The 64,849-nt window shown below is 45.5% G+C and overlaps 1 protein-coding gene and 1 pseudogene across 1 annotated transcript in view; one reads left to right on the plus strand and one right to left on the minus strand.

Moving 5' to 3' along the window:
• The window catches only part of Laptm4a (lysosomal protein transmembrane 4 alpha), a 22,372-nt gene extending 15,385 nt beyond the window's left edge, over window positions 1–6,987 (minus strand). The window contains exon 1 of the mRNA XM_005400342.2: window positions 6,692–6,987. Within this exon, the coding sequence (XP_005400399.1) occupies window positions 6,692–6,802 (111 nt within the window). The 5' untranslated portion in view covers window positions 6,803–6,987. The remainder of the gene's footprint in view (window positions 1–6,691) is intronic.
• A 20,459-nt stretch (window positions 6,988–27,446) lies between these two features.
• LOC106150266 lies at window positions 27,447–58,019 on the plus strand (annotated as a pseudogene).
• Window positions 58,020–64,849: the final 6,830 nt, after the last annotated feature.

A 64,849-nucleotide genomic window follows, 5' to 3' on the forward strand; every position in this document is an offset into this window, starting at 1 on the left:
TCCCAGCACTCGGGAGGCTGAGGCAAGAGGATTGTTTGAGTTCAAGATCAGCCTGGGCTACAAAGTGAATTCAGGGTCAGCCTGAACTGCATCACAAGACCCTGTCTCAAAAAAAAAACGAAACAAAAAAAAACAAATCAATAAATGTCACATCACATAAACAGAAGCAAACAAAAATCACATACAAGATCATCTCAATAGATGAAGAAAAAGCTTTTGACAAAATCCAACATATATTCTAAAATTAATAACTGAATTTAGTAATATGGCAGGATACAAAGTCAGCACACAAAAATTAACAGCATTCCTGTGTACTAATGAACTCACTGAGAAAGAAAACTGGAAAATACCACTCATAACAGCAAAGAAAAATCAAATATTTAGGAATTAACCAAGAAATTTAAAACAAAAATTACTTCACTCTGAAAAAAAGAGACCAAAGAGGACCTGAGAAAAATGGAACAATTTCCCATAATCCTGGATAGGGAGATCTAATATGGTCAAGTGGCTGTATTCCCAAAAACTGGTATGTAGACTGAATGCAATCCCATTCAAAATACCAAAAGCATTTTTCACAAATCTAGAGAAAGCAAAGCTAAAATTCATATGAAACCAGAGGACACCTAGAATAGCAAAAGCAATCTTAGGTAACAAAAGCAAAATATGAGGCATCACAATCCCTGATTTGAAGTTATACTACAAAACTATGGTGATAAAAACAGCATGGTAAACTGGGAATGGCAGCACATACCTATAATCCTCCTGTCTCAAGAAACTGAGACAGGAGGATCACCATGAGGTTCAAGGCTAACCTGGGCTACATAACTGAGTTCAAGGCCAGCCTGCACTACATAGTGAGACCCTGTCTCAAAAACAAAACAACCGCTCCCATCCAAAAAACAGTATGGCACTAGCACAAAAACAGACCTGTAAATCAATGGAACAGAACTGTGGAAGCAAAAGCAACTGGAGGCACATACAGCTACTCTATTGGATCTTCAAGAAGGGGTAAAAACACATACTAGAAAAACAGCCTCTTTAATAATAAATGGGGAAAAAATAATAATAATAATAGTAAGTGGGACTGGACAAACTACCTATATGTACAAGATTTGAGTCTGGACCCATATATTTCACCATGTACTAAACAAAAATAAAAATGAATCACGATCTAAATGTTAAAAACCCAAACAATCTGCTGGAAGATAAAATAGGTAAAGCAAGGGCATTATGAACAGAATCCCGAGAATCAACAAATGAGATCATACAAATTAAAAACCTCTGTACAACAAAGGAAACAACGAATACAGCGAAGAGACAACATGCAAAATAGGAAATAATATTTTCCAGCTATTCCTGACAGAAGACTAAAATCTGGAATATATAATGAACTCCAAAAATTTAGACCTCTCCCAAATGAAAGACCCAATCAAAAACTGGGTAACTGAAATGAACTGACACTTGTCAGAAGTATAAACAGCCAACAAATACATGAAAAACGGCTTAACATCACTCACTATTAGTGAAATACAAATTAAAACAACACTGAGATTCTATCTGACTAACTCCAGAAAGAATGGCTATCATCAAGAAATGAAAGAATAGGGGATGGTACAGACCTGTAATTCCAGCACTTGGGAGCCTGAGGCAGGAGGATCAAGCACAGCCTGGGCTACATAGTGAGTTCAAGACCAGCCTGAAAGTGACACTTTGCCTCAAAAAAACCAAAAAAGAAAAATAAAAGGAAATTGAAGAATAATAAATGCTGGTAAGGCTGTGCGGTGGGGGCGAGAGGAACTCTTCTATGTTATTGGTGAGAATATAAACTAGTACAACCACTATGGAAATCAGTAAAGATTCCTCAAAAACCTAAAAACAAATTCCATTTAATCCAGCTATTCCCCTAGTAAGTATTGTCCCAAAAGTTAAAAGAAATCATATTACACAGATACATGCATACTCATGTTTATAGCAACATAATTCATAATAGCTAAATCTTGGAAGTGGCCTATATCTCCATCAACAGATGAATGGATAAAGAAAATGTGGTATTTTTTCACAATGGAGTACTACTCTGCCATAATAAAGGACCAACTTCAGGCATCTGTAGGTAAATGGATGACTTTGAAGCCATAATATTTGTTTTTTGTTTTTTTGTTTTTCTTTTTTTTTTTGTCTTTTTGAGACAAGGTCTCGCTATGCAGTTCAGGCTGGCCTTGAGCTCACTTTGTAGCCTAGGTTGGTCTGGAACTCACAACAATCCTCTTGCCTCAGCCTCCCAAGTGCTGGGATTATAGGCGTGTGCCACCACACCCAGCTGAGGCTATAATATTAAGTGAAATAAATCAGAACACAAATTCAAATATTGCATGGTGCGGAGTGTGGTGGATTTCTGTAATCCAAGCACTCAGGAGGCTGAGGCAGGAGGATTGTTGCAAGTTCAAGACCAGCCTGAGCTACAGAGTGAACTCAAGGCCAGCCTGAACAGCACAGCAAGACCCTGTCTCAAAAAAAAAAAAAAAAAAAACACACACACACACACAAAAACGCATGGTTTCTCTCATATGAAAAGCTGCAAATAAAGAACAAAATAAAAGATAAAGATAATGGGAAATAGGGCTATCTTTTTCAAAGGGGAAGGAGAAGAAGAGATGGAGAGGGGAGAGAAAGCCGATAAAAGAAAAAGATCTGAGAGAAAAACAGATTTTACAAGTGGAAAGGGTATGAAGAGATAGCAGGTACAAGGATAGATGGAGGGGTAGGGGATGACAAAGAATTAAAACATGTTATATGCATGTGTCAACTCCCTTGGGTAAGTGTACTGCAAACATGTAAAAGAAAACATCTATTTTTAGAATTATATATATTATACATTATATATGTATGCATTTTGTTGTTTACAATTATGTGCAGTAACGATGACTTATTTCTATTATATTTTAGAAAAAAAACCAATTCATTCCATGAATGCCTACTGAACACTTCAGATGTTTTAGCAGGTCATCTGCTACACACATTTTCTTTGCTGGAGAGGCTGGGGACTGAACCCGGAGCCTCCTGCATGCTAGGTAAATGCTCTCCTGCAGCGGCACAGTCCTAGTCCCAGCAGGCATCTTATGTGGGAAGAACAATGACAGATAAGCATACTGACATACTGAAGTCTAAGAAGTCTATATAGAAGGTGTGCAGACACTTCTCCAAGTACAGCGAGGACACCAGGCCTCTCTCTTATCAGGAGGCAAAAAGAGCTTTACCTTGATTTTTTTTTTTTAATTAAGAGCTTTACCTTGAAAACATCTGAGCTAACCATTAGAAAAATTACCTAGAATTTGTAAAACATTACTGAAGTTGGGTGAAGAGTAAACAAGATTTTTATACTATTTCTTTACCTTTTTTTTTTTTTTTTTGTCTTTTTTGAGACAGGGTCTCACTATGCAGTTCAGGCTGGCCTGTAATCCCAGCACTCAGGAGGCTGAGGCAGGAGGATTGTTGCAAGTTTGAGACCAGCCTGGGCTACAAAGTGAGCTCAAGGCCGGCCTGAACTGCATAGCAAGCCCTGTCTCAAAAAAAAAAAAAAAAAATTAAATTAAATTTTAAAAAATAAAAAAAAAATTTAAAAAGAGCATTGCACAAGGTCAGTATATGCAAAGGCACTATGAACTTTAAGGAGTCAGGTGAGGGACCGAAAGGAACTAAGGAAATCTGTCTACACTTCTAGTTAACAGTAGAATGTTTATGGTTGAGAAACTCAAAAAACTAGCACAAATGTGAACTGTGTGTCTTTTCACAATCTAATATTCCTGTAATACACCATATAAAGGGTACTTCCTTCAGCCTGTTATAAACACTTGAAAAAAAACATAAACACTTGAGTCAATACCTCATAAAAACTTACAGAGTCTCACTATGTAGTTCCGGCTGGTCCTGAACTCAGGGTTATCTCCTAGGTCCTGGGATTACAGCATTGCGCCATCACACTTCAGCTCAGATTCTTTCTTGAGAAAGCAATTTTAGGAACGCAAGGATTTAAATTTAAATTCTGCCGCGCTTGGTGGCGCACACCTAAGGCTGAGGCAGGAGGATCCCTGCGAGTTGAGGTCAGCCTGGGCTAGAAAGTGAATTCAAGACCAGCCTAAAATGCATAGAGAGACCCTGTCTCAAAAAGGCAAAGACACACACACACACACACAAATTAAAAAATTTTTAAGCTAGGGATCCCTCTTTCAAATGTAAAATGCCAAAGCTGACACTTCAGTACTGATACCTCCCCACCACATGGGCAGCTGGGGCAGAAGGATTGCTGCGTTTGAGGCCAGTCTGAGCTACAAAGTGCGCTGAAGCCCAGCTTGAACAGCATAGTGGGACTCGGTCTCAAGAAAGACCAAAAAAAAAAAAAAGAATGGTACCCTCTGGCATGCCTAATTCATCATTCTGGTTTTCTCTATGCCCCATAGTGCTATACCTTAGTGTGCAGTGTTGCAACCACCTCCACATTAGACCACTGGAAGCTCCTGCTAGAAGGCAGCAACTACCACCTCAGATACAGGCCCAGCAGGACCGAGGGCTGCACTTCCCAGTCCCAAAGAGCACAGAAGAAGCGGTATCCACGTAAGTCTCAGCACACGTACCTCATAAGACTGTAAATACCCTCCTCCCTCCCCTGACTGGAATCGGGTAGCACAGCGCACAAGGAAGTTTCAGAGGGAGGAGACAGCCCATCGCCCTCCGTGCCTCTGCTTCTGCACCTGAAGGGCTTCTGCCAACAAAATGCACTGCGTCTGCTTTGTTCTGAGGTACTACACTAGACTGTGGTCTCAATGCCTTATATTATGTCTCTCCCCAAACAGAAATTGTCTTTTAATGGTATGAAAGTCACACTTTTGAAACTCACCAGCAATACTGTAGTCAATGATTCTTTTAATTTAAGAGAGTTCAACTGATTTAAGCAGTCTATACTGTTCTACTAACCTAAAAAGTTCACACAAAATAAAAATAACTTCGGCATTTAAAAAAAAATATGAAACTAAAAGCACGGAAAAAGAAAAATGTGAACCTTTTTCACATCAAGAGCTTCAGCTGGGGGTGCAGATTTAAATTCCTCACTCCCCATTCTGTTAAGAATACTTAAGTTTCCCTCTTTGCATTTTTATTTTCCTGCCTGTAACTCCCACTCTGCCCTGCCCATTGTTCTTACTTTTATAAACTAAGCCCACAGCAACAGGAAGCTGCCCGAAGCGTGGAAAGAAATCCAGCCGGTCACATTTGGACGGCCGGTTATTTTCTTTTTGAGCAGTTACGAGCCCTTTGTTCTGTGAGTGGAGGGAAAAATCTGAGATGAAAGGAAAATGAAGTTTGCAGGCCCAAGCCCCCGCCGAAGGACTACTTTCTGGGCCAGGCAGGAGGGAAGAGAGTCTTCCGAGGGCGTGGGGGGCGGGGCTGAGCAAGAGGCTCGAGGATCCTAAGGATTTGAATTATTCATTTGCAGGAATGGAAGGCTGGGCTAAAGACAAACAAAAGAAGTTAAAGACCCTCAGCAAAATGGAGAATGAAAGGAAGTTAGAAATACAACGCAGCTGTCATTAACTATCATATGTTCATTACTATAGAGCAGTTAAAACACAGAACAAGAATTTTCTAAAGGAAAAACGTGATACACAGTACCAATATAACTTTCTGAATATAAAAGCACAAGAACCATGAAAATACTGTAAATTCAGCACAAGCAAACGAACCTAGACAATCACGTTTTGTCGCTGCTCTTCTTAAATGTACATTAAGTAAGACTAAAGAAGCAGGGCCGCCAGGAACAATGTGGACGTGGGCTGGTTCCCTTGGGGAAACAGTATCTGCTGGACGGAGATGACTTCCGTCTGGTGTTTGTGCAAACGGTTACTAAGCGATCCAAAGACCCTGGGTGCGGGAAACGGCACGGTATCACTGAGCCACTCCCTCCCCAAGTCATTCTGGAAGCGGCCAAGTGGACGCTACGCGAAGTTCCGCAAAGCTCCATGAGGTCATAGGCACCCGAAAGTACCGAAAACAGCGTCACAATTTTAAAAACCACAGGCAAATCGACTTCGCTGTGCACGGCTGCTGGAAACAATGGAGAAGATAGCGTTACTGCCAAGCAGCAGCACCGTTCACCCGGGACGGGGTCAAGAAGACCCGGGGCCCAGAGAGCCCGCCCGCGTGGCAGTGGGCCGAGACGCGCTCTGCGCGGGAAGGGGCGCGGCGGGGAGGGCGGCGGGGAGCGGCCGCGCCACAGGGCTTCCACCTCACACACAGTTCAACAGAACAAGCCCGGAATCTCAAGAACAAGCAGGAACACTAGATCGCACTGATTTTCTCTTTCCCTTTCGGGCAAAACAATGTCGAAACTAGGCTGCAAGTACCCAGACCCACTGCTAATTGTTTCCTCAGGGCACAGTGTCCAGGGAGCGCGGGGTAGGGAAAGAATCGTTCAGGTCTCGCACGTACGGCCCCAGAACGCAAACCGCACGATTCCCGAAACTCCCCGTCGCCGGCCGGCTCCTCGCCTCCCCGGCCGCGAGGGCCCCCACCCCGCACTCCCGGACTCCGGGGTCTCTTAACCCCCCCTCCGCACACCGGTGAGCCGCCCGAAAACGCCCCCCGCCCGACACCGACGCCCGCACATGCGCACTCCCCGCGCCGCGAGGCCGGCGCCGCTCACCATGTACCAGGTCCCCAGGATGATCGTCCCGGTGCGGACATGGCAACAGCCGCAGCACCGGGTGCTGTAGAATCGCTCGCTGCGGCTCCGCTTGAAGGTCATGGACACCATCGCGAATCTCGCAGGCTCGATCTTGGTCAGACGCTTGGGAGCTTTCCGCTCAGCGGTTAGACCGAGACGACTTGGTCGCAGCCTCCAAATCCAGACGACGCGTCTTCAAAGCCGTCTCCTGCCCTGAACTCTGCCAGCTCCTTCGCGCCTGCGCACTGACGCCAAGGGCCGCCCTGGAGTGACTCCGCCTATTCGTTGTTCATCTAACTTGTACTGCACGTAGACCAATGGGAAGCGGGAAACTGGATAGGCTCGTCCTCTGGTTGGAAAAAGCTAGACATTGACAATACCTCCCGACCAATCAGAAGTGCAAGTCGTCTCTGCGGTGTTCTGGAGGGGAAGGGTCAGCCTCAAGAGATAGTTTGGGTAGAGCAACTAGGTAGTTTACCATGCCTAAGGGGAGGCCAGTAAGAAAGAAGCATTTAATGGACGAAGGGAGAAATGAGATGGAGTAGATGGCACAAAGCGGCACGAAGGGGTATTCTAGAGGAGCGTTGCCTTTGCCACGCTGACTTTGTCACAGGACCGGGCTAGTCACATGACCCTCGCGCACAGCTCGACTGTGGGCCGGCAGGGGCGGTGCCTGTGGGAAGGGCGTGGCCTAGCCTCCCTGGCGAGGTCTTACCTGCCTTGACGGAAATCCAGGGCTCAGGGCAGGGTGAGAGGTTAGATTTCCGCCCCCCGGCTGAAGTCTCCTAGGTTGGAGCAAAGAAATGCCATCGAACCCTGCCAGAGGCCAAAGGATTAAGGAAAGAGAAAACAAGATAAAGTAGAAAACAAGATAAAGTAGAGCTACTTAGCTGCAAGGTTTTACATACACTGAGTTTGGAAGGGAAAATTGTGAAACACTTTGGGTGTCTTCGGTGAAAAACCAGGCATCGTTGGGCACACCCAGATTCTGATTCCGTGGGGCTCCCCACTTTTGTTTGTTTTGGGTACTCCGTAGCTCTCTGTAAGTCTTGTTCTTCAGACTTCATATCGAATCTTACCTCTGCTTGGGAAAAAGCCGTTCGCATCAGTTTGTACATTTATTTCCCATCCTGATTTAACAATATTGGCGAGCGCTTTAAACTCTTTTTGGAGCCAGTTCTAACATCGTCTTGGATCCCTCATTAGTTTGAAGTGTTCATTTTCTATTTGTTCTGATACTTGTGACTACCTTGAAAACTAATCAGAGTACAGGACAGTGTGCAGCTGTGGAAAATAACTGCACAGGCATAATCAAGTAAACACCGAATATTGAATGTTTCACAAAACATGAATATATTCACATTTTAGGAGGATAAAGAGGGGGGAGATCTGATACTGTGCGGTGGAGCTGACAGATTCCAGGCTGTTGTGTATGATGAGCAAAGAATTGCAAGTGTATATGTAATAGCAAAAGAAAAAGGAGCAACATCTCTTGAAGATAAGGGGAAGATATGGTCAGGGCAGATCCCAACAGAAAACAGCACACAGAAAAGTCAGCCTTTTGGATTTTAAAAGACGTGCACCCCAGCCCAGGTGCTTCTCACTGGGGCTCTGGGGCTGATTGACAGCGCTGATTTACAGGGTGCTGAATCATCTCAGGGGCTTCTACCTTGCAGGCCTGTCCCAGAATTCACTCTGATTAAATTATATCGATGAATGCAGTCCTTATGTATGAACTTTCAACAACATTCCAGTGGGGAAAAGTGATGGAGACCACTATGAAGCAGCTCTGAGCAGGATTTAATATTAATCAATTGGCTTTCCATGTTTACTTCTGAGTTGTCCGAAGCTTAGCCACCTTGTCTGGAGATGCGCAAGCAGACTCATAGTAAGTGAACTTCTATGAGTCACTGGTCCCCGGCTGAGGCCTGTATTGGCCTGTAAAGTTAGGACACTTCAAAGGAGAAGATAAGGCCACAGTTGAGGACTTTTGGCTCCAACCCCAATTAACTAAAAGGAGACTGTAGCTGCAGGCATCTCACTCCTGCAGTGAAGGCCTCCCTAGAGACAACACAGTTCTCCTAAACTAACATAAAGTATTACTTGGAGAAGTCCTTAGAGGGAAACCCAAGTCCTGCACAGATTCCTGCATTTTCTTCAGTATCCCCCTTCTTTGTTTGAAAGCCAAATAAACACGGGCCACCCAGGAAAGTCTGGGTCTTAACCCAGAGAATCTTGAATTGTGTGAGAGGGTTGAACCCTCTTAGAGCCTAAAATCATTTCAATTTTCTCATTTATTCAAGCCTTACCCGTCTACTCGTTTGGGAGATTGAGGACCTCAACAGCCCACAATAACTAAGGGTTATTAACCTGATAAGAAAGGTTACTGAAGGTCAAGCCACTACATCTAATATGAAGATGCTCTGGCCTAGAGCTATTGAGATTTCCAGGATCTTGGTCATTTTTTTTCTGCTTCTCTCAGGCCAATGGGCGCACTGGTCTTGGGGTGATGATCAAATCCAAGTGCGGGAGGGGAGTGGCCTCTCAACCCCAGTTGTACTACCTGTACTAAGATGACTGGGCAAAAGTGATAACTTGTCTAGCATACTGAAACGCAGTAGATAATGTACATAGTTCATTCATGAAAGCATAGCACATACATCTTTCTACTGTTTAAAAGTAGGAACTATGTATATTCTAGAAGGGAAAGACAAAGCATTGTATCGGTCAGCTCTTGCTGGGTAATAAACTGCTGCAAAAATGTAGTGGCTTCAAACTTTTTTTTTTTTGGTATCTCATACCTCGGGCTAAACTGAGAATTTCTTCAAGTTGTGGTCAGTTCAGCTGACCTCTGTGGTCAACTGGTGAACTGAACTAAGGCTGCATGGTCTGGAATGTTCACAGGTGTGGTGGTTGATTCCACATCACCTGGATGACAGCAATGACTTATCCATCCCTTATCATCTAGCAAGCTGGTACAGGTTCTTCTGGAGAGTTGTTATTAGGTTCATAAAAAAGACCATGAAAAGGCAAGCTCAAGGCACTAGCGTTTTTCAAGCACTTGCTTTACATTTGTTCTGTTGGACAAACAAGTCATATGGCACAGTCCAGATCAAAGGGATGGAAAACTGGATTCTTACCTCTTGATGCTGGGAGATGCAGAGTCACATTGCAAAGAGAGGCAAATACAGGTGGGAAGAATAGGTTACTGTGGTATCAAAACAAGGAAGTAGGGAACTGATGGGCTGGGAGATTGGGTAGGGGAGTGTAGGGAATTTAAGGGGTAGGGAAGGGAAATACTTTCAGTGTTTTACTTTTGAAAACAATGTGTACATATTAATTTGATCAAAGTGTTATTAATTTAGAATAAAAAGGAGGAGGGAATAATTAATTTAGAATAAAAAGGAGGAATCTGACCAACAGTGTCAGATTCCTAGGAGTATCAAGTAAGAAAAAGGTTGGATTTTGTAACCCTCAACCTTGAGTTTGAATGAAGTTCAGCTCCAGGAGTGATGGGTGTAGATTGAAGAGAAAGTTGGAAGGGTGGGTGTTAAGGGTAAACTATTCTTAAAAGAAACAATAGTATATAGTGAAGGAGAGAAGCAGTTCTAACTAGATGGATATACTTGTTCCTAAGATTGACCCATGTCTGTCCATCTATCCATTCATTTGTCCTCTATCTTTACTCCTGTTTCACTTTGGTTTTCTAATGATCATCGCAGTTTCATAGACATAGACTTGGTGTTTTTCCAGGTAAATTACTTACTCATAAGTCGATGGCTTCCAAAGTGTGGCACATTGACCTTTAGGGCTCCCCCTTTCAGAGGGTCTGTAGGTTCAGAATTATTTTCACAATTACATATTATTCACCTTTTTCACAGGGATATGTGCCATGATCAAATGAGTCTAAGTCAAACTGCTGTTATCTTAGTGTGAATCAAGATAACGGAACACCATTAACCACTATACTGTTACACAGAAGCATTTTTAAATGTTAGTTTAAGAATATTCTTGGTGCCAGGAACAGTGGCACACATCTGTAATCCCAGCACTCAGGAAGCTGAGGCAGGAAGATCACTATGAGTTCAAAGCCAGCCTGGGCTACATAAGTAGGTTCAAATCCAGCCTGGAGTACATAATGAGACCCTTTCTCAAAAAAATAAAAAATAAGAGAATGTTTTTGGTGAACAAAAAAATATCTAGTTTGTGATGTTAGTATGAGAACATATCTTAATATTCTATGTAACAAAATGGGAAGTGCACATAGGACTTTTTCTGTATGTGGAAGTACAGTGTTTATGTAGGAAAAGCACTTCTGCTTTTGTTTGACTTGTGAGCCAACTGCCTGCTTTTTTCATTTTGACTTGAAAGAATGACTGTCAGCAAGTAACATTTCAGACATGAACACTGGCAGTCATTTCCGTGAAAATGAAAAAGGAAGCCTGTCTGTTGAAAGGAACACAACTGGAGTATTTGTTGCCCATAATGTAATCAGAGCTTTCAAGAGGAATATTAGAACTGTCACTTGGCATGATGGCACACGCCTGTAATCCCAGCACTAGAAAGCCTGAGGCAAGAGGATCACCTTGAGTGTGAGGCCAGTATGAGCTATATAACCAGGTTTAAGGCCAGCCTGAACTATCTACTGAGACCCTGTCTCAAAAGACCAGAAAACAAACAAACAGAATTGTGGAAGAATTTGTATACACTACTGTAAGCTTGACGGTAATATCTTGAAATTTTGGGGGTTTTTTGTTTGTTTGTTTTTGTTTTTGTTGCAGAATGTTACCAAATCACATGCAGGTAAACCAGCCAGTGAAATGCAAGATAGACCAGTGAGTTTTCAATGTGACAATATGAAAAATTAATTGATAAGACTTTAGATTGCAAGTGCAACTTATCTTTTTTATTTGTCTTTTTGAGACAGGGTCTCACTATGCAGTTTAGGCTGGCCTTGAGCTCACTTTGTAGCCCCACCTGGTCTCAACAGGCTCACTTGTAGCCCCGCCTGGTTGCAACAATCCTCCTGCCTCAGCCTCTCAAGTGCTGGGATTACAGGCGTGTACCACCACACCCGGTTTTGCAATTTATCTTTAAGGATTTGCATTTACTGTATTCTGGTACAGAATCAAGGGAGAATAGCAACAATTATACAAAGTACCTTACGATGCTCCTTACTTCTCCAGCTACTATGCATCAATGTGATTTCCTCACGTATTTCAACCACAGAAATACATTGCAACAGGCTGAGGAACCAGATGTGAGAATCCAGCTGTCTTCTATCCAGCCAAATATTAAGTAGATTTGCAAAATACAAAACAATGCCACCCTTCTCTCAGCTTTATTTTAAAGAGGATCATTCTATCCTAATAAACTCATAAATAATATCACAATAGCTGATTTAAGGATACCACACAAATGATTTCCAAGTCCCAGAGTCTACACAGTCTCAATGAACGGTACAGTCAGAGCACCCTCAGACCTTCCTCTCTTGTTATTTTGAGGCAAAGAAGCTATGAAAACAGAGAGGAGGTACACAGACTCCAGTCCCAGCTACGCAAGAGGCTGAAGCATGAGGATGACAAGTTTGAGGCCAACTTGGGTAACTTAGCAGGCCATGTCTCAAAATAATAAATAAGGAGGATCACGCTGAGTTCAAGGCCAGCTTGGGATATACTGAGTTCAAGGGCAGCCGCAACTACATGGCAAGACCCTGTCTTGAATGACTGACTGACTGAATGAATGAATGAATGAATGAAAGAATGAATAGAATTGGGAATGTAACTCAGCGGTAGAGCATCCCTGGATAAGATCCTTAGTAAAACAAAACAAGCCAAACCAAAACAAATAACCAAGCACAGAGGAGAGGTTTAAGTGATGATCGTACACTTTAGACTTTATTAATTATATTTTTATACGAAAGCAACTTGGCCATGAGAGCCAATTTTCCATTTTCTTAATATGAATATTTTGTGGAATTAAGAATTAAACTCAAGCCTCTGCGCCTCTGCAGGTGCTTTACCATGGAACTACACCCCCAGCCCCTATTCAACCTTCTCGATTAGACTAGCCTACTCACAAGACTGCCCTGTTCCAGCCCCTCACTGAGACTTTGAGAGAGCTTACTGCCGCCCTGGTTCAGGGAATACTACAAAAGATATTTTATCTCAAAAAACGAAGGGCCGCCGCTTTGTCGTGGCTCCTGGCAAGTGAAGTCAGGTCTTGAGGACTCAGCATGAGCCTTTCACCAAGGCCCCGGTGGTGATGACCTCGGGTGCCTGATGGCACCCCTGCAGCCATGCCGGTTACACTGGGTGCCGTGGGATCAGGCGGCAGGTGCACGGCTTCGGGGCCCACTGTGGGGGAGGCGGGGGAAGAGCCCCTCTTGTGGCTGGGCCGCTGGTGCTGGCCTAGTGTAGCTCTCCCAGCAGGCAGCCGGCTGGCAAGAGGGGCCACAGGGAAAGCACAGCTCCACTGCCACAGGGTGACACAAATCCACGGCAAACTCCTACCTCCTCATCACTTTGGAAAATAGTTATTTTTCGTGGAATTCTTTTCATGTTTACATATGATGGATTTATTATTGTTAGTTTAAGCAACTTATAAGTATTTTAACTTTTTCTCGATTTTAATTCCTAGCCAAGTACAGAGATTTCCGGTTTAACAACACACCTCTTTACAGACTATTCCGACTCCGGCTCAGGAACGCGAGCGCCAGGCAGCTGGTGGCTTCTGCAGTACATCGCTGTAGCTTTGCTGACCGCGCTGCACTGTGCCATACTTTTCTGTTCTGTTGTACATTACAGTACCGCATGGAAGAGCTATTCAAGTAAAAGCAGAGTCATCAGATTAGCGTTTCCTCTGCCCATTTCTTTGTTCTGGAGATTGCAATATACATATGATATACAATTCCTCACTAGTGACCTCTTCAAAGAATGACGCGGGAAAGTTGCTTGACCGTTGAGAAATGGCCATATATATAAATAGCTACCCTAGAAAAACAAAAGCTCTTGGGTATCCTCTACTCTGTAATTTCTAAGACTATAGTGAAGTTCTACACTTAAAAAGTCTGAGAAGCACTAATTTCAGTCTTCTAATTGTCCCCGGGGCAATCAGCACAGATGTTTAGATGGTGACTCTGGGATACTAAAAGCTGCCATCAGAAAATTTCTTTTTTTTTTTTTTTTTCTTTTTTGTCTTTTTGAGAGAAGATCTCACTATGCAGTTCAGGCTGGCCTTGAGCTCACTTTGTAGCCCAGGCTGGCCTCAAACTCACAGTGATCCTCCTGCCTCAGCCTCCTGAGTGCTGGGATTATAGGGGTGTGCCACCACACTTGGCCCAAGAAAGTGTCTTAACAAACAGTGATTTTAGGATTTTAAAAATTGTCAACTCTGCAAAATGCCACAAACGAGGTATTTTGTGAACAATAGAAATTGACTTCTCTTGGTTTTAGAGTCAGGGAGTATAAATCAAGGTATCATTAGTAACTTCCCCCAGTTTTGGGTGTTGCACCCAGGGCCTCACTTCTACTAGGAAAACTGCTGTACCACTGAGCTACGTCCCAGGTTCAAAATACTATTACATTTTCCGGGTGTCGTGGCACACTCGCATACTACAGCACTGGGGAGGCTAAGGCAGGACGATCACCTGGTTGATGGCAGTCTGGGCTACATAGCGAGATCAAAACCAGTCTGAACTGCAGTGAGACCCTGTCTCAAAAAACAAAAATAAAACAAAAAAGAAATACCACTAGATTTTTGCTGCCTTGTGAAAGTCTGTTTTCTAATTCATAGGTGGCACCTTCTTGGTTTGTCCTCACGTAGTAAAAGGAATAAAAGACCTCTTTTATGAGGCCTGTCAATGACGTTCATTCAGGCTCCACACTTTTATTTATTTATTAAGACAGGGTCACCCTATGTAGCTGGCCCTGAACTCGAAGCAATCCTCCTGCCTCAGCCTCAAGAGCACCTGGATCACAGGCATGCTCCACCATGTCCAGTTTAGGGCTCACATTTAGAACCTATACTATCACTTTGGGGTTAGGATTTCAACATGATTTGGGAGCAAGGACACTGACGTTCAGGCCACAGCACTAATGCTAAACAATTCCACAGTAGGTTCAGTCCACAGTATTGACGACTCGGTGAGTGCCTGGACAAGAAGCTTCTTGTGACCGCCGTGTCCTCATCTGTAACATGGACATGAGTCCTGCCTCCTAATCAAGCCTTCATTTCCTGACTGTGATGAACACCACAGGCAACCATGACTTGGAATATTTCTAGCAGTTTCATTCAACATTGCCAGACCCTCAAAGCATTTCTTATCTGCTGGTACTGGTGGTTATTCTATCTAAGCCAAGTAAATGTGTAGTTTTTGTTTTTGTTTTTTGAGACAGGCTCTTGCTATGTAGCTCAGGCTGGCCTTGAACTCATTATGTAGCCCAGGCTGGCCTCCAACTCACAGCAATCCTCTTGCCTCAGCCTCCCAAGTGCTGGGATTATAGGTGTGTGCCACCATGCCCATCATAAATGTATAGTTTCCACTTTCAGTTGCTCTAAAACATTGGAAGAATGTAATTGCTAATGGCTGGCCAATTACCTTGAAGATAAAAAGTATGAGGTAATTATCCTGGGGAAATGAGTATGCACTATGTACTTTGCAGAAATCAGCACTATGATCATAGAATTAAATCTTAACCTTAAGGACTTCAGGAACAAATATGCTGGCACAGCTTTAGCATCTCCTTTTCTTTTTTAAATCACACAAAAGCAACAAAAAGCATGCACAAAAGAGTGAACTCAGCCTTCACACTTAGGAGCAGATATAATCCATAGCCTTTGAAATCTGATCCCGGCCACTAGATACAGCTGAGCCTAGACAGAAGCCACAGCAGAGGAGGTAGCAAAGCCAAAGAGTCTAGAAAACAGCAGAGTCCAGAAAGCGGCAGGAACAGGCTTCAGTAGAGACTCCCACCCCGCAGGGCAAGTGTGTGGTTTCTGAGCAGTGGCTCTGGTAGCCCCAAGGTCTTCCTGGAAACATTGCAGGGTAGGAAGCCATTCACTACATAGACAGTGAAGTGAGAAGCCACAGAGACTGTTTCGCCAGGGTTACCAAAACACGACCAATCAGGTGACTTCAACAGCTAATGTGCTATTGCATTGTTCTGTCGGCCCCAAGTCCCAGATCAGAGTGTCCCTAGGGCTGGCTCCTCGCACAGGCTGCCAGGAGGCGTCCACCTCACGCAGCATTCTCCTCCCGACAATTTGCACCAGTCTCCTGAGCACTTCGGAGTGTAGAAGCATCTCCGCCTTCATCTGCGCCTTCATCTTCATCATTTCTCCCTTTATGAAGACACCAGTTATGTGGGATTAGGGGCACCCTAATGACCTCAGCATAAATAATGACATTGGTAGTGATCCTATTTCCAAGTAGGATTACATTCTGAGGAACTGGTGTTAAGCTTTCAACATACGAATCTTTAGGGGGTGGGGACACAGTTCACCATGTGGCTCTATAGATTTATGGGAGCAGTGCTCTGGTTGCTGCAGTAGACTTCAGGGCTGCTTCTGAGTCACCTCCCACACTGGGGAGGCAACTCACTGAGTTTTAGAGTAACTGGAGTACTTCCTCTCTACATAGTCATGTCACCAACTGAACAAAGGTATGCTTGTTTGATTTTTATCTTAATTGTTCTCTTCATTGCTAGGACAAATACTTAACCCATAACTTGAGGAAGGAGAGGTTTATTTTGGCTCATGGTTTGTAGAGGTTTCAGTCCATAATCCACTGGCTCCAAGGCAGAATGGTACATGGCAGAGGAGAAACAGCTTATGGCAGGGCAGACAGGAAGCAGAGAACAATCAAAGGGGAGGGAAGGGGCTGGACCCTACCAGGCCATGCTCCCAGTGACTCACCTCCTCCAATCACACTTTACCTCTCAACATCACCTATGGGTATAAACTCCTCAGGGCACTAATTGCATACCCATGATCTCATCACCTCCCAAAAGCCTCACCTAAGCTCATAAGTTGTGTGTATGGGGGTCTAGATATAAACCATTACAACTTGTGCTTCAACTTTTTTTTTTTTTTTTGGAGACAGTGTCTCACTATGTAGCTCAGGCTGGCTTCAGACTCAAAGTGCTCCTCCTGCCTCAGCTTCCTGAGGGCTGGGATTCCAGGCATGCACCACCTCTCCTGGCATGCTTCAACTTTTTAAAACTGCTTTATTCTTTTTTGTTGTTGTTTTGTTTTTTGTTTTTGTCTTTTTGAGACAGGGTGTGTTGGTTTGGAGTTTTTGCAAGAGGAACAATACAGGACACATATTTTACAAGATTATTTATAATAGTCACCCAAAGAATCACATACAAAGAGAGTGCAGGAAATCTACCCACACACTAATGACCAAAGAATCCAGCTGAGGGCCTGCATCCCACAGTAATATCTGCATGAATACAGAGGAATACCTAAAGCCCATAACAATGCCTCCCATGAATCCATCTAGAGGTCTAGAGCCCACGACAGTGTCTCATGCAGGCCTGTTTCACGGATCTGGCTGGGAAGGCCCAAAGGTCAGTGGTAGAAGCTTGAAAGTCTGTGCCAGCAGGATGAAGGATCTGTGCTAGCAGGCTGAGGGATCTGCACTGGAGCCACAAAGTGATGCTCAAAGTAAGAACCAGAGCTCCCCCAAAAAGTACCATAGCCATCCTCAGCAACAGTGAGGTCTTAAGCTCCTCTGATGATGAGGAAAGCCGAGTTCCCATCAGGAAAGCCAGCACAACAAGCTTCTCCAGGAGACTGAGCAGTGCACCATCTTCCCCCTCTGGAGCCAGGAAGCAATGCTCAAAATGGGGATCAGAGCTCCCTCAAAGTGAACCTGTTGTGGTTGATACATTGTGTCAACTTGGGGAGTCTAGAGGTTTGGCTAAGTGACTCAGCAGGAAGCCAGGGTGCTTACTTTGTATACATCCTGAGCCTGTAGAAGAGGAGGGCATGGAGATTATGTGAGAGCTACACGCCTCTTAGGTGGGGGTAGCCTGTTTACAAAGTAAGGCAGGGAAAGAAGCTGCTTGCAGCCATTCCTCCTGTTTGCTCTGGCTGTTTGCTGTTCAGCTGCCATTCCCCCCTTTGCTCTTGTTGCTTTGCTATCTTCTGCCTCGGAGCCAGCCAAGTATGGACTGAAACCTCCACAAACTGTGAGCTAAATAAACCTTTCCTTCCTTCATTTTGGGCATTGGGTATTTTGTCTCAGCAATGAGAGAAAAGTAACCCAGGCGGAACTGAAGCATTCTCAGCAACAACAAGGTCCTGAGCTCCTCAGGCAATGGGAACAGGTGAGTTCATCAGGAAAGCTAGCATGACAGGGTCCTCCAGCAGAATCAACAGCTCCTTACAGCTTCTAACAGCACCCAACAGCTTCTCCCAGCTCCCAATAGCCTCTCTTCTTCTTCTCCCATTCTGCCTCTTATGCTGCTGGCAACACCCCTCAGGTGGGCCTCCTACACCCAGCACCACAGTGGTTCAGTTCAGCTGGCTGTTACAAGTTGACCATCAATTTTCAATCCTCCACACAGGGTTTCACTACACAGTTCAGGCAGGCCTTGAACTCACTTTGTAGCCAAGGCTGGCCTTGAATTCACAGTCATCCTCCTGCCTCAGCCTCCGCAGTGCTGGCATTACAGGTGTGAGCAACCATGCCTGGCTTCGTTTTGATTTTTTAATCTAATGAAAATAAAACACTGCCATGTTTCCAAAGTCAACTCTACAAAACCAAGCATATTCAGAGACATCCAAGTTTTATCCCTGTCTCCTCTACACTGTCTCCTTTCTCCCTCATAGGTACTGTTAAGATTTTTAAAACTTTAATATAAATATATGTGCATCCTCATATTCATAGCACTGTTAGGCACCTTGCTTTTTGCAGTTAACAGTATGCTCCAGAGAGTACACCATCAGAGTAAATGGAGATATTGCTTGTTCCTTTCTGTTTAGATAGTAGCCCATTACGTGCATGCACATTTTATTGATAAAATCAGTCATATTGATGGGATTTTTTGGTTCACTTCCTCACAAGGTTAGAAATAGAACTGGAATGAATATTCTTGCATACATCTTTTTTGTATCTTTGCTCCCTTTTCTCTATTATTACCAAGTGTTGAAAAATGTAGTCTTCTGCCTTCCACTGGCTCAATTTCCCTCTTCAATTAGACTTTTATCCTTAATGTGCCTGTTCTGCACAATTTGGAACCTATTCCCAGTAGTTCTTTTTGGTGTGGGGCTTTGTCATAGCAGGTATCTCTGGCTGGTCCACTTTGGGTGTTCACAAGGGCTCACGTTGCCCAGAACTGCCTGACCTTCCTTGCCACATGCACCTTTGCTTTCCTGCAGTGTGCCTTCTCTGGAGAGCTGCTGTCCTCAGGAAACCTGCAGAGCTTCCTGGAAGTATCTGCTGTGTGATGGGGTCTCCAGTTGGCATGGCCATCAGCAATTGCCAGCTGTCTTAGTTACTTTCTTGTTGCTGGGACAAAATACCTGACACCCACAAGTTAGAGCAGGAAAGGTTTATTTTGACTCACAGTTTGTAGACGTTTCAGTCCATAATTGGCTCTTAGGAAGGGCAGCATGGTAGAGGGGCCCTGCAGGGGAGAAACAGTCCATGCCAGGGCAGGCAGGAAGCAGCAGCAAGCAGCCTTCTTTTTGTCCCTTTTTATTCCATCCAGGCTACAAGCCTATTGATTGATGTCACCTATACCCAAGGCAGGGCGTCCCTCTTCAGTAAGTCCATTCAGCAACACCCAGAGCTATGCTAATCCAATTAGGGGACTAATCCAGATGGCACAGCCTTAATCCACACTCACACTCCCTTAATCCACATTCACACACTCATGGTCCAGTCACCTCCTAAAAGCCCCACCTATGAGTGCATGAGGCTGTGGATCGACATCTAGGCACAAGCCATAGCACCAGACTTGTCTCTGCTTCCCACATGCAGTGACTGTTGCCACCTAGATCTATTGGTACTCGAAGACTGTCCCACTTGCTTGCAATTCCGGTATCCACAGGAACACTTTGCATCTAGTTCTGTTGATGGTGTCAGGGGTCAGCTTCTTGGCTTTACTCACAACTTTACCTTTAATTAAAAAAATGTCAAGTAAAGGTCAATCAAGAATATATATGAAAGCTTCATATATTCCTACAAGTTTTGTCAGAAAAATTACTAAAACATTAAATCAAAATTTAGTTGTTCATTATCATCATCATCATCATCGTCGTCATTATTTAAGACAGGGTATTGCCATGTAGTTCAGCAGGTTAGCCTAGAACTCACTATGTAGCCCAGGCTGGCCTCAAGCTCAAATTGATCCTCCTGCCTCAGCCTCCTTAGTGCTGAGACTATAAGCATGTGCCTCCATACCTGGCTAGTTTTTTGTTTAAATTGGGTCTGATGGCACATGTGTGTAATCCCAGCACTCAGGAGGCTGAGGTAGGAGGATGGCTGTGAGTTCAAGGCTATCCTGGGCTACATAGTGAGACCCAGTTTCAAAAAGCCAAAAAAAAAAAAAAAAAAAAAAAAAACAAAACAAAACTCTGTATATTGTACTTCACTGGAGAAGGACATTCTTTGGTTAGAATGAATTGAGAACACAATGATTTGTTTGTTAGAGTTTCTTAAAATAAGACTTCATTACATAGCCTGGATTAACTTTGAGTTTACGATCCTCCTGTCTCAGCCTCCTGAGTGCTGGGATTACAGGAGTGTCTTGGATCTCATGTGGGGAAGGGTAATCCTTTAATTATGCTTGCTAAAACGTTTGGCATCTGCCCATTTGTACTAGCTATGCCTTTGGTTGTTGTTCAGTAAAGGAGACTGAAATTGGTATTTGAGGGGCAGTTTGAGAGGCTGTAAGCCCCCTGATCCCAGACTTTTGCCTACTTTTCTTGTTCATCCACGGGCACCTCATTCTCGGGACCTGTCACTTTAGGTAGAACAACACTTCACAGTTCAGCACAACTGCAGAAGTTTGATAATACAAGTTCTCAATAAGGCTATGAGAAAATAGTCCCCTAACACATTGCTAGCGGGAATGCAAACTGCCACAATCCCCATGGCAGGCAATTTGAGAAAATACAGCCAATTTCAAACATATTCAGCAACCCAGCTTCTAGACATTTACCTGGCAGTTGCACTGGCATCTGTGTGAGGTGTGTATGAATGTTGTTATTCACTGCAGCCCTATTTTATCTTATTTTTTTGTTTGTTTTTGTTTTTCTTCCGGTACCGGGAATCGAACTCACAGCCTTGTGCTTGCCAGGCAGGCGCTTTGCCACTGAGCTAAATCCCTAGCCCCTGCAGCCCTATTTTAACAGTCAAACTCTGGAGACAATCCTGTTAGCAAGGGTTGGTTTAATAAATTCATTTAATGGAAAGAATAAACTCTATAGGCAGAAATATAATAAAATGTACAGAACAATCTATCTCTATATACCATCTCACAAAAACAAACATAAGGGGAGAATAACCATGTCTGTTCATATTTCTGTACACTTTATTATGATGCACATACGGAACTACTAAGCAGTCACTGACACAGCCTGCAGTATGAAGTGGGAGTGTCCAAGAATCAAAGGTAGGAGGGAAGCTTCACTGAGAACCTTTTATAGGGTTTTGATTGTAGAACCATGTGAATGTATTTCTTGATCAAAAAATGTAAAACTATCAAAAATTAAAGGGAATAATTTTTTTGTTTTGTTTGAGACAATTTCTTGCTATATAGTCCAGGTTGGCTTTGAATTCCCTATGTAGTCCAGACTGGTTTTAAGTTTGTGATCCTCCTGCTTCAGCCTCCCTCGGGCTGGGATTACAGGCATCTGCCACCACATATGTCGTGAATATACTCTTCATCAGTGTATTTGCTGTATTCAAACTCTAGATTTTTCTTTAAAAGGAGGCCAACTAAGCTAAGACTATAGACTGGCCACGATGGACACAGTACGCCATTCCTCAGTTCATTTTCAAAGTCAGTGTGGCTTATACAAGCTTAGCATTCCAGAACCTTCACTCTGAGAGTGGAGCCAGACTCTGAGTTGGGAAAGCCTGTGCTACCGCATGGGGGTGAAGAGAGATTTGGGGAGAAACTGGTGTCATTTCGTAATCCATTTGCATTTCCATGGCAGAACACATAGACTGGGTGACTCAGAGACAGCGGGAATCTCTCTCTCAGTTCTCAGGCAAGGCACTAGGAAGCCAGTACCGGCCTTTGCTTTTTTTTTTTTTTTTTTTTTGTCTTTTTGAGACAGGGTCTCGCTATGCAGTTCAGGCTGGCCTTGAGCTCACTTTGTAGCCCAGGCTGGTCTCGAATTTACAACGATCCTCCTGCCTCAGCCTCCTGAGTGCTGGGATTACAGGTGTGCGCCGCCACACCCAGCTGGCCTTTGCTTCTACATCACACGACTTGAGAGCAAAGTGGGAAATGACAAGTGGTGTCAGCACACATCCCATGGGAGGGGGGCGGCTCATCTTGGACTAAAGACTGCAGCATGTGGTAGCATGTGAGGGGAGGAGTGGGTGCCGGCTGTGGGGCAGCCTCTTCCCCAACCACTGCCTCGGTGCCATGGCCTCAGCCTCAATGACCGGGGCTGCAGGGTGCCTACCTCCACATGTGAGCGCACGGACCGTGCCCATCGTGGGCACCCACACACCTGGGCTGGTTTTATTTGGTATCTGTATGGTCTGGTTTCCTACTCAGCTAGACTGAGCTCCTGGACTGATGGGACATGTTTACACATTTTTTATATGGCAAACCACCTAATACTTAGCCCGGCTTGATAAATATTTGCTGAGGGATGGGCACTCCAGTAATGGGATTATCAGCGCCACAGATTTGGCAAAGCTGATTCTGCCCAGCTTTGGCATCTGTCTTGGCTACTTTTCTCTTGTTGCTGAGACGAAATACCTGATACCCAAAATTAAGGAAGGAAAGGTTTATCTAGCTCACAGTTTGTGGAGGTTTCTGTGTATAATCAGCTGGTTCCAAGGCAGAGCAGCAGGGCACAGGGCCAGCACTTCAAGGTGACACAAGACAGCAAAAGCAGCAAGAGCAAAAAGGGGAAAACAAGCTTCTTTTCCCCTTGTGTTGTAAACAGGCTACCCCCACCCAGGGGATGTGTAGCATTCACATAATCTCTGGTGCCCTCCTCTTGCATAGGCTCAGAATAAATACAAAGTAAGCACCCTGGCTCCCCACTGAGTCACTTAGTCAATCTTCTAGACTTCTCAAATTGACACAATAACAACATCTCCCAGAGGTAAGAGTATGTCCTTTTACCCCAGGATGCAGAACTTCTGAGTCACTTAGCCAAGCCTCTAGAGTCCTCCAGTTGACACACTGTATCAACCATAACAGCATCTAATTCTAGGACTAGGCATCTAGAAATTATAATTTTATAGATACGGTGACCCCAGCAGCTGCATGATGTGGCCCAGAGTGGCTTTCTGCCTCTGCTACCTGTGTCAGTTTCCTCCTTCCTACAAGGGTTCAGCAATGATCAGGGATTGCACAAACTACAGGCGCAGCTGATGCAGACAGCAAAACCAGAGTGGGGCTTGGATTAGTCACGGCACAACCACTGTTTACCCAGGCTCAGATTTCTCCCAGAGGCCTAGGAGTTTCTCTGCATGATTTTGTTTTAAGCACAAGACCTCAAACTTATACTTGAAGGTTTCTCTTATGTAGGAGTTTGAGTAGGTAAATTATGCTTTCAGAGCCCTTCCGAGCCTGCCCACCTTGCATTAGGTCATTAGCGGGCCTCCAGAGCACCCCAGTCCCTCTCCAAGGTCGTGCTGCTTTGCCCAATTAATGAGAAACAGTGAAACAAACAGCAACAAAACACCTAAAAAACAGTGAATTGAGGAGTAGAGGACTAGAGCTTTTAGTCCTAGTTTGAGGGCTAGTACTAGGGTTTAGATCTAAAATGTCCCCCCAAAGTCTCGTGTGTGCAGAGGTGAGGTTTGGGGATCGGGAGGCCCTGAATGTGCTGTGAGGAGGAGCCTGGTGGAGGAGGCGTCACTAGGCACAGACTGAGAGGGGCGCGTTCTCCTCCCTCCCACCCTCCCTCTCTGCTGTGGGTTGAGCAGCCCCCCTCCCCCATGCCATTTCTGCCTTGGACCTGGCTGATCCCGCATGGAAAGCTCTGAAACCATGAGCCAAAATAAACTTTTTTTTCCTTGAAGTTGTGCATGGCAGCAACAGGGAAGCTGACTAACACAGAAGGCTGTGAACAGATCGTGCCTCTGTGCTCCATTTTGTCCTTTACAAGAGTGGAACCAGGGCCTCACCGTCCTCAGGACGCCCTCTGGAGCTGGCCTCTCTGGGCTGAGAATGGGGTTGGGTGGGTCAGGGGAGGTCTGTGCCGAGCTGTGCAGACTTTCCCTACTGCCGCGGGCATAGATGGCAGAGGCGGGGATGTGCTATGGTTTAGATGTTGTTTGTGCGTCTCCCGAAGGTTCATGTGCTGGAAATTTGGTCCGCAGTGTGGCAATGAAGGGGTAAATAGGACTGTTAAGAGGTGGGGCCTAAGGAGTGGGGGTACTGGGGGTGCAGCTCTCTGGATGGGACCCTGGTGCCTCCCAGGAGAGGGATGTTGGAGAGGAGCAAAGCTGATGCTCCCACGCTCCTACCCTAGTGCTCCCGGTGCGCATGCGCTCACTCCTGCCCTTGTGTTGCCATCTGCTGTGGGGCTTTACCAGCGCCCGTGAGAAGATGGCACCATGCTTTGCTCCCAGAACTGTGAGCTAAATAAACCTCTTTTCTTTACAAACTACCCAGCCTCGCATATTTTGTTTTGGGAATGGAAAGTGGGCTAATACTGATGTCACCTGTGGACAGAGGACACAGGTCTGCTTTCTCAGGACGGAAGCTGAATTTGAAATTACTCTCATGGCAGTCCGGACGCCCTCTTGCTCCTGAACCTATGATCGCAGTCAGTGGTGGTGAACCTGTGGCACATGTGTTATTGTGCCTTTCTTTTAAGACAAAAGATGTTAATGTATGAGTTATTTTTTCTAAACTAAAACCTCGATATTTGGGTTTAATTGCCATGTTGGCACTTTGCAATAATAAATAAGCGGATTTGGTGCTGTAGTTTGGCACTCAGTCTCTAAAAGGTTTGCCATCACTGATGTAGATTAAAGATTAGAGTCTGTTCCAAGAGAAATACAAGTTAAAACCCAATTTCCAGATGTCTGTGGTGACAGACAGCCTTTCAGGTCTCCAGCCCATGAAAGGAGAGGGCAGGAAGGATGGGTGGCCAGTGGAGACCAAGCACTGTCCCAAGAGCCATGGCCTTGAGTACAGTTTTAGCTCCACCTTCAACACCCAGAGCAGCCTCAACTTTATCCCTCCTCCTCCTAGTGCCTCAGTTTCCCCATCAATGCAGTAAGGGAGTGGGTGAGGAAGCCCAGGATCCCCTCCGGGTCTGAGGTTTGAGGGTATTCTCCAGTAAGGCTTTCTTTGTCTCTGCATCCTCTCCTGCTTCTGATTCCTTTCCCCATTCTTCTGGGTGGAAGATCTCCATTCGTTTTTAGCTGGTCTTGGTTAGTTCATTGGTCCAGGCCTCAGTTTCCTCAACACACATAAAGGGATTTGATAAGGAGTATCTAAGGGCTCACCCAGCTCAGAAGCTCTGCTTTTCCTGGGGTTGCACCAGAGGGGACATCTGTGGTCTGTGGCATCTGTGGCCTCACCAGTGGAACTATGAGACTTCCCAAGGGAATCTTTGAAAATGGCTTAGGCCGGAAGGTACAGGTGGAATTGGTTGGAATTGGTTGGGATGGCCTTTTTATCAGCTTGAGCGAACAGTAGTCTCTTTTCAAATCTTCTAGGTATTGTTGGGAAGGTATTTTGTAGATGGGATTAAAGCCCATAATCAGTTGACTTTGAGTAAAACAGATTATTCTAGATAATCTGGTGCCCTTGATTTCTCAGTTGAAAGAAGTTCTACCTATGGGCAGTAGCTTCTACCCACATGACACACCTGCACTGTAGATTTCGGACTCACCCAAGCCTGTGTGAGCCAGGTGCTTGCAGTCAGCTCTTACACTTAGCTCCCATAGATTCTGTCTCTCCAGTGGGACCCTTACTACTAGGTCTAGTGGGTAAGCAGCACCCCGGTCTGATCTGTGTCCTCCAAATCATTTTGGAAAATATGAAGCATGGCCCCTGAGTGCTCTGGTACATGTACCCATGAGCTTGACAATGAGTGTCTAACGTTTTCTAACTGGGCGAAATAAATTTGCCCCTAGTCTCAACCACATTCTGGACATGGGAAAATAAGGCCCCTGACCTCTTTTGTACTTGCTGGTTTTTAATACCTGACCAAGGCTTGATCTTGGGCTTCTCTTTATTGAGTTTATTTCCTATGGTACTTTCAGTGATAGAATCTTCCAAATATATCTTAATGAGAACAAAATGTTCTGCTATCCTCAGCATCCAGTCTTACAGCACTTGCTGAACTCTAAAATCAAGACAAATAGCTAAGCTTGACCAAGTATGTGAGTCTCCAGGGGACATGAGGACCCTGTGTCCGTGAGTTGTAGCAAGCCTGCAAACAAGGATGATAAAGGGGCAGCTGGACAAGTAAAATCAAAGAACACAGAGAGAGTCCTCTGTCTTTTTGTTTTCAAGATATCAGCTTTTTTCTTTTTCTCTTTGTCTTTCAGAGACAGGGTCTTGCTATGCAGTTCAGGCTGGCCTTGAGCTCGCTTTGTAGCCCAGGCTGATCTCGAACTTGCAACGATCCTCCCGCCTCAGCCTCCTGAGTACTGGGATTACAGGCATGTGCCACCATGCCCGGCAAGAGATCAGCTTTTAAGCATCTCTTTTATCCTGCAAATTTGGACTTGCTAAACACCCGGACTATAGTTTAAACAAATAATAAATACTGTGGATTGCATTAAGATTTGATCCCTCTGGGTGAGTAGGAGATAAGCAGGATGTGCTAATGTTTTTTGTCTAGTTCATAAAACAGAATGTTGTCCTCTGAAGTCTAAAAGAAGCATATTGAGCCCAGAAGACCCTTCTGTTAGGCTTGGGAGGACTGGGAGTGCCCTGGATTGGGGAGGGAGAGAAGGGTTCCAAGCACCCAAAACCAGGAATGTCAGTGAAAGATGCATGGAGGATATCAAAGTTTTCCTGAGTCTTCTACTTCTAGACAATTCCAGGACATGAGGTTCAGCCTCACTGTGCAAAAGGCCCCGGCCATTTCTTGTAAGCAGAGGAGTGCTGGACCAGCTACTGTTGCAGGCCCTTCAGTCCCACCTCGAAGGGTGCAGCTCTCCTTCCTTCCTTGGGGCATCCATTTTCCTCTAGCCACTGGCCTGTGCTGACAGCAACAGGTGTCATCTGCTTCGGAAAGGAGCGGGCTGTTACCCATTCTAGCCTCCAGCCCAGCGCCTGGGAAGCTGCCAAGGGCCTGTCTGCGCCTGGCAGGTGGGCATCTGGTCAGGCCACCAAGTGGTGAGGAGTGCCCAGCTTCTCAGCTGACATCTCACTGGAACTCCGGTACTGAGTCATCTGTCTTCTGCAAGGAGAGCTCAGCTCTAGTCAGGGAGGGGCACTAGCCCTTGGGCGTCCTTGAGTTTCTGCCCTCAAGGCTGGCAGGGACCTCCTGCTGTGGAGACTCTGCGGCTGGTTTCATGGTAACCACAGCTGCTGTGTTTGGGAAACTGATAGTTCAGCAAGGAGCAGCTTAAGTGGCCTTATGAGGGGGCTCCGAGATGAGGTGGCAAAGTAGAGTGAAGGTTAGTGGAACACACACAGGGTAAGTTTGCAACTGGGTCATATTTTGAAAAAAAATATTAACTTGCTTTTCTATTTTGCCTTTTTGAGTATGGGACAGACTCTGGTTGATCCCTCTGAAGCTTCATTTACAAGGAGAAAATAAAGATTATTCTAGAAGGACTACAAAAAGTAAAAGATTAATATTCACTTTTGACACTCAAGAATTCTCTACCTTTGTTGATATATAATTGAAATACAGCAAAGTGTGTATCTCTTAAGTGTACCCTTTGATGGGTTTTGACATAGCTATATGGCTGTGAAATGAGCATCACAACCAGGACAATGAACAATGAAAAAGAGTGGTTTGTCACTCCAAGAGTTTCCTTCCTTCCTCACTTGGTTTCCAGGCAATCCATGTTTGCTTTCTGTCACTATAAGTTAATTTTAATTTTCCAGAATTTTACATAAATGCATTCACATAGTATTTAAACACATTTTATCTGGTTTCTTTCATTCTGTACAATGACTTTGGGATTCATTTTTGTTGTTACATGAATGAGTAGGTAATTTCTTTGTATTGCTGAGTAGCATTCCACAAATGGGTGTAGCATAGTTTGTTTGTCTACTTACCAATTGCTGGACATTTGATTGTTTCCAGTTTTTGACTATTGCAAATAAGGTACTATGAGAATTTGTTCAAAAGTCTTTGTGTAGGTATATGCTTTCATCTCTCTTAGGGAAATAAATACCTAGGCATGAAATGACAGGGTCATATCATAGGTTTGTTTTCAACTTTTTAAGAAGCTATTATGCAAAGTTGTTATACCATTTCATGCTCCCCTTGACAGGATAGATGTGTTCCAGTTACTCGATATCTTCACCAATACTTAATATGACTGTTTTAGTTACTTGTTTATTGCTGGGACAAAATACACACAACACCCACAAGTTAAAGGAGAAAAGGTATATTTTAGTTCACTGTCTGGAGAGGTTTCAGTCCAGTCTATCGTCTGTTGGTGCCAAGGCAGGGTTACATGGCCGGAGGGTCATGGTAGAGAAGAAACAGTCCATGGCAGGGCAGGCGGGAGGAAGCAAGCAGTGAATCTCCCTTTTCCCTTTTTTTCATTCATGCTACAAGCCTATTGGTTGCTGCCACTCACACCCAGAGTAGGCCTTTTGCCTTCAGTAAATTCATTTAGCCACACCCAGAACTATGCTAATCTAGTCAGAGAATTGACCCGGTATCACAAACCCATGATTTAGTCACCCAAAAGTTTCACCTGGGATAGTGCAAAGCTTTGGGGGACATATTAGATATAAACCATAACAATGCCCAATCTTTGTAACTTTAGCCATTCTAGTGGGTGTAAAAAAGTTCATTATGATTTCAATGTGCACTTTCCTAATGACCAATGACATTCAAAATAAGATTTGTAGCAAGACATACCCAAGCTAGCTAGCTGTTGCTTGTGGAGATGAATTTCTCAATTGTTTTATACTGAAACAAAATGCCCAGTGGTTAGAAAATGTGCATGGGATGTGTGTGGTGACATATACGCAAGGTTATTCATTGCAACATGGTTCATGATAACAGGAGAATGTAAAACCTAAATGTCAAATAATGAAGTTCTTTTTTTTTTTTTTTTGAGACAGGGTCTCCCTAGTTTAGGCTAGGCTTTAACTCATGGCAATCCTCCTGCCTCTTCCTCTCAAGTGCTGGGACTATAGATGTGCACCATCATGCCTGGCAATTAATGTAGTTCTGATAAAATGTGTCATTCATATCTTACATATATATGTGTGTGAATTCATACATATATATATATATATACATGAATTCAGTGTATATATATGAACAAATTCTCATAGTACCTTATTTGCAATAGTCAAAAACTGGAAACAATCAAATGTCCAGCAATTGGTAAGTAGACAAACAAACTATGCTACACCCATTTGTGGAATGCTACTCAGCAATACAAAGAAATTACCTACTCATTCATGTTATACATATATATATATATATATATATATATATATACACACACACATATGGATTGTCTTGTGTAATTTGTGGAGACTTGGCAAGCCCACAGTCTGATTGGGAGGGCTGAAGGCTGGAGTCTATGGAAGAAGTAGCAGCTCCAGTCCAAGAGTATCCAGGCTATCGATTCATGGATTGACCTGCATTGTGTTCAAATCCAAAGGCTGCCTATTGGCTGAATTCTCTCTTGTTTGAGGAAGCTTAACATTTTGTTCTATTCTGGTCTTCAAATTATTGAATGTGGCCCATCTACATTATGGAAGGCGACCTGCTTACTCAAAATTTACTGATTTAAATGTAAATCTTATCCCAAAACACCTCATATAAATATCCAGAATAATCAACCAAATACAGAATCTGGGCATCTGTTGGCCCTGACAAATCGGTGCAAAATTAGCCATCAGGGGCACAAATGGAATACTGTGCATGCATTCAGATAGGAAGGACTCCAAGATATATTACAAAGTGAAACACCAGATACAGAACAGCTTGTAGAACAAATGCCATTTTAAACATTTTGAAAAATAATATTATATGCAATTGTTATGGCAGCAAGATATTTCTATGGGCAAGAAAGGGTTTACTCTCAAGTGAGAAACTGAGAGGAATAGGGAAGAAAGGAGACTTGTTTTTTATTTCTCTCTACCCCTTCTATAGTTTTAAAATTGTGGGCTGCGCAGAGCAACCTTGGCTTACTGTCCCAGGCCTACCATTTTCCCCCCATGGTGGCAGGTTAGGGGTAGCCTCTCTGGAGCAAAGACTCATGGAAATGTGCAGGGGTGGTGGCCAGTGTGCTTGGAGCAGTTCAAGCGGGATCCAAGATTGCAGTCCATCCCTGTGTTGTGGGTGGATGACTTATGCAAAGGACGAGGAAACATCGGTCTAGGGAGTATGAGGGCCTAGGAGAGCTAGGAGGAGCCCAGGTTGCCTACCAGCACTTCTCTGTGGTCACTTCTGGGCCTCAGCATGGGGAAGATGAGTAGATCCCCAGGCCTTGAACCTCACCCAGGAAGCCTCTTTCCGGCTACAGGATACACCTTGTTCTGACCTTCTGGGACTGTGGCTCTATATAGAGACCTCCTCCCCTCAGGGGGCCTGTAGAGGAACCCCTCCACCTCCCACCCCCCACAATGGGGAGACAGGGAACCGCTGCTTCCCCAGCTCACTACAATTCTGACTCTGCAATAACAAGACTTTGCTTAAAAAACAAAAAAAACCCAATATGTGTTGCAAGTCTAGGCTCCACATCTGGGAGCGGTTAATGGCATCCTCTGCATAATTCCTAACTTCTCCGGACCTCTGTCCTTTTCCCAGGCTCCTGTCGCCCTCCCTCTCCCCTACTTCCCCTGGCTCCCCTCGCACCAGAACAACTCCATCTCCTGCTCCTCAGTCCCACCCTGACCGCCACCCTCTCTTTGATGGGCGTTGCCAAAGTGGGGAGCAGAGAATCCAAGCCCTGGGTTTCTGTTTGTCTTCTTGGAGTTTCTTCTCTGAGCGGGGGTGGGGTTGGGAGAATTCTTTCATAGATTTTTTTTCCCTGAAACTATCATTTCATGGGCCAGGAGCTAGTAAAGAATCAGCTGCTGACTTCCAATAATATAAAAGGGAAAGATTAATGAAGGAGTTTGTCTCACTGGCCCACCTGTCTTTAAAGATGTAACAGCTTTTTTAGAAAAATGTAAACTGAGGCTAAATCCTATTTCCTGAACTCCTTTCAGAGGCTTCGACTTGCCTTTGTGTAGCTGTGAGAAAAGTACAACTTGTGTGTTCACTTGTGTGCGTCACGTTGTGAGGTTTCGCAAGTTGTATTCCTGCCAGCTTCCCAGTGGTGGCTGTGTTCCTGCCCCCTCATGCGACAGAATGTGGGGCTCCCCAGTTGCCCCCGTTGCCTTTCTGGGTCGTGACAAAAAATCAGTGACTTGAGCGCCTGTGACTCAGCCAGCTTCGGGTTTTTCCCAGCAGGCTGGAGCCTTGAACATTCCAGGCACTGATAACGATGTTTAGGTTGTTACTCTGAACACTGAAATAAACTGGCCCTGGCTCTGAGCCACAATTCCTTAAGCCCCATGTCAGCTCCATCCCCCGGCCCCTCACTGCAGATGTGCCTGTCACAAAGATGAGCTGCAGCACCCAGTAAGTGAGCTTCCCTGATAGAACGCTCTGGCCTGACCACGTGGTATTAGTGCTTCTTTCTTACCATCCCATCTAGTCCTGTGTAAGAATGGTTTGGGGCACTCTCTCATGGGAAATCACCTGCCACAGCTTTTGGGGTATTTCCAGCCACAGATTCCATGGGAAGACAGTTCCCAGATGGACTGTACAGCCCGAAATCAGAGCTTCCCCACTCCAGGCAGAAATAAGGGTCTGCTCTGCAGTCCTGTCCGGCATGTGGGCACATGCCCCAATCTCCAACGCAGAGGGATGTTCTTTCCATGCCATATGCAAGCCAGGAGACCCCTGACTGCCTCTCTCCCTTTATCTCCTGCCTCCACCAGCATGTGTTTGCTTGCAGGTGCATCTTACAAGTGTCCGGTTCTTTCCATCCCCACTGTCATCTCTCTGATGCAAGCCATTATCTCCTGCTATCTCCCATGCACAGCTACTTCCTGATCTGTCTCTGCTTTTGCTTGTAGCAGAAAATGCCACAGTCTTCTGCCACCTGGAGTATGTAACTGCTTCTGGACCTGTCTGTGTGTTTTTCCATGTGACAGAAAAGTTCCCTATTTCTCCCTTCTTTGGTTTATATCATTTTCCAAGCAGATAGACAGACACTATAATCCCATGTTCCGGGTTGATGGGAAGGCTGTAAAGTAGCCATTCTGATGTCTCTGCATCTGCAGAAGCCTGACTCAGAGACAATTTCCTGCGGCGTGCCCGGAAGGGGTGGGAGAGAGTCTCTAGACACAGCAGCAGACCAGAGCTGAGATTATGTCACACTGGGGAGGGCAGAGTTCTGTGGCTCCTGAGAGCAGTGAGAATCCCCGCAAGGCTCCAGGTGACAGGCGTTAGAGGTGCCCAGATCAGAGGGGTTGGCAGCCTGGGGACTTGACCTGCAGCACAGGCAGAGTGTTATTGAGGGACTAGATGGTCTTGATCGTCAAGGCACCTATGTAATTACGCCCGTTAGAGGCCCTTGCCCTAAATGTGAACTAGGGATTCCCTCGTTTCCCTAGAAGGGGAAGGGGACTCGGTAATGGTCTTAAAGGAAGGAAGGGGCTTAAGGCAGAATGAGGCTGAGCTCCTGGGAATAAAATGATGGTTCCTAAAGACCTTAATGTGAACTAAGATTCATGCCTGTTGTACACTTAGGGTGACCAGTAGTCCCAGTTTGCTGGGAGGTGGGGGGGGGGCATTTCCTAAAATGGAAAAATTTTTGTGCTAAATTGGGACAATTCTAAGCAATCTGGGATGAACTGTTCCCCTTACAGAATGATAACATTCAAAATAATGTCAGATCATGATATGTCCCTTATGCAAATCCAGCTCTCACCGAGGCCTTCAAGCCCCTTCCCCATGTGCCTCTCTGTCTCCCGCTTGCTGCTCCTGGAGCCCTCGTTCTGCCATTTGGCCGCTCTGCTGCTGTCTCACCCACCACAGGCCACATTTGCTCCAACATACAACCTGTCCCCTGTGGTTCTTTCTGCTGGACCACGGCCCTCTGCTGCTCTTCCCTGTGCAGATCTCAGCTGAGAGCAGCTCCTTCCCACCCTCCCACCCTCGCTAAAGCCACCAGGCCAAACCTCAGGTCTGTACTGTCACCTCCTGTCTGCCTCTCTGTGTGATGTTCCAGGGAGTAGGAGTGTCATCTGGGAGACTCACTAGCTCAGAGACTCACACAGAACTGATAATCACTACATGCTTGTTGCCTGGAAGACGGCCGAAAAGACACTAATTTTCTCGCCTTTCTTTTTCTTTTTTTATATTACTCCAGAACAACAGTGCATAAGCTGGTTAAGTGTCTGGTTTGGTTCGGTTTACTCTAACCATTATGATGCTGGATCAAATGAAAAGCAGTCCTCCAGCCTGCTCAGTGTTGGAGTTTGTTAAACTGAGTATTGTTTCCTGCTTGGTAAACCTTACAGCCAATTTCCCTTATTCCAATCCTGTTTTAAAATTCTTTCTAATCGTTACAATATATACAAAAAAACCATGACAGATAAGCAAAAAGAACAATAGGGAAGATAGCACAAAGCAATATAGTTACACCTATAATTTAAAACAGGAACAAATAAGTCCAAATGCATCAAAATTATAATAAATTTAATTTTTCTGTTTTATTATTAAAAGATTGAGATTATCAGCATAGATTAAAAAAATCAGCTACTGCAAACATGTACAAAAAAATGAAAAGAAAGGGGATCAAGAGATAGATGGAACCAGTCATGGTGGCACACACCTGTAATCCCCACACTCAGCAGGCTGAGGATCCCTATGAGTTCGAGGCCAACCTGGGCTACATGGTGAGTCCAAGGCCAGTCTGAACTGCATAGCGAAATCCTGTCTCAAAAGACAAAAAAAAAAAAAGAGAGAGAAGGGTGGCAGGCGGCAGGAGGGAGGAAGGGGCTGAGAAAGGAATTAAAATGTGTTATATACATGTACTAACTTCTCACAAGGAACATAAGTATAAGTACCACACACATGTACTAATAGGCTAAAATAAAATAATAATAATAATAATAATAGAAGACATGGATCAAAAAACAAATGAAAGTCAACTATCTGCTATTTGGCTGAGATACACCTAGAATATATGGGTATTAAAATTGAAAATAGGCCAGATGTGGCTGCACATGCCTGTAATCCCAGCACTTAGAAGGCTGAGGCAGCAGGATTGCTAGGAGTTTGAAGCCAGTCTGGGATACATAGTGAGTCCAAGGAGAGCTTGAACTGCATAGCAAATCCCTGTCTCAAAAAACAAAACAAAACAAACAAAAAACACACAAAAACTGAAAATAAAAGAATGAAAAAGTACAGAAAATAAAAGCGTAACCAAGAAAATTTGACATCAGACCAAACCCTTTTTAAAATTAATTTTATTGGTACATTGAAGATACCTATAATGATCACATTCATCATAGGAAGTTTTTACCTGTATGTGGTGAATCTTGATTCTTTTTTTCCCCAATTCCTTGACCTCTCTTTTACCCCTCTTCCCATCCCTATTTACAAAAGCTTTGTTTCTATTTTTTTCTATTCTCTTTTCCCTTCTTTCCTTCCTTTCCCTCTCCCCTCTTCTTGATTCCCCTGCTCATTTGAACATTTTCTTCCTATTTCTCAATATCTATTATACATTTTGGTCCTTATTTACACTTTCAGTTTCTCACACCAGAAAAACCATGTGATAGTTAAACATGGGTATCCCATTTATTTCTCTTAAAGAGTACAGTAGCAAGATGCATCCATTTACATAGAAATTTCTGAAGTTTGTCTTTCTTTATGGCTGAGTAGTACTCCATTGGTATATATTAAAAAAAAAAAAAAAAAACCCACATCTGCTTTACCCATTCATCAGTTGAAAGGCATTTGGGCTGTTTCCAAGATTTAGATATTACAAATTGTCTTGCTGTAAACATTGTTGTGTATAAATGGTTCTGGTATGATGAATTTAATTCTTTCAGAAAGACACCAAGGGGCTGTGGATTTAGCTCAGCAGCACAGTGCCTGCCTGGTCGTGAGTTCGATTCCCGGTACCAGAAAAAAACAAAAACAAACAAACAAACAAAAAACCCAGAAAGACATCAAGAAGGGAAATAGCTGGGTTGAATGGAGCTTCTAGTTTAGATTTTTCAAGGAATCTCCACACTGATTTCCATAGTGGTTTACCACTCTACACTGCCACCAACAAAGAAGGGTTTCTTTTTCCCCACAGCCCCACCTGCATTTGTTATTGGTTGACTTCTTGATAACAGCCGTTACTTCTGGGGTGAGATGGAATCTCAGCACTGTTTTAATATGCACCTTTTGAATGACCAGTGGTGTTGAATATTTTTTCATATATTTATTTGCCATTTGTACTTCTTCATGTGTGAAGTGTCTATTCATTTCATATGCCCATTTTTAGACTGGGTCTTTAAATTTGGGGGGGTTGGATCTTTTGAGTTCTTTATATATTCCAGATTTTAGTCCTTTATCTGAGGTATTTTTTCTCCACTCGGTGGGTTGTCTCTTCACTCTGGGGGTGGTTTCTTTCATTGTGCAAAAGCTTGTTAATAAGATGAGATCCCAGTTGTTGACTTTTTGTAATATTTCCTGTGTGATCATGGTTTTGTTTGCAAAGTTTTGTCTACACCTGTGTCTTCAAGAGTTCTGCCTATTCTCTCTTCCAGCAGATTTAGTATTTCTGTTTTAATATTTAGATCTCTGATCCATTTTGATTTTAGTTTAGTGCACGGTGAGACACATAGGTCTAGTTTTAGTGTTTGGCATGTGGAAAGCCGTTTTTCCAGCACTATTTATTAAAGAGGCTGTCTTTCCTCCAGTGAAGGTGTTTGGGCCTTTTGCCAAAGATAAGGTGACTCAGTGTGTTTGAGTTGTTCCTGCATCTTGTAATCTGTTCCATGGATCCTGGGGTCTATTCTTTTTCCAGGACCATACTATTTTTATCATGGTAGATTGTAATTTAAAGTCAGGGATTGTGATGCTCCCTGCCTTGCTTTTGGTGCCCAGAATTGCTTTTGCTATTCTAGGTGTCTTCTGGTTCCAAATGAATTTTAGGATTGTTTTCTCTAATTCTGTGATATATACTACTGGTATTTTGATTGGAACTGCATTAAATCTGTATAACAATTTTGGAAGTATGGCCATTTTCACTACATTGTTTCTTCCTAGAAAAGAATAAGGGATATCTTCCCATTTTCTGATGTCCTCTTTGATCTCCTTTTTCAGAATAGTGCAGTGTTCAAGGTCTTTTATATCATTCATTAGACTGATTCCTAATTCATTTTTTATGCTTTTATAAAAGGTGTGGTTTCCCTAATTTCTTTCTCAGTAAATTTGTTATTTGTGTACAGGAATGCTATTCATTTTTGAGCGTTGACTCTGTATCCAGCTACACTACTGAATTTGGTTATTTAATCTATAAGCCTTTTGATGGAATTTTTGGGACTTCTATGTTGAGGATCACATCATCTGCAAATAATGATAATTAAACTTCTTCCTTTCTATCCTGAACCCTTTTATTTCTTTCTCTTGTCTAATTATTCTGGCTCATGTTTCTAGAACTGTATCAATAAGAGTCGTGATAGTGGACATTCTTGTCTTGTTCCTGATATTAGAGTGAAAACTTTCAGTTTTTGACTATTTAGTATATTGTTGGCCATTGTTTTTTTTTAAAGATGGCTTTTATAGGATTGAGAAAAAGGCCATCTATTCCAATTTTCTGTAGGATTTTTATCATAAATGGATGTTAGACTTTGTTAAATGTTTTTTCCACTTTTATTGAGATGATGATATGGTTTTTGTCCTTGCCTCTGTTAATAAGATGTAATAACATTTATTGATTTGCATATGTTGAACCATTTCCACATCCCTGGGATGAATACTACTTGGTCATAGTGTATAATTTTCTTCATGATTATAAACAACGTATTGTCTCACTAGGGTAAGAACCTGAAAGAGTGAATAAAATTAGGAGACGTGATAGACATTGTAAAACAAAAGGAAAATGCTCAAAAGTAAAGAGCAACTGGGATGAGGGAAAAGGGAAAAGAAAAAAGGGAAAAATTATGTTTATATGTACATAAAGGATAGCTAACATAGTTGTACTACTGACTTCTATTGCTTTATTGAAAGGAACAGTTAATGATTAATTAGTTGATCAATCTTACCTGTCTATATTTGTTTTCCTGAGTAACCACTTTGAAGAAATCAATATGTAATACAACAACCATTGTTTTGTTTTTTGTTTTTGTTTTTTGTTTTTTTTTGGTAGTTTTGAGAAAGGGTCTCGCTATGCATTTCAGGCTGGCCTTGAGCTCACTTTGTAGCCCAGGCTGGTCTCAAACTTGCAACGATCCTCCTGCCTCAGCCTCCCCAGTGCTGGGATTACAGGCATGCGCCACTACACCTGGCATACAACAATTGTTAACTTCCTATCACCTTGTCTGAATATCAGTATTGCTTGTATTGTTCTGTTATTTGGTAAATGTATGTGTGTTTGTTTAAAAATTTTTTTTTCTTCATGATTTGCTGCATTCTGTTTGCCAGTATCTTATTGAGAATTTTTGCTTCTAATGTTCATTAGGGAGATTGGCCTGTAGTTTTCTTTTTTGGTAGGATCCATTTTTGGTTTTGGTATCAAGGTAATGCTTGCTGCTAAGCATGAGTTAGGGAGTGTTGCTTCCCTTTCAATTGCATTAAAAAATTTCAGAAATAGTGGCATTATGTGTTCTCTAAATTTCTTGTAGTATTCACTGTGAATCTTTCAGGCCCTGTAATTTTCTTTGTTGGTAGGTTTTTAATTACATCTTCAATGTCACTGACTGATATTGGTTTATTTAGAATTTTCATATCTTCTCAGTTCAGTTTTGGTAATTCATATGTACCTAGGAATCTGTCCATTTCTGCATTTGCCATCTTATTAGAAAACATGTTCTTGAAGTAGGTGCTGATGATCTTCTGGATTTCTGCAGGATCTGTTGTGATTTCACCCTTTTCATTCCTAATTACATGGATTTGAGTCTTTTCTTTCCATTTTTTTAAATAAGGTTTGCTAAGGGTCTGTTAATTTTACTTAATCTTTCAAAGCACTAACTCTGATTCACTGATTCTTGGTATTGTTTTCTTAGTGTCTATTGCATTAATTTCTACTCTGATCTTTATAATTTCCTCCCTCATACAAACTTTAGGCTTGACTTGCTCTTCTTTTGCTAGAAGCTTGAGGTTCAACATTAGGTTGTTTATTTGAGCTTGCTCTGCTGTCCTAATATGGGTATTCACTCCTATAAATTTCCTTTTAGGACTGTTTTCACTGTGTCCCATAAGTTCCAGTATGTTGTAATGGCATTGCCATTTAATTTTAATTGTGGAAACTGTCTAATTTCTTCCTTAATTTCATCTGTGACCCATTGGTTCTTCAGGAAGATATTATTTAATTTCTACATATTAATGAGTTTCTTGGTTTTTGCCATTGACTTCTAATTCTGTTGCACTACGGTCTGATAATATACATGGGATAATTTAAATTCCTTTGCATTTACTGAAACACATTCTATGAGCTAGTATGTGATCTGTTTTGAAGAATATCCTGTGTACACCGGAGAAGAATGCATATTCTGGTGTTGTGGCCAAGCTAGAAGCCTGGGGTTGCATCTTGCTTCTGTGTCTTCTCATTTTCAATGTTTTGTTTTTTTAGTTTAATTTCTGTGTTGATGCTTGCAAATTGCTTATGGTAGGCAGCTTTATTGCTAGTATTCAGAACTCCTTAGCAAATGACTACTTTAGAAAAATGTCTTCCAGTTGTAGCTGGCTTTTGGATTTTGAGTCTGTTGTAAGATCCTACCTCTTCAATTTATTTGGAATGACAACTTGCTGTCACTTTGCCCAGCGTCTGGTTCTTTGGCACTAGCCTATAGTATTGCTTATGATCCTCAGGCAATCTCAGTCTTGGCGTACAAGGAAGAACAACTGATTAGGATAACTATGCCACCTTGGCAAGAGTAGCACAACTAGTAATAACAGTAGCATCAAGCATAGCCTAAAAATGACAAACTTTGGTAACTATTACTTTTCCACCTTTAATCATATGAACTAGATTTGCAGTTATATAACCAAATCTAAAAGAAACCAGAAAATTGTGCAGTAAATATTCCCTCAATATGGTGATTTTTATTCTCAGGGGAGAAAATTAAAAGGGTAAGAGAGAAAAAACAGAGAAATAGGTGAAGAGAAAGAGATTAGAAGCAAGGCTGAAGGACAAAGGAAGATTACTCAAGCTTTGGGAAACTAGTGAGGAAGACAGGACAGAAGGAAAGAAAGAAGAAATTGAAACAAGAACAGAACAAAACAACCAAAAAAGAAACCCCAGAAACCATTTTCACACACATAAAAACAAGCACAAACAATCAAGAAAAAGAAAAAAAAAAAAAAAGCAAAGAGGAAAAACAAATGTCCACTTCAGGGCATGTCTCTGATCCATGTTGGTTGATCCCAGCAAGCCTGCAGTAGAATTATGGCAAGGTGGTGGATAATCCTAGCAAGCTTGCCCTTTCAACTACACTAAAGTTCAGGCTGATTCTGGTTTTAGGCTGTAAGGCTGAGACCTGAGTTTTTCAACTGATAATACTCTGGGTGCCTCTTGCCAGCTTGAACTCAGCTCCTGGACTCTGGGTGTCTCCCCCTCACTGAGCTTCACCCTGACACTGGAAGCCTCTAGATGGGGCCAACCCACTGCTACTCTGAGCCCTAGCTTCAGTCACCCCCCTTTCCAAAATGGCAACTGGCCAATTGCGCTCTCCTGGATCATTTGAATTGGAATCACTCACCAGACACTGAAGCCCACACCATCCACTGCTTGGTACCACTGGACCATTTTTCCATAGAGGCCTCTGGAGTCACTCATTGTCACCATGTCCCTGTGGGTTCAAGCTGCCTCTTTCACGGTGTGAGCTGTGACTCCAGGAGAAAGTGCCGTTTTCCACCTCCCTCTTCTGTGTTGAGGCTCCTCTCTTCTCTCTCCCTATGGGCTCTAATTCTCATTTCAGATCCTTGTACTTCCCTCCTTCTTTTCCCCACATTGCTATATTCCAGTGTCTGGGCTCCAAATATTAGAGACACTGATTTGCTACTGCTCACCACTCTACCATTTTCTCAGAAGTCTCAAAATACATTTTTAAAAGAAATATTCTTAACAATAAAGAGGATTACAATATAATGGCAAAACTCTCACTTCACTGGAAAGACATAATAATTCTAAGCTATATAGAACCTACTTAAATAGCCTTAAGATATTTAAAACAAAGAGAAGAGGATTACAAGGAGAAATTAACACATGGTGAGAGATTTTTACATATTTCCATCTAGTATTAATATATGAAAAATAAAACAATTAAAAAGACTTGAAAATGATAACTGACAAGTGTGGTTTGTTTTTGTTTTTTTGTTTTTTGTTTTTTGTTTTTGGTACCAGAAATCAAACTCAGCACCTTTCGTTTGCCAGGCGGGCACTTATGCCACTGAGCTATATCCCTGGCAAGTGTGGTTGTTAATTAATATACTTACACAGTTTGGAAAGACAATTCTCTATTGATTCTTTGCAAGACTTGTGAGTAAATCTCTTGCTGTGGATTATCTTGTCCAAGGAGGCTACTATGATGAACAACCATAGAATATAAGGTCAGCAGCAATAAACTGTCAGTAACACATGTCTTAAAGACTTCCTGGGAATGTGACATTTCTTCATGCCCCCTTCAACCAAAACTATGGAAGCTCAATAAATCTTATATTAACTTTTTAAAAAACAAAACTGACTTCTTTCTGTAGTAACTTTCCCCATACCATTCGTGTACTCGGATATGTTAAGTAATGCATGTGTCCCAATCCTACACCTGAAAGTTTATTTTGTGTGTGTCTGGGGGTGAGGGGGCTGGTCCTGGGTCTTGAACCCAAGGTCTTTGAGATGAGCTACATCGTGAGCCCTTTCTAAATTTTTTTTTTTTTTTTTTTTTTGAGACAGGGCCTTGCTATGCTGCCCAGTCCAGGTACAATTTTATGATCCTCCTGCCTCAGCTTCCCAGAGTCCTGGTCTTACAGGTGTGTGCCACCACACCCAGCTTGAAATTTACTCATAACTGACTGGAGCAGGAGTTAAAAAGTCGAGGTATCTACAAGAAAACTTGAAGTGCCAACTCTAGAGAAGGAGTCTAAGCCAGGCATGGTGGTGCACGCCTGTAATCCCAGCACTCAGGAGGCTGAGGCAGGAGGATTATTGCAAGTTTGAGGCCAGCCTGGGTTACAAAGTGAGTTCAAGACCAGTCTGAATTGCCTAGTGAGACCCTGTCTCAAAAAGACAAAAAAAAGATAGAGATGGGGTTCTAATGACTCAGGTGTTGAAAAGAAGGAGGGAGAGCTGTTAACAGCCTGGACCTGATGCACTCATTTCCAAATCAGAACAGTGCTGTTGTGGTGAATTCTACATATCAGCTTGACCAGGCCACAGAATGCCAAGGTAGCTGGTTGGGCGTTACTTGGGGGTGTGTTTCCAGATGGCATGCGCATCGGGATCAGTGTAATTAGTAAAGCAGGTGCACCTCTCCAGTGTGTGCAGGTATCACCCACACCGTCGAGGGCCTGTGTCATAGTCTGTTTCCACTGCTATAACAAAATACCCCGGACTAAGTAAGTTATAAAATAACCAATGTTATTTCTCACCATTCTGGAGGCCAATGAGCCCAAGATTATGGACCTGGCCCCTGAGGAGGCCTCCCTGTTGCACCATAACATACAGAAGGACAGTGCAGCAACTCAGCAGGATGCTGCCCTTGCTGAAGTTCCCCTGGGCATGTGTTTTTCCAGTAGGGCTTTTCCATATCCGTTGTTATGCTCAGTTACTCTTACAAATAAGGAGACCAGAGGGCGGGGAGCAGAAGTCAGCTGCTGAGGGGGCCCACCTAGAAGTCGGGGAGCCTGGATTTCAGCCCCTGTCCCCTGTCTGGAAGTCAAATGTCTTTGACTCATTTAAGTTATCTCAGCAAAGGTGGAGCCTGGTGCATGAACAAGTTCTCCAACCGCTGTTGATCCCAGAATGGCACTCCTTCCCTCTGGATTTCAGCAAGAGACCGGGTGAATTTTGGGCCTTGATGTTGACAAATTGAATGTGAGGCATGTTCTGCAATACATACTCAGTGGATATTGAGGAGATGTTGACATGCCTAATGCCCCCTGCCTGTGGTGCATTAGGTGCACCCTTCAGTTGTTCAGTCTAGGTAGAAATTAATCCCTCATGTATTCCTTCCTTCTGTCCTTAGACTTGCGCTGTGCGGTGAGTGCAACATGGTCTCAGTCTTCCTGGGGCGGGTGGTGGGTGGGGTGATGGGTTTGGCAGGTAAATCGCCAACTAACACAGTGTGCATGTCCCCAAAACCCGAGGGAAGAGATCCGTAATTAATTCTGTCGAGGAAAGGAGATCACACAGAGAGGGAGATATTTGAGAACCGAGCTGGGTCTGGAATAACTCTGTGAGGTGGAGAGTGAGCAGACTCCTAGCTCCTAGGTGGCAGGTGCCCCAGGTGCAAAGTTCCGCTCGAAGTTCAGCATCCTGGGGCAGAAAAAGGCAAAGAAGGCGATGCAAGTGGCTGTAACCAGCATTCCAGTATGAGGGAGCAGAGAGGGCTTGGAAAAGAGGGAGAAGGAGATACTAGTTGTCCCACAAGTTCTTTTTAAAACAAATCTAGGAGACAGAGTTCCTGGAGGCACCCACTGGACACATTATGAGTAGCAGGGAGGAGCTGGGCATAGGGCCGCTATGTTTTTGTGGTCACTGGGATCCCCTTCTCCTCCAGCAGGTCTATAGCCACATACAGGGGCCCACGTCCTCAGAGATATGGCTACTCAAAGTCACACCTTGACATGGTAGGGTTGTGCAGGCAGCTTCATCCCAGCCTCTACCCCTCTTCTTGCCTTTCTGCAGGGAAGCAGGTACAGGTCTGCGGCTTGTGCCCCCACAGCAGGGGCTAGGACTCTGGATCTGCAAGGTGGTTCTGATCCTCCCTGATCTCTCATTTGTTCTGGTCTGCTTGGTCCAGCTCCAAGCCTCTGACTTCAGCATAGTGGGAATATGGGGTCTCCCTGGAGGTAACAGGCCAGGAAGCTCTGGCCTTCGGGTAACCAGGTGTTGCTGTCTATTTTGCAAAACACAGACGAGCCCTGTGCTGGATGGCCTGTGCCAGAGCCCACATGGGTTCCCGTGCCACCGAGGAGTCAGCGAGCCTCAGCAGCACAGGGGCTTCAGAAGCTCTGTCTCCTGGGAGTCGGGGTGCCTGGCTGCACTTTGGGTCACCTACATGAGCCCCTTCTGCCACCTACCTCAAAATCCCTCTGACCTTCCTTGCGATATCCCAGGCTGATAAGAGGACAGTGGCCGGAGAAACAAGCCAGGATCAGCTGTTCCTGCCAGGAGGGGCCAGAAGAGCAAGTGCTTTAAGCAGCAGAAGGTGTGCAGCCTGAAAGCAGCCTGGAGGGGCCTGCACCATTCTATCTCCTGCACTGGGTCATGCAGCAAATGCTAGTAAAGCTCGTAGCTGTTAGAGTCCATTCCAGTCCCAGCCCCCTGGCCAAACTACAAAGCCAACCCTGCCTCCCTGACAGACATCTGTAATCTAATTTGCATCTGACAAGACAGCTTAATCTAATTTGCCTCCTGGCAAGCATCCTGCTCTGGCCTGGTCCACCAAAGGTGTCCTGCCCACTCAAACAAAGCCTCCTGCACACCAAAATAAAATCCTCCTGTGCAATACCAGTCGGGCAACTCTACCCCTATATGAGCCCAAACTCCTTGCCTCTGGGCAAGCGTGCAGTCTCTACCCTTAGAGTCCTGCCTATTACTCCCACTCCAATAAAATTCTCCTCTCTAGCTGTGCCTTGTACCTGCCCCCCACCCCTGCCTTACAGTACCTACTTCACCAGTAAAGTTGGGTCACATGCACATAATGGGGACAAGGTGTGTGTATATGTGTGTGTGTGGGGGGGGGTGATAGCTGAAAAGTCCTCAAAGTGATGGTGCTAACCGCTGAACTTTGTACTTAGGCTCCAAAATCTAGCTCAGAGCCTTTGAAGATCCGAATCTGTCTTCCCAAAACAAGCTCTTCTTGATCAGAAGCTCAGCTTGCAGTGATTTCACCCACTCAGCCATTCTGTGACCTTTGTCAGATGGTCATCTCTGTTTAGCTCAGGCTCCAGTGACATTCCTAAGCACTGCCCCAAGCCAGTCCCTGGGCCAGATCCCCAGATGACAGAAGTGGAAAGGACGTCAGTCTTCTTTCTCCCTCAAGGGGCTCAGCCTCAAGGGGAGGCAGACATACACAACTAACTCTAATTATAATCCTTACCATTTGGCATGCCTTCCAACAACAGGGAGGCAGGTCTCCAAGGTGCTGATGGGGAAATTTAAGCTCAGAGCAGTCAAGGCCACGGGGGAGGTGGGGGCTGGATCCCACAGTAAGGTTGCCTTGCTGCCCTGCACTACCTCTTGCTCCAGTGCTTCCGTGAGTTCTCTGTACCCCGTGGAGACCTGTGGGGAAGGTTGTGTCAAGTCCTGCTGGTTCTCGGCTGTGGTCTAGCCTGGGCTCTGTGCTGTGCAGAAGACCAGCAGCTCTTGGTTCCCATAAGGGCCTCCCTCAGGGCCTCTGAGCATGACGCCCCAAAGAGGCAGTCCATGCTGGCCCAGCTGGGCACCTGGGCTGGGCCTGGCCAAGGTATATGCCCAGGGGCAGAGCAAGCCACTCCAACACTGACAACCTCTGTGGGAATCAGAAGTCTCATTATGTACAAAGAGGATCTGGCAAAGGGCTCTGCTGAGAAGCTTTAATCAGGGGACTATTACAGGCTGGGTTTTTTTTGTTTGTTTCTTTCTTTTTTGATGCCGGGAGTCGAACTCAGGACCTTGAGCTTGCCAGGCCAAACCTTGTGCCACTGAGCTATATCCCCGGCCCTGTAGACTGGCTTAAGGGGAAGAAGTCAGTGTTATCAGATCCTGCAAATAAAAATAAGGGAAGCCAAGTCAAACTTGTACTTCATGTAAACAGTGAATAATTTTTAGCATATTTATAAATATACTTGAAGCTATACTATTTGGAACATGCTTATACTAAAAACGTAGTCCTCATTTATCTGAAATGCAAATTTAACTGGTATCCTGCATTTTTCTATGCTGGTGACAGCAGGAGAAGGACATCTAAGGACCAGCGCCAGCAGGAGGCTGGGCCTGAGAGGCCACTGCAAAGAACTGCCTGCAGGGGTCTGGGGCCAGGTGCCACGAAAGTAGCACAAAGCAACCAGTGCCCGAGTTCAGCACCCAAGGAGAGAAGGGCAGGAGGAAGAGTAGATGTCCTGTTTTTGTTCTCTCCGTCCTCTGGCTGCCTCCTGTGTCTCCTCAGAGGGTCCTTGTACAGCCCACGGCAGAGAACAGATCTGGGCGGTGAGACAAATAGAAGATACTCAACACAGCTGGCGGACAGATTCCTATCTGTTCTGTCCTCAGCAGTTTGGATTAACCACATTATTGCCTCCTTCTTACAATGGATCACACTGCTGGCAGTAGTAAGATCAATCTTTTCAGCACTTTAGGAATCTTCGTTTTTCCTTTCTACTCCTCTGGAACACATTCACAGCTTGCAGCAGAAGACTCCTGGACAAACAGGTTCATTGTGGTTCCATCTAACCTCAGGGCCTTTGCTTGCGGCTTTCCTCTGGACAGTCCTGGGACCCGAGCTGGAAGAACCTTCAGGGGAAACTGTTCTCAGCCTCCGAGTGCTGGACTTGACAGGAGGAATTTTTAGGACATCTTTAGTTATTTGTCCAGCCGATCAACACTCCCTGGCCTTTAGAGCCCAGGTAACGTCCCTGCCAAGAAGCCACTGAGGGCTGCCCAGTCTGACCTTGGATGCGAGGCTGTGGGTCTCTTCTCTCATCACTGATTGCCTTGTTTTTAGCTGCTGCCTGGCTGGGAGTCCTTCCCCATGACCAGAAAACAAGGCTCTTTTTCTTAGCTTTCCCTTCAGCAGAGTGCTAGGAATGTGAATGCAATAATTTTGTTTTTAAATTACAACCTTTGATTATAGTTCAACGATTTAATCACAGTTATTAAATCACTAAAGATCTGCCTAGCCTGATACTTATGGTATAACAGGGGGGAAACCCACACAGCTTTGGAATCAGATAGCCTGGGTTTATTTATACATTACAAAAAAATAAGTCTTTGTTGGATTTATTCTAGTGAGAGAAATTCTTACTGTGAGTCCCACACAGATTGGGTTGTCCCAGTGGAGCAAGGACCTCTCTGAAGGACTTTAAAATTTCTTTAGGTTGCTGACCACTTCCCTTCCCACAGTAGCATCCCTGCAACCTTGACTTCCCTATAAAGGTTAATTTTAAGTTGAAGTCAGGGTTACTGAGCATTCTTTCCTCTAACTCTGCTGTGCTCCTGCACATGGGATGCTGGGAGGCAAAACACTGTGTTTTGTGCCTGTGTGAGTGTGGAGGAGAGGAGACAGGTCGGGAGTCACTGGCAAGTTCTCAAAAGGGTCAGCAGGGGCATAAAAATCAAGACCTATCAAACCAAAGTGTGATTTCTCAACTCCAGGCCTAATCAGGTACTGCCTCTAAACTACCTGAAAATCTGCACCCCCACCTCCCGCCTTTTCAGTACTGGGGAGTTAACCCAGAGCCTCCACAGCCCCTTTTAAAAATGCTTTATTTTGAGACAAGGTCTCACTAAGTCGCCCAGGTAGGACTTGAACTTGCAATATGTCTGCCTCAGCCTCCAAAAGTGCTGGGATTATAGGTGTATATAACTGCTCCCAGCTCTGAACAGCATTTTATTTTATTATTTATTTATTTATTTTGGGTACCAGGAATCGAAATCTGGACCTTGCGCTTGCCAGGCAGGCGCTTATGCCACTGAGCTATATCCCCAGCCCTGAACAGCACTTTAAACCAGAGATGACAGCTCCAGTGTAGGTAACATAGGCCCTGTGTGCTGGTGGAGGAGTCCAGGATCTAGAATGCTCCCCAAAGGCTTGTCCCAGCCCCTGGTGCTACTGGGAGGTGGAGAAAACTGTCTGAGCTGGAGCTTAGCGAAGAAAGTTAGAGCAGCACACGTCCATGCAGAGGACCTACAGACCACAGCCCCCTCCTGTCACTCTTGCTTCTTGGGTGCCAATGGTGAGCAGCTTCCTCTGTCACCCATGCCCACCAGGATGTGAGGCTGTGTCACAGGCCCACAAGCAATGTGACCGAGCAACCCTGGACCGAAACTGTGAGCCAAGGGAAACCTTTTTGCTTTTAAAGCTGATTTAAGTGAGATATTTTGTTAGAGCTCTCCAGGTGACTCTGAAACCGGCCAGAGAGATGGAAACTAGTGGTCTGGGTGCTGGTTCTCATTGTGTGGGCCCCAGATTGACCATAAGTAACAGTGTCACTTGGGAGCTTGCTAGAAAGGCAGATTCTCCAGCTCTGTCCACCCAAAACCACGTGGATCAGCAACTCTGAGGCAGAGTCCAGGGATCTGGATTGCAGCCAGCTCTCTGATGGTTCTGATGCGCTACAACTTGAAGGCCGTGGGTATCCAGTGTCCTCTGACCCTGAGGAGTTCTCCTCACACAGCAAGGCCATCTGATTTTTTTTAAACAGTGACAAAGTTTATTCAAGAAAATAAAAGTGAAGAATGGGGGAGAAACTGGCTCTGCAGAGCAAGCTTGGGCTGAGTAAAAGAGGAAAAAGCAATAAAAGAACACGCTGGAGGAAGCAAGGCGGGCTATGGAGAGGCAAGGCCTCTGTGTGCTCAGCCCACTGGGATGGACCCTCAGCAGCTCGTCCTTGCTGTGTGCTGTGAAGCTGCCGATGTCTCTGCAGTGCAGACTTCAGATCAGGCCAACCACCAGCACCCTACTGTCCCATCGCCTGCACCCATCCTCTTTTGCCCTGACTGTCCCCCAGTGCAAACATGCTGCCTGCCTGGTTTGGTTCTAGTGGCTCCAGGGGTGCTATTTTTGCTCAGCGTGGCCCTGGAATGCAAACCAGCTAAGGAATTTGAGGGTAGGTCACGCCCTGGAGTAATAAAGAAACAGCTATCTGTTCTACAGCTCTGCAGGCACTGCTGACTTGTTCCAACCTGTTGAATGAAGCTGTGTGCACATTACCAAGTACAAACACAGAGGGATACAAAGCAAATTCTGGCCCAAGTCCTTGCTTTCTGAAATGTAACCATCTCGTAGGACCACAGACTGCGCGCGGAGTCGTTTGCCCATGGTACTCACTGCCTGGATTTCACACAGCCGTGCCATGGGCACTGGACAGTTCCACACACTTTCTCTTCTGTAGCTTACTGCGTGGTCACATTCATCCCCACTGGTCCTGTTAAGTGTTCCAAAGAAACAGAACCAGTAGGGTGTGTGAGTGCCTAAAGAGGTTTATTTCAAGGAATTTGCTTGTGCTGGCCAGGCCAGCATCTGCCCGGTAGACCGATTGGAACTTCAGGGGCTGTGTTATACGTTACGCCTAAAGGTCATCTGCTGGCTGTCTAATATTTTTATTTTTTTAGAAACAGTTCTTTTTCTTCAAAACATGTGCAGCTATCAGTTAGCATGGATGTGGCATTGATGTATTTTCACAATGCTGAAGAAAACCTTTTAGATAAAACCCCACAGAATGTTTGGTACAATGTCTACCTGGGAACAAACCACCGTGAAAGCACAGGATTGTCATCTGTCCTAATTTTTCTCTTCCCTTCCTCTCTTGTCACCACCCACCCCAAGAAAATCTTCTACAGCTTTGGTGACACAATCCAGGTACATCTATACATATCCGTTATGGGTTAATGGTTACTGTTTTCCCCAAGAACCGTGATCATATTATATTTGCAGGATCCAAGGGCCCATTTTTGGTGATCAAGAAAAGAATGAAGGGGAGGGAGGAAGGAAAGAAGGAAGGAAGGAAGGAAGGAAGGAAGGAAGGAAGGAAGGAAGGAAGGAAGGAAGGAAGGAAGACAGGGGAAGAGAGGGGAGTGATGGGAGAGGAGAGAAGAGGAAAGAAGAGGAGAGGAAGGAGAGAGAGATGGATCTGCCCCAAAGCCAATTGAAGCCTCTGTTAAGCAGTGGGCAAATATTAAAGTTCTTAGGGTTTAGCGTGAGGTCAAACTTCTGTGCGGAGTGTGGACATGAGGCAGCATTACCGGGCTTTGGGGTGCTGGAGTCTCCAAGATGGTTTCTAGGATCTTTCTGTCCTGAGCAAAGAATTGGTGAAAACAAGCACAAACAGTAGAAAGTTTTATTAGAGGTAGGGATAACACAGGCTCTGCAGAGCGAGTTTGGTTCAAGTAAAAGTGGGAGAAGAAATCCATGCTACAGTGTGCGGGGATCCATGGAAAAGAACACAAAAACTGTGTGCACTGTCCTTTGATACAGGGGAAATAAATGTAACTCCCAACCTGCAAGATGTCACCTGTGTCAAATTCATGTTCCCCAAAATCAAAAAATGAATTCTAAGGAACGATGGAGGTTAAGAGTAGGAAAAATTTGAGAGAGGTAGCCCCTGAGAGACAGGAAGGGACCCAAAGAGGGTTGCTAAGGAGCCCACGTCTCAGAGGAAGTTTCATAGAGCAAAATCACGAGGTGGGTACTCACTCCGTGGGTCCAAACTCTGATCACCAATAAAATTACAAGTACAGCCGCTTAGGTATTATTGACCCAGTGGGACAGCAGGTCACTGAGCATGTGTGCATGGCAAGAGCAAGAGTTTTCCTGGAAGGGATGTGTCAGAGGTCCTGGTCACCCACTTGGGGGACTGATGTCTAGCTAGTCTCTATTGGACCAGATGATGCCAGTCAGAGTGTAATCTTCAATCTATTGCTTATCCCTTGGGAAGGGAAGTACGCCTGCTCATTCCACCTTTATCTTGAGGCCTGGCCTTGGACAGATGTGCCTCCAGCCACAGTTGTAATGTGTTATCCTCTGCACTGACTCCCGAGAGGGCCTCACCCTGTCTGACTGCCTAGAATATTTCTCCCTAACTTAGCTGTCTATAATAATTTTGTGTCGCCACCCCTCTCAGACTGATGTCAGGTCTAGGCCACCCTCCCGCAAACCTGCTTGAGTTCTTTCAGGAAGTCCTCACACAGGGCTTTGGGGACAGCTCTGTGCAGTTGTCTGGGATCTTGTCACACCTCCTTTCCCAGCCAGTTTTAGCCATACCCTACCTTCCTGTCTCCGTAGGACAGAAGAAATAAAAACTAAGTAGAAAGGAGACAAGCACATCACCATTTTAAAAATTGGACTTTACAAAAAAAACTACAGGGTCAGAACACAATCCCAGCTTATATTTTTCTCTCTCTCTTCACCCAAAACAAAGTAAATCTGGGCAATTCTCTTCACCTACAAATGGGTCTGCCCCTTCCCTTTTTACTTCAAATGGTCCTCTTTCACCCATGAGTGGACCACTGTCTTACCATGGGTGTGCCATCCTCTCCCACCCACTAGGGAAGAGTAAGACTATAGATTATCAAATTTTACAGATTTCCACCACCCAAAACAAAGATCCCCAGTTCCCAACTGTAGTGTGTCTCATTTCTCTGAGCACCTACACTCTGTCCTAAAGCATGTCCTATATCTGCCTCTAATAAATCCTTCTCATGTCTCTTCTACTTTTTTTTTTTCCATGACAATTGTCAGTGACCCTGCAGAATTATTTTTGAAAGGTGGGTTAGGTTCCTTGTTTCGGCCTTGGGGGTCCTCAGACCCAACCTGGTGATCGACAGGCAGGCGTGTGATGTGTCCATGCACATGACTTTTCTACGTGCTGATATTATAGACAGCTAAGTTACGTACAAAATGTATAGACAGTCAGACAGGGCTGGGCCCTCCAGAGAGTCAGTGCAAAAGGTAAAAACACGTTACAACTATGGCCAGAGACACATCTGCTAGAGGCTAGAAAAAGGTGGAATGACTGGGCCTGCATGCTTCCCCCAGGGATAAGGGGTATGTCTTGGTTACTTTTCTCTCCTTGCTGAGACAAAATACCCAACGCCCAAAATGAAGGAAGGAAAGGTTTATTTAGCTTACAGTTTGTGGAGGTTTCAGTCCATACTTGGCTGGCTCAGAGGCAGAAGGTAGCAAAGCAACAAGAGCAAAGGGGGAAATGGCAGCCGAACAACAAACAGCCAGAGCAAACCGGAGGAATGGCAGCAAGCAGCTTTTTTCCCTGCCTTACTTTGTAAACAGGCTACCCCCACCTAAGGGGCATGTAGCTCTCACATAATCTCCATGCCCTCCTCTTCCACAGGCTCAGGATGTATACAGAGTAAGCACCCTGGCTTCCTGCTGAGTCACTTAGCCAAACCTCTAGACTCCCCAAGTTGACACATTGTATCAACCATAACAGGGTAATGCTTGGCCCCATAAAGGCTGGATTGACCTCAACCACCTAGGTAGGTGACCAAGATCACTGGACTCATCCCTTCCTGAAGAGTTGGTTGTTCTTTCTGTGGACACTTGCTACATGAGTTGCTCCCCTACTGGATCATTACCTAAGTGGCTACACTTGTAAACTTATTGGTTGATCATAGCTTTGTCCCAGGGTGTATCCACCTAGTGATTTTGTACCCACCTTGCGATTTTGGTCTATAAAACTCCCTCCAGAAAGTACACTCATTGACAATCCACTGGGAACCCCTCCTGCCTCTCAGGAGCTATACTTCTCCCTCAATAAATACTTCCTATTCTTAACCTCTGTTGTTCCTTAGAATTCATTCTTCAATTTTGGGGAACATGAGCTTGACATATTGGACATCTAACAGGTTAAAAGTTATGCTATTTCTCTATAGGATTGGGTGGCTCTACACCATCCCTATGTCACAAATTGGTAGCGATGCTGTGCCCCGCTTGTGCTGTCTTCTGAGCCTAAACTATCCTTCCTCTGCCACGGCCCATCTGAAGACCTGACAGAGTCAGACCCTGGAAGCTTCAGCTGACTCCACCCCACATTATGTCTCTTTATGTCATCTGCTGGGATTTTTAAGGTAAGAGCAGAGCCAACAAAAGGGAAGTTGCAACAGAAAGAACAAACTAAGAGCCCTGAATGGAAAGAGCTGGACACAGACCTCTGGCCAGCAGCTATGACCATGAGGCCAAAGGAGGCTGGTTTGGAGCAGGAGGGACAACAGTGACTTTATTACTCGTTTTGTCTTTTTATTCACTGACTTGCCTTTGTCTTTCCTGAGGGCAAGGATGGAGCAGAGAAGATTCTCTAGAAGTGTTCTCAAAGAGAATGCATCACAGAATGGTTTTCCAGAGCTGTGGGGGGCGAGGTGGGTCCAAGGCCCAGGACTCAGTCAAAGCTCTGGATCTGGGGAGAAAATGGAGTTCCTGGGTCTGGGCTACAGAGGAGGCAGAAACTTTCACATAAATCATATGTGGCCCTCCTAGCTGCAGCCAGGGAGGGAGCGGCTGGCTCCCCATCCAGAAAAGCCCCCAGCTTGGCCGAAGACTCAACACAACAATCCAGGAGACATCTTCAAATGACCCTCTGGGTCTAATGTCCCTTGGCATCAGGCTTTTGAGGCTTGAAGGTCAAATGCCAAAGTTATTGTGATTTCTGTTTTCTTCTGGATAGCTTCCTGGATTTTAAAAATATCTGTTCTAATCAGCTTATTTCCCAGCCCGCTCCCCTGCAACCCTCCCACCCCATCTCCTCAGCCCGCCTGACTGTCCTGTGGAATTCCCCAATGTCCAGGCCATCAGACGCTGCTGCTATTGCTGGCAAACATGCCATCACTCCAGGACCCCGCATGACCATGACCTCGCTCCCTTTGAGGAGCCACATGGGACCCTCCGAGCCTCACTGTCGCAGAAGTCGTAAGCTTTGCCATGTGGCCCTAAAGCCAGAGCCAGTGCCTCTCTGAGCTTTGGGAAAGCCCCCATTCCACTGAATCCTACGGGAGAATTGCAACCAGTGAGGACAGCAGGGCGCTGGGCAAGGGAGTAGAAATGGCTGGTGGTCACGGAGGATTCCTGTCATTCACATTTGCGCCTCCCCCCCAGGATATACTTTGCCCCAGATTGAAATGCTTTCCCAGAGCTCCTGTGTCCCCCACCAGCCCCAGCCACCGACCCAGCTGGGCCCTGGCTCCCTCCTTCTCCCTGAGCTCTGCAGAAGGAGTAGATTGGCCTTCCCTGCTCCCGAGCTCCCATTCTGGTTAAAGGCAGCACAGAGCACACCCGAGAAGCTCTCAGGGTAGGGTGCACAGAGGCAGGCACCAGGGCTCCCGACCTTCTCTGCTCGCCTTCTAGTCTCTTGGCAGAGTCCAGGACGCCTTCCTGGCCTTGAGAGATGACTTAGCGAGCCCAATGCCTGGAGCCACTTCCTTCCTGCCCTTGGCCCTCAAGTCCTCTAGGCGCCCAGGTTTGGTCTGGCCGGGCCACCCCAGGGTCGAGTGCCTATGCTTTTGTATAAATTGTTCTGGAGATGGGCTGGGCACAAGTCCCTGGCTTCAGGCCCAGGGGGCTAAGGTGGCCTTTTGTTTACATCCATCCTCCTCCAAGTTGGAGGAGAACCTTTCTCTTCCGTGCCCCTTTCAAAGGCGCCCCCTGCAGGACACCGACACCATCTCTCTGGTGAGCTGGAGTTTATTAGCGCAGCAGGCCAGCTTAGCATAAGTCTCTCTGGTGGACCTGCCTCAGGGCTGGCTGGCTGCCCAGGCTGCGGAGGAGAGAACATGGATCAGCACACAATGATATCGCAATCATTGAGCCCTCCCCCCAACCCAGGAAATCTGACCCCTGTACCAAATGTTTTTGGGTCTGTAGGCTGGGGGTGGAGTAGCCAGGGCAGTTGTAGGAGCCCTGGTGAATGGGGGCATTTTAGAGGGAGCATGTGGTACTGAGGGGCAGGAGGAAATCAGCAGGAACCCACACAGTCAAGGTTGTGTGTTGCTGTAGCCTCTGACATGAGTGCATTAGCTTCCGTTTATTAGCATCAAATAGCGTGCTTAGGTTACAATTTGATCTTCCCAGTTTTAATGTCATGTATTCAATTGATACCATAGAAGGTGAGAATTCCCTTTCCACTATACATGAACATATATATTTTACCTTCAAATATAGTTACATTATAATTTTAATTACATCAATATTTTGTCTTTATTATTATCGTCAATGACATTCACAGCTGAATTAGATAATCTACTAGAGTAAGTTTTTCTTGTGTGTTTATTTTTATGTATTTCCTGAAGTTCATCATCACTTTGTTGATTTTTTTGTCTTGTTGCTTATTTTGTTTAGGTTTCTAAGTACTTACCACTAATTCAAGTCCACAGTTCTATCAAGCATATATCTCTTTTTAAAAGGTGTTCCAAAGCCTGTGATAGCCCACTAATTTCCCCTTGTCCTGTCCCTGACATCCCAGTGAGCACCCTACTCTCCCTCTGGGGTCACAGCTGCCTGGCCTTTCTCTTTCTTGTTCCCCATATTTTGATGCAGGGAATCTTTAGGAATCTTCCTGAGAAAAAATGCATTACAGACCAGTTTTCTGACAGTTGAATATCTGGGAAAAGGCTTTATATTTATAAGTGATTAATAATTTGGCTGGGTACAGAATTCTAGGTTGGAAATAATTTTCTTTTAGAATTTTGAAAATCTGTTCTATTGCCTTTAAAAGCATTGCTATTGAGAAATATAAACCTCATTCGAGTTCTGCTTTCTTTGTATGCGACGGGATTGTATGTGACAATATTCTCTCCCTCTGGGAGCTTTAAAATCTTTTTACTCCCAGTGCTGTGAAATTTCACACTGACGGACCTTGCTGGGGTTCTTTACCCACTGTGCCTGAACAGGCACGGTCAAAGTGGAAACTTTATCCTGGGGTGAGGAAGTTTTCTTAAAATATTGCGTTAATGATTCCCTCTGACAGCAGGTATTTTTTCCTCCCTCTGAAATAGCACTTCTCTTAGAATATAACCAGATCTTGTGGTTCTAGAATATAACAAGGGGAATGGGCGGGGGGTGGATAGTGAGCAAAGGCATCAGGCTAAGGCTACCTGGAGTCAGAGCCAAGTGCAAACTTACTGCGGAAGGTGATCCTGGGACTTGTTCTCAATGCAGGCTGAGGTCTGCAGCTCAACAAGGGGCTGGGAGCCCAGAATTCTCATCTCATCAGAGACGTCCTCAACAGCTATGGATCACACCACTGCCCGTCCCTGGTGTTCTTCTCTCCTTGATCTACTTGCCAGGTGCTCAGTACTCATCGAGTTGGATTACCAAGTATCTCAGTCCATCTCCAGCTGCCATAACAAGTACCCAGTACTAAATAATTTAGAAGAAAATGGAACTCTTTCTCACAGTTGTAGAGACTGAAAAGTTCAAGAGCACGGGGCTGGCATCTGGCAGAAGGGCAGGCAAGTACGAGACACAGAGAGAAAAAATTGGCTGTGTGCTTCTTTTTTTAAAATCAGAAATCCCCCCACTACATAACTAACCCACTCCTGTGACAAAGACGTTAATCCACTTATAAGGACTGAGCCCTAATGATGTTATCACCTCTTTAAAATCCCACTTCTTGATACTAGTAGGATGGCAATTAAATTTCAGCATGAGAATCAACCTAAGTTCCACCAATGGATGAAAATGTGGAATAAACATATGGTGGAATAGTATTTGGCCATAAGGAAGATGCAGTCAAGTCACTTTCAGGAAAATGGACAGAACTGGAAAACTTCACGTTTACCAAAATAAGCCAGACTCAGAAAGACAGACATCACACATCTGCCCTGGTATGCGGCATGTAGAAAAAAAGACATGTGCGAAGAAGAGGGACCCTGAGACATGAAGAAGAGGTGGGGGTATAAGGGTGAGAATGAGTGTGATCAAAATACATGATGTATAGGTGTGAAAATGCCATAAAAAAACCAACATTCCATAAAATTAATATGCACTGATAAAATACCTAGGGTGACATTTGAACATGAATTTTGGAGAGAACATTCAAATGATGGCATGTGGATTCAACTTCCCCATCTTTAAATTGAGAGGCTTGAGGCACAGTAAACCATCTGATCTTAACATAGGGGCCAAAAATATTTGGCAAAGGAAAGATCACCTCTTTAACAAATGCTGCTGGAAAAACTGGCCACATACATGCAGAAGATTCAATCTAGACCAGCGTCTCTCACCATGCACCAAAATAAAACCAAAGTGGATCATAGATATTAAAGCATAAATAATCTGTTGGAAGATACACTGGGTAAACAACAGGCACAGGCAAAAGCTTTCTCCACAGAACCCCACTTGTACAAGAAATAGTGTGAAAAATCAACAAATGGGATCATATCACGTTAGAAAGCTTCAGCACAGTGAAGGAGGAAGTCAGCAGAATGAAGAGACAACTCACAAAATAGAAAAAATGCTTTGCTAGCTACTCCTCTGACAGAGGATTAATATCTAGAATTTACGAAGCACTCAAAAATGAGACCCAAGAAAGAAAGAGTCCAATCAAAGATGCACAACTGAACTAAATAGACAGATTTCAGAGTAGTAGTACAAATGGCCAACACTCACTCACCAGTGAGAAAATGCTCACCGTCTCCGGCCATCAGAGAAACGCAAATTAGAACAACACTGAGATTATACCTTACTGCTGTACTTGCTCTGAAACACAGTCAAGAGGCCAGCCTTGTTACCCAGTCAGTTCTGTTAATACTCCGAAAGTCCAAGGGAGGGGTCAGACAGCGATCACGCTGCGCGGTGGCTATGCACCGACCTGTGAGATGGCATCTGAGGCCACGCCTAAGAGAATGGTTATGGCAAGAATTGCTTGCCTTGACTTCAGCCTACAGAAAACAAAACTGAGGCTTGGTTTTCTGGTGTACAGGTGGTAATTACAGACCCTGAAAAATGACCAGATTAGACAAAGAAGCAGATATCACCAAGGAGAGAATTCAGAAGGTGCTGGCAACTGGTGCCAGTGTTATTCTAACCGTGGTGGAACTGATGACGCGTGCGTGAAGTATCTGGAAGGTGGGTGCTATGGAAGTTGAAAAAAAGGGACTTTAGTCACATTGGTAAAGCTTCTGGAGCAACTGTTCTGTCAGCCTTGGCCAGTTTGGAAAGTGAAGCAAGTTTTGAAGCTGCGATATTGGGAGCAGCAGAAGCGGTGGCACAGGACAGTTTCTGACCATGAGCTGATCTTAATCACAAATGCTAAGGCTCGTACATCTGTACCCGTCATCTTGTGTGGGGCCAACGATTTCATGTGTGACGCACGGAGCTCTCTTCAGGTGATGCCTTTGCTTGTGTGGTGGAGTTTTGCCAAAATCCATGGCTCAGATGGGGGTGCTATGGAAGCAGCCGTCTCCATATTCCTTGAAAACAGCTTCCTCTTGCACGAGGCCTCCTGTCATTCCTAACACACTGGTTGCGGAGGAGGCTCCACAGGTCTGGTTGCTTTTCATAATGAGGCTGCTGGTAACCCAGAATGTAAAAATCTAAAGCGGATTCATCTTGGCTTGATCGCTGGTGAGCCAAGAGACCACAGAGAACCAGGGGTGTTTGAACCAATTGTAGTTAAAGTCAAGAGCTTAAAATTGGCAGCAGAAGCTTCAACTACCATTCTTTGAATTGAAGATCTGATTAAATTGTTGAGTTACACCTAGGAATTAACGATAATAAACAGGGAGACTATCGTCTGTTCGTTCTGGAGCCCTTGATGACTGATGTGATTTCCCTTTTATTTATTAATTGCAGATGCAATGTCTTCTCTCTTGATTATTGCACATTAAAGTCAGCAAACTGGTAGTTTGTGTTCTTGTGAACTAGGAAAAAAGAGACTAGTGTCATACTCCAAAAGAACGGCGACCGTAAGAAATACCAATAAGGTTGGTGAGGCCGTGAGAGGGAAAGCGGAACACGTCTACCTTGTTGGGTGGGAGTGTACACTGGTACAACCACTGTACAAGTCAGTATGGAAATTCCTCAAAAAACTAAAACTAGTAATTCCATTTGACCAAGCTATTCGCTTTCTAGGTATCTCCCTCAAAGAGTTAAAGACATATTACAATGATACATGCATGCACATGTTTATAGCAGCACAACTCATCATGGCTAAATCTTGAGGGCCTATGTAGTGGTCTCAGTTCACAAACTTAATTCTGTCCATGATTCTGGTCACAAACCAAATTGGGTAAGAATCTAATCAAATTTCCCCATAAGGTCAACATTAAACCTATCCACTGAATTTAATTCTGTTCTCGTCCAATTTGGTTTGCAACCAGAATCATGGAAAGCATTAAGTTTGTGAATCAAGGTACCACTCTATGTCCACTGACACATGAAAGGATAAAGAAAATGTGGTGTTGATACGCCGTGGAGTGCTACTCTGCCATAAATTGGAGTCATTCATTGAAAAATGGATGGACCTTGACACTACAATAGTAAGTGAAATAAATCAGACACCCAAGCTTAAATATCACAGGGCTTCTCTTATATAAGAAGCCCAAAGGATAAATAAAAGGTAGATAAAAGGAAATAGGGAGAGGGGTCTTTTCCAGATGGGAAGGGGACCAAGAGATGAGGGGAGGAGGAAGGACAGGAGGGGAAGGGAAAGAATTAACATGTGCTACACACACCTCTTACCCCTAAGATGAGAGTAAACATTATGGACTGCAAACATGTGCTAATAAAAAATTATTTTTAAGAACTTACAAAAAGCAGAGGCTACAAGATTACTAGAAAGAGAATAGGGGCTGGGATATAGCTCAGTGGCATAAGTGCTGCCTGGCAAGTGCAAGGTCATGAGTTCAATCCCTGGTACCAAAAAAAAAAAAAAAAAAAGAATATATGAAAATAAATTAAGACTCTGAATGGGTTTTTCTCATTTATTTTGAAAGCTATTCAGACGTTGGTTTTTAAAAGGGTAGAACTATCATTTTCTTGCCACCTATAATCAGATGGCAGTTGGGCACATAGTTTCCACACTTCATGCTTTCCATAAATAAAAATATTATTAGTTTTAAACAAAAAAATGAGGGGGTTGGGCGGTAATTCCAAAGGTCCTGCTGGTTTTACTAGCACGTGACTCCACCCAGGTGGCTGTGTTGAAAACGAGCTGTAAGGGAGATCAGGCGGTACTCCGAGCGTGCCTCCGCCTGCGCTGGCCGCACCACTCACCACAGCGAGGGAGCCCTGTGTGGGGAGCGAATGTGTCCGTCCACCACGTCGGGGACCCTGGCTGCCCGAGGAAGACCCCACCGGAGCCCCCGAGGCCCAGGGAGCCCTCAGGGGCAGCTGGTCACAAAGCCTGCACCCGAATGGTTGAAGGGGAGACAAAATGACTCGGCTCTGAAGGACCTGGGCTCTTTCCCTGGCCCAGAGTGTCCCGCGTTTTTCCAGCCCACCGTGACCGGTGGCCGTGCCTCCTCCCGGCCCGAGCTTTCTCAGCTGCCTGCTCTCTGGCCTTTCATCTTCTCGGGGCCTGGCTTCTCTTAGTTGCCTCCTACTGTCCTCTGCAAAGTCCACTCCAAAAGTCACCAGAGAAATCTTTCTAAGGCTCGAATCAGGCTGCACCCTTCCTCTGCTGGAAACCTTGCAGGAGGAAGGGTGGGGACATCCACCCCGCCCAGTCCTGAGGCTGGAGTAGCGTGGCCAGCGGTGAGCATCGCCCCAGTATGCTCCGAGCCCCTGGCCCAGGCGTCCCCAAGGGGCACAAGGCCCACCCAGGCACCGAGGGGCCGGCGGGGCTCGCCCGTGCCCTCCGTCCCTCAAGGACGAGGCCCAGTCACAGGGCCGGGACACAGACAAACCGAGGCAGGCCTGTGACACCCCGCCGCAGTGTCGCCGTGCTGCCCACCCTGGCTTCTGCGGCCGATCCGAGCATCCAGAGCGCCCTCCAAGCCTCCGCACCATCCCCGACACAGTGTCAGACTCCAGCCCCACCTGAGGGACCCGAGACAACGCCACGGAGCGCCACACGCAGGCAGCGCGCGTACAGGGGGACGCGAATTGAGCCAGAGAAGCCCGAGGGAGGTGAGCAGATCACCGCACCACGGACAGGAGGAATAAATCGCAGCAGAGGTTTTGTGTCTGCAACTGGCCATGGCGCCCTCGCGTGGTGCCGCGGGGAACTGCCGCGGGCCTCGGCCCCTCGTACAGGGCCAGGCGTCGCTCAGACCCCACCAAACCCTCCTCCCTCGCGCTTTCTCCGGCTTCACGCTCTCACAGTGACTCAGGACCCCCCTGAGTTTATGTGGCTTCACCTATTGATTTGTACCACATGGAAAAGAGCACTGAAGAATTTAAAAATAGCCGCTACTTCATTTAAAAATAGCATCTTACAGCAATGCAGCGTTTTTATGAAAAAATAGCTAGCCTTTTTAGAGCAGAGCACTTCATGACCAAGCCGGCATTATTTTATAGAGAGAGATCTGCAGATCTCTCTCTACTCTGGATTAGGTGAGAACAACTGCATCCAGTCTTGCCCGGTGACGTCATGGAGCTGCGGGGAAACCCACTGTGCTCTTGGAGGCCAGGGGAAGGGGAACCTCAGGATTCCCTGAGGGTCTTGGGGACCCCCAAGGGGCCCTGGCCACCTTGAGACCTGCTGAGTTAAGAATACGGTCCTTGCTGGGCATGGTGGTGCACACCTGTAGTTCAAGCACTCAGGAGGCTGGGGCAAGAGAGTCTCCACAAGTTTGAGGCCAGCCTGGGCTGCATAGTGAGTTCAGCAAGAACTTGTCTCAAAAAAGAGAAGATGATCCCATGGGCTACAAATCTGAGGACAGATCTAGAACTTATAATAAATGTTTTCAATGCCTGTCTTGGGCTTTTGAGCTCTCTTTGCTCATCCCAAAACCTTAGACTGACTGAGACTGGCTGGGTTTGTGACCCTGAGATCTGTGCGCAGAAGACAGAAGATATCCCCAAATGCCCCTCTATCCAGTGAGGTCTGGACCTGCCTCCATTGTGGGCCAGTGAGTTCTTGAGTGCAGTGTCTCAGGCGCTGTCCTGGCCGAGGTTGCCCCAAGCCCTTCTCCCCTGCCTTTCTGTCCAGCCGCTGGGTGGAGCCTGCTGACGGCTCCAGTTGTCATTTGGAGATCAGGGCAAAGCTGGGGACAGACACTCATCCTATATGACAAGAAGGCAGAGGAAAATGGCCTGACTATCCAGAGAAACAGACCTGTCCGCAACTGAACTCTTGCCATCCACAAGCACTGCCAGGAGACCGCCGCAGCCCGACACCCTGACCCCTGGTCACAGCCCCTCTCAGCTCCCAGCCAACTCTTACACGGCAAGCTTCGTATGCTTCGGTAGGAGTTAATGAATCACTGCTGCACATCAGCGGGGGGCTCTTCAGTGCCTTACTCCACAGGAAAATCAGAGGAAATAGGGGTTCAGGCCAAGGGAGGAGCCACTAGAGGGTACATTTGAGGGCAGGAGATTTTCAGGTGTGCTTTCTGCTATGGCTTGTGTCTAGATGTCCTCACACAAAGCCTCATGTACTTGTAGGTGGGGCTTTTCAGAGGTGGCTGGACCTAGTGTGCGTGATATGGGGATTGTGTGATGCTGGGATCTAGAGTATGTGATTACTAGATCAGCCCACTGATTGGTTGGTGTAGTTCTGGGTGTGAGTGCTACCTGCTGCAATGGCATGTAGCCTGCACAGAGTATAAGGGGCAGAAAGAGGGCTGCTGCTGCCATTTGCGCTTGCTGCTTCCTCACTGCTCCGTACTTTGCTGCCTTGCTGCCCTCTGCCCACCATGAACTGCTCTTCCCTGTGATGCCCTCTGCCGTGCCACCCTGCCTTGGAGCCAGCCGACTATGGACTGAAATCTCTATAAACTGTGAGCTAAGTACACCTTTCCTCCTTTAACCCTGGAGTCGGCAATGAGAAAAGTAACCAGTCCTCACCCCACGATGGGGCTGTTGGCCTGGATGGGGAGGAGATCCCGGCCCTGGCGTATAGGGTGTGAGGATGTGGCTGGTGCGGTCCTGAGGCAGACATCTTTGTGTCAGAGGAGAGCAGGGGCCGCATAACTCTTCTCCCAGGTTCTGCCCTGGCCCTCCCTCTCTGGTCTACTCTGTGACTAGTGACCAAAATTAATTTCCAAATCAGATTATGGGACGTCTCTGCTCAAAACCCTCTAATGGCTCATGGGATGTTTGAATATATCTGTAATCTCAGCTACTTATGGCTGAGGCAGGAAGATCTTGGGTACAAGACCAGCCTGGGAAACTCAGTGAAACTTTGTCTCAAAAAATACAAGAAGAGCTAGGGTGAAGCTCAGTGTAAAGGCCCTGGGTTCAATCCCTGATAGCACACACACACACCCACACCCACCCACACACACACACACCACACACCCACCCTCTAAGGGCTTCCTGTCTTACACAGAAAAAACTCAGGTCTCAGAAAGACCTTCCAGGCTTTGCAGGATCTTCCCTGTGCTCTCTCTGCCCGCTGTCTCATGCCCACACCGCCTGATTCCCAGGTCCAGCTCCCCGGTGACCTCTTGTTTCTTCAATATGCCAGGCGTCCTCTGACTTCAGGACCTCCTGCCTCCCTGCCTGGGACCTTTGCCCTAGTGTTACATGACTTGACTGTCACTTCATGCAGCTCTGACCCAAAGTTACCTTTCAGGGAGATGTTCCTGGGACTCACCCTCGAGAACAGCGCCACCCCCTGACCCTGGTGCCTTACTCTGCTCGACTTTACTTGCTGTATCCTGGGCCAGTGGTGGTGAACCTATGGCAAGTGTGCCACAGCCGGCTGTTATCACGGAAAGATCTAGGGCCGGTGATATAGCTCAGTGGAGTGCAAGGGCCTGGGTTCGATTCCCGGTAACCCCCCAAAAATGAAAGATCTAAAAGATTCCCATCACTGTCCTAAGTGTTTAATGTATGTTCACTTGGGCTGAATTGCATTATCTGGGCTATAATTTCATGTTTTGTTTTGAGGCAAGGTAGTTCAGGCTGGCCTTGAACTCAGTATGTAACCCAGGATGGCCTCAAACTCACGGTGATCTGCCTGCCTCTGCCTCCTGAGTGTTGGGACTACAGATGTGTGCTACCATGCCCTGTTTAACTTCATATTTACGATGAGAACCATGTTCTTGCTCTCCTTTGCCATCAGCACTCATGTGGACTGGTGGCATCGTCTCCTGCTCCTTCTTGGCATCGGTTGCTCAGTTGCCCAGTCAGTCTCCTAACTCTTGGGAGCCGCAGGGAAGGAAGCCACCCTGATAAGGGTCCCCGAAGTCCAGGCTACTAGAGTCATCTGGCCTGCAAGAGCCAAGGGTGGGCTGTGCCAGGGGCACAGTGTGAGCTCCTGGGCACATCCCTGCTGGGGCTACGGGGCCTTCTCTGGGGAGGGGATGAGCTGGATGCAGTGGAGGCTCTGTGAGACCCTCCCACCCCCTGGGCACTGTCTGGAGCACAGGTGGCTCTGGACAGGTTGACGGCGAGTCTGCCTCTCCTCCCCATGGAGTCTCAGGTCTGAGAGCAGCGAAGAGTCTGTGTCTGCAGCATCAGCTGTGCGACCCTGACCAGAGACCACACCATCCTGGGCCTGGAGGGGCCCAGTAAGCGACATGGAGATGTGCAGCCAGAAGTGTGCCGCTGCAGCTGACATGCCACCCCCGCCCCAACCTGTGGGTCTTTGGCCTCTGCCCGTGCCGGAGTCCCTGTTAGGATATGAATCTGCAAGTGTGGGTCGGCGGCACATTGGGACCAGGCCCGTGGGGAAAGACAAGGCCTTGGGGTGGGTGTGGTTGTGAACTGACCCTGAGTCCTGGCAGTGGGGTGACGGGGAGCAAGCCCAACCTCCCGCACCCCTTCAGGGCTGTCCTGTAAGTAGTTCGTGGACTCTGTGCATGCTCCCCACCACCTGTAATTTTGCAAAGAGAACGTCTCCTTTGGCTTAGTGCATAAGGCAGGAGGGACTACATGTGTTCTCGGCTAATGTTGCTCGAAACCAATGTCCAGGTGACAGAGTGAGAGTCTTCAGCCCTCTGCTTACATTCGCTTTGCTAATTGCCCCTCACAGTGAGCTTGACTCCTACAGCCCGAGCGGAGCCGAGTCCCTGCCTTCTGGTCAGACCCCTCGCACGGTGGTCCCTGCCCCCCACGCCCCTCGAATGCCTCCTGCTGCAGGTGCGTGTTTCCCAGTGTGCGTTTCCTCACCCCAAGCACACCCCAGACCTGTTGGGTGTCCCACCCTTCCTCAGCCATGTCCTCGTCCCTGCTTCCCTCGCTCTCAGGAGCGGGCGGCTTTGCCAGCCCCCAAGGAACCCAAGCAGCACTGGTGCTGGCTGTGCCTGTGTCAGTGCAGGTCTCCACCCCCACCTTCCGTGACGAGCTGCAGCCACCCTCCCGACTGCCCCGACTCTGCCCTAAGTCACTGTGCACTCCCAGAAGGCAGGCCCATGGCCAAGAGTGACCTCAGGAGGCCAGGCCAGGGGCTGGACCGAGGGGGACCTGGGACTGAAGGGGCGGTGGGGACAGTGTCCTGGAAGGGACCTGAGATTGCCCCAAAGTTACTGGGAGGGACAGTACCAATTGCAGGAAGGAAGAGAGCTATGTAAAATAGTAACAACAATAATGTAAAGTAAACAAGGAAAGGAAGGAAGGAAGG

Source organism: Chinchilla lanigera, unplaced genomic scaffold, assembly GCF_000276665.1.
Source record: "Chinchilla lanigera isolate Chin_1 unplaced genomic scaffold, ChiLan1.0 scaffold00068, whole genome shotgun sequence".
Classification (NCBI taxonomy): domain Eukaryota; kingdom Metazoa; phylum Chordata; class Mammalia; order Rodentia; family Chinchillidae; genus Chinchilla; species Chinchilla lanigera.